A 72,089-nucleotide genomic window follows, 5' to 3' on the forward strand; every position below is an offset into this window, starting at 1 on the left:
TTTTGATTTCTCCTTTTTCCTTCCCTTGGCTTTAGATCCCCCCTTGGTGGATCGGACAGATGTCGACACGGTGATCTTGGGGACCGCTAGGGATGCCGAGGCCGAGGCCACCACCATTGCTGCTGAGGAGGCCGCCAAGGGACCCACTGAAAAGGCCACCACGGGGCTTGCCTGGGAGGCCGTCGAGGGTCTTGCCAGGGAGAAGGTGGTTGAGGAGTCTGTTAGAGAGGCTGGCAAGGCTGCTGCCGAGGAGGCCACCACGGGGCCTGCCGGGGAGGCCGGCAAGGCCACCACTAACGAGGCTGCCAAGGATCCTACCAGGGAGGAGGTGGTTAACTATCAACTCTCCTCCTCCTCAGCCCCTGCCCCGAGTAGGTACTTGAAGATTGGCAACGACCTCTTCATCAACATTCCAGGAGAGGCAGGTGACGGGCCGCCAGGCGAGGGGGAGGTCTTTGACAAGGAAATCCTCACTGTCGTCGGGCTCCAGGTTATTGACGAACCGAGCGGCGCCGATGGCGTCTCCAAGGAGGACCAGCTCCTTCATGCCATGGGTGCCAACTTCCACGAGCTCCAGGCTCTCCACCGGGCTCGCAAGGAGAAGGAAGACTCCAGAATGGAGGCCCTAGACAAGGCCGAGGCGGATTTCCAGGAGCGCATCGCCCAGATGAAAACCTGGTTCGATGAGGCTTGGCAGGATGTGAGGGCCTCCCAAGTCCAGCTGAGCGAGTGCCAGTGGGACCTCCTCTTCAAGCAGGCTGATTTTGACAAAGTGCATGAGGAGACTGAGGGAGTCCTGGATTAGGGGGTGTCCGGATGGCCGGACTATGACCTTTGGCCGGACTCCCGGACTATGAAGATACAAGATTGAAGACTTCGTCCCGTGTCCGGATGGGACTTTCCTTAGCGTAGAAGGCAAGCTTGGCGATACGATATGAAGATCTCCTCCCATTGTAACCGACTCTATGTAACCCTAGCCCTCTCAGGTGTCTATATAAACCGGAGAGTTTTAGTCCGTAGGACGAACAACAATCATACCATAGGCTAGCTTCTAGGGTTTAGCCTCTCTGATCTCGTGGTAGATCAACTCTTGTACTACCCATATCATCAATATTAATCAAGCAGGAGTAGGGTTTTACCTCCACCGAGAGGGCCCGGACCTGGGTAAAAACATTGTGTCCCTTATCTCATGTTACCATCCGCCTAGACGCACAGTTCTGGACCCCCTACCCGAGATCCGCCGGTTTTGACACCGACATTGGTGCTTTCATTGAGAGTTCCTATGTGTCGTCACCCTTAGGTCCGATGGCTTCTTCGATCGTCAACCATGGCGCGGTCCAGGGTGAGATTTTTCTCCCCGGACAGATCTTCGTATTCGGCGGCTTCGCACTGCGGGCCAATTCGCTAGGCCATCTGGAGCAGATCGATCGCTACGCCCCTGGCCATCAGGTCAGGGTTGGAAGCTTAAACTATACGGCCGACATCCGCGGGGACTTGATCTTCGAGGGATTCGAGCCACGGCCGAGCGTGCAGCACTGTCACGACGGGCATGATCTAGCTCTGCCGCCGGACAGCGCCCAGAGCGCCGCTCAGGTGTCCGCTCCGATCATTAGCTTGGAGCCGACTGCGCTAGTCAGGGACGGACGGTTGGACGCCGCCCAAGGAGCCACAATCTCTACGGCGATAGAGCTGAATACCAGCCTAGTCCTTTGCAAGGCCCATGACTCTAAGGTGCCGGACTCCGTTCCGGACTCCGAATCTTCTGCACCCCTTCCGATCGAACCCGATTGGGCACCGATCATGGAGTTCACCGCCGCGGATGTCTTTCAGCACTCGCCCTTCGGCGATATCCTGAACTCACTAAAATCTCTCTCTTTGTCTGGAGAGCCCTGGCCGGACTATGGTCAGCAGGGTTGGGATGTGGACGACGAAGAAATTCGAAACCCACCCACCACCCACTTTGTAGCCACTGTCGATGATCTAACCGACATGCTCGACTTCGACTCCGAAGACATCGACGATATGGACGCCGATGAAGGAGACGACCAAGAACCAGCTCCTATAAGGCACTAGAAAGCCACCTCGCCATATGACATATACATGGTGGACACCCCCAAAGCAGGGGATGGTGATGAAAAAATGGAGGACGACCCCTCCAAGAAGCAACCCAAGCGCCGACGTCAGCGGCGCCGCTCTAAATCCCGCCAAAGCAAAAACGGCGAGTCCGGCACCGGATACGTCAACACCACGGACAGTGCCGACGACAACCCCCTCTGGCACTCATAAGAGAGCGGCAGACAGGGAGGTCGAGGACGACAATTATATGCCTCCCTCCAAAGACGAGGCAAGCCTCGATGACGATGAATTCGTTGTGCCAGAGGATCCCGTCGAACAAGAGTGTTTCAAATGCAGGCTTATGGCCACGGCGAGCAGCCTCAAGAAAAAACAGTAGCAGCTTAGAGCTGACCAAGATTTGCTAGCCGACAGATGGACTGATGTCCTGGCGGCCGAAGAGTATAAACTCGAACGCCCCTCCAAGAGTTACCCAAAGTGCAGGCTGCGACCCCAACTAGAGGAGGAAGCAACTAAACCTACATCACTAGCGTACGATGCGCCTGATCGGCCACCCCGTGGCCGCGATAGAGAGGCCTTTCGGCCCTCAACCCAAGCCGCACCCTGGCGCCGCTCCAAGAATACCAGAGCACGGGGAAACGCAACAGACCTGCGAGACATATTGGAGGATAAGGCAAGGCAAACAAGATCAATCTACGGATCGCGTGGGCGCCCTACGTCACGTGACAATAACCGTCACGCCGGATATGATAAATACAGCCAGGCCGAATACAACAGACAAAGCTCATCCGAGCTACGTCGCGACATAGCCCAGTACAAGGGCGCCGCACACCCACTGTGCTTCACAGACGAAGTAATGGATCATCAAATCCCAGAGGGTTTTAAACCCGTAAACATCGAATCATACGATGGCACAACAGATCCTGCGGTATGGATCGAGGATTATCTCCTTCATATCCACATGGCCCGTGGTGATGATCTACACGCCATCAAGTACTTCCCGCTCAAGCTTAAAGGACCAGCTTGGCATTGGCTTAACAGCCTGCCAACAGAGTCAACTAGTTGCTGGGAGGACCTGGAATCCGCATTCCTCGACAACTTCCACGGCACTTATGTGCGGCCACCAGACGCCGATGACCTAAGCCACATAATCCAGCAGCCAGAGGAATCGGCCAGACAATTCTGGACATGGTTCCTAACCAAGAAAAATCAAATAGTCGACTGTTCGGACACCGAGGCCCTTGCAGCCTTCAGGCACAACATCCGAGACGAATGGCTTGCCCGGCACCTAGGACAGGAAAAGCCGAAATCTATGGCAGCCCTCACGACACTCATGACCCGCTTTTGCGCGGGAGAAGACAGCTGGCTAGCTCTTAGCAATAACATAACCAAGAGCCCTGGCAATTCGGATACCAAGGACAACAATGGCAGGTCACGTCACAACAAGCACAAGCGCCGCATTAACGGTGACAATACTAAGGATACGGTAGTTAATGCCGGATTCAGAGGCTCTAAACCCGGTCAGCGGAAGAAGCCATTCAAAAGAAACCCTCCGGGCCAATCCAGTTTAGACCGGATACTGGATTGCTCGTGCCAGATACACAGCACCCCCGAACAACCAACCAACCACATGAACAGGGATTGTTGGGTGTTCAAGGAGGCAGGCAAGTTAAGTGCCGAAACTAGAGACAAGGGGCTGCGTAGCGATGACGAGGAGGAGCCCCGCCGCCGAACAATAGAGGACAGAAGGGATTCCCCCCGCAAGTGCGGACGGTGAACATGATATACGCAACCCACATCCCCAAAAGGGAGCGAAAACGTGCTCTCAAGGACGTCTATGCGTTGGAGCCAGTCGCCCCAAAGTTCAACCCATGGTCCTCCTACCCGGTCACTTTTGATTGAAGGGACCACCCCACAAGCATCCGTCACGGTGGATTCGCCGCATTGGTCCTAGACCCAATCATTGATGGATTTCACCTCACGAGAGTCCTCATGGACGGCGGCGACAGCCTGAACCTGCTTTATCAGGATACAGTGCGAAAAATGGGGATAGATCCCTCAAGGATTAAACCCACGAAGACAACCTTTAAAGGCGTCATACCAGGTTACACTCGAAGTGGTCTTCGGATCCCCGGATAATTTCCGAAGCGAAGAGTTAATCTTCGACATAGTCCCATTCCACAGTGGCTATCACGCCCTGCTCGGACGAACCGCATTTGCGAAATTCAATGCGGTGCCGCACTACGCATTTCTCAAGCTCAAGATGCCCGGTCCTCGCGGAGTCATTACGGTAAATGGAAACACCAAACGCTCTCTCCGAACGGAGGAGCACACAGCGGCCCTGGCGGCGGAAGTACAGAGCAGCCTCTCAATGCAACTCTCAAATCCAGGTGTTAAACGTCCGGACAACGTCAAGCGCGCCCAAAGAAACCTAGAAGAAAGCCGGCTGGCACGTTCCGAGCAAGCATAGCAGTGCGGCCCCAACCCCAGCCCTCGCCAGATGGTGATATCGGTACCACGTGTACATAATTACGCTTTGAAAATACCATGGGCATAAGGGCAGGGGCACAACTATGGCACACCCAGAATGCGGCTCAACCGCACTTAGGGGCTCCCTATTCTGCCGTTTCATTTTTTTTATATACTTTCAGGACCCAACTATTTGGAAGGCCTGTCCGGCAATACACTCGCCGAACACACGATGAAATAGCCAGGGCGAGAACAAGCCACGTCAAAATGTCCAGGTGGTCTTTATAACGAGCTAAATACCTGTTTTACTTAAATTCACGCAGCTTGCCCCTGGAGGGGGGACATGTCAAATAATCCCATCCCTTGCTTATCGCACTATTTGTATCGTTCTGCTTTCACAGCAACCATTTTTAATAAACAATACATAGCTCTTATCTATTTTTGTATTCGCCTATTTTATACAAATATGTTCAGTCATGACATTATGCAACCGTACACTTTGGTACGGCCAATACACCAGGGGCTTAAGCACCCCATAACATGGTGTGAGAAGACCGAACACTCTCACGAGTGCGGCACCCCGAACTTATAGCACTATATGCATCGGCTCCGAATCACGTCTTCGGTCAATAGTTGGGTTTGCCCGGCTCCCATGTTTTGGTACCTTACGTTCTGCAATGTTGGCTAAGGTAGCGCTGGGAGAACTACTACGATTGTGCCCCAGTTGAGCTGGGTTAACACCTCAGTAGAGAAAGCTAAAACTGACCGTCATGATAGTGCGAGAGACCGGTCGCTGTTCGCGAGGTTTTTCGAGTCCCTAAAGACTTATGCCGCTTAGAGCGAGGAGCCGGATTTATCTGGCCTAGGTGTGGATAGCGCCCCGAACTCGGTCTTCCGAATACTAGGGGATTCGCAGATTTTTAAAATTATAGAATTCTATGGCTAAGTGAGAGTGATAAAGCATTATAAGTCCGATGGCCTTGTTCGTCGTGCTGAGCGCCACCCTAGATGGACCCAAGAATGGGAACAAGATCACTTAGGTTTATCCCGAACACCCGAGCACTCGTGGCATAGGGGTAGAAGCCGATGACTTGCTTCTCTCAGATTTCATAAACGGCCGCACAAAAGGTAATATTTTTGTCACATCCCTAGCTTCTAGCAATGCACTAGTGCTAGTCTTTGGTGATGCATCATGTTTACTTTTACAGAAAGTTGAAATGCGGATTGCTCAAACCCTAGCACCAGATCAAATCAACTTGGTTCAAATAAAAATATTCTCAATGAACCCAAAATGCTCTTCAAAAAAGTTCATTATTTTTGGATTGGTCTAGAACCTCTCACAAAAATGGTGCACATTTTTCTAGGCCATTCTGGATTTTTGAATTAAATCATATGGTATTTGCATTTGGGCATTTAATTGCTAAATGATATTTTAAATGCTCAAATAATCACAAACTGAAATGTTTGCTGTTGGAAATATTCCAAACAGTGACATTGAGCAGTTTAATGATTTTTGGAAATGCCCTGGCATTTTTATTAAAGCCAAACACAATTACAGAAAATAGCGAATGAAAATAAAAGAGAGGGAGAGTAAGTACCTGGCCTCACCATGCAGCCCACCTGGCCGGCCCAGCTGGCGGCCCAGCCATCTGGCCTAGCCCACCACCGCAACCCCTCTGTCGTCTTCCTCCTCTGCCAGGAGGAGAAGCAGCTGCGTGCAGCGCGCACAGCCACCCGCGGCCACCTCCTGCTTCTGCCGACGCCCGGGACGACTCCAGACAATGCCACGCACCCCTCCTGGACCGCCCTCACTCTCTCCCATGCTTCTCCCCTTCTCTGCTCTCTCTCCTTCGAACGCTCTCCCCCTCTTCTGTTCTTTCCGCCCGAACGCCTCCGTCACCGCCGCTCGCCACCACCGCGTACACCGCCATCTCGGCCACGCCCTGAGATGCCCAAGAGCTCCGCCTAGTACCCCTCTTCCTCCTCATCGAGCTGTGCAACGCCGGACGCCCCCGAGCGCCCCCACGCCGTCGTCTTCAACCTCCCGACGCCGGAGATCTCCATCGCCGCCCCGCTTGCTCCGGCCTCTCCCCGAGCCCACTGACCAAACCTGTGGAACTGCTGTGAGCTCCTACGCTCCTCGCCCCTCTCCCTGTCGACGCGTTCGTCCTCTAGCCCCGATCCCCAACCGTGACCAAAGCATCTCGCCGCCGGCCATGGCGTAGCCGTGGCCACAGTCACGCAAGCTCGCAACCGAGCGCGCCACCGTGCTCAGCATGTTCCCAGGAGTCGACCGCGACCACCCGCGGCTCCTGCCGTTCCCTGCATCGCCTAACCCGCCATTGGCCGAACTCCGGCCGCCGCAAAGGTCGATGTCGCCGTCGATTCGGACCACCCCAGCTGTTGCTTTCTTACACCGTAAGATGCGCGAGATCTCCAGCTAGGCATAGAGCTCCTCCGCCGCTCTTTTGGTCGCCGGAACAATGTTTTTGAAGCCCTCCACCATCTCTGTCGTCATCAGCGACGAGCCGTTGACCAGGTTCGGCGGGTTTGACCCCGCTTCACCGGGGTTTGACTTCCCCCCTGACCCACTGACGTGTGGGCCGGCCTTGTTAATTATTAGTTAGGTTAGTTTAGTGCTAATTAACCTGGATTAGTGCCTAACCTAACACTAACTAACTCTGTTAAGTTAGTTATGACACTGACATGTGGGCCCACGCCCAGTGACACTTTTAATTAGGATTAAATTAGCACTAACAGTCTCTGTTAATTGCCTAGTCACTGAGCAATGGGTCCCAGCGTCAGGTTTGACCTGGGCCGACGCTGTTGACCTGATGACGTCATTCTGACGTCAGGGTGACACGGTAATGCTTTTTTGGATTTTAAATAAATCTATTTGATTTATTTCATTTCAGAAAATATCCAAAACTTCTAAAAATCATATAAAATTAACCGTAACTCCAAATGAAATAAATTATATATGAAAAATGATCAGAAAAATACAATCTATCCATATGTACCATTTTCATGCATGTTTGAACAACCTAAGGTTGCTGTATATGACAATTTGCATAATTGGCATTTAAATAAGCACATATGGAGTTTGAATTTGAATCCTTGGTTCAAACCAACTCCATTTAACCTGCTGCTAGAAGCATTAGCTCAAACCACAACATATTTCCATGTCATGATCATGCATCATATTGTTGCATTGCATTGATTGTGTTCTTCTTTGTTTGCCGGTATTTGTCCCCTCTCGATAGACATGTACCGACGATGTGATCGATGACACCGATGAAGAACTATACAATCTTCAGAAGTGCCACGCAAGCAAAACCCCCTTGTTCATTCTGATACAATCCCACGCTCTCGCTCCTGCTCTCTTTTACTGCATTAGGACAACAACGATTCAACTGTTACATGCTGCGGTAGTTGAACCCCTTTCCTCTCCATGACCTGTCATTGCCATAGTAAATAGATGAAACCCACTAGCATGAGTAGGAGTTGTTTGAGCCCTGATGTGCCTACTCATTCATGCTTGTTTGTCATGCCTACTATTGCTTAGAGTTGTGTCAGGTCTGATTCATCGGGGATGAATTGGAATGTTGTGAAACATGTCCTACTGTGTGTGAGCTAAGTGTGTGGACACGATTTGGTAAAGGTAGCGGTGAGAGGCCATGTAGGAGTACATGGTGGGTTGTCTCATTGAAACCGTCCTCAGGAACGGAGTTCTGTGTTTGTGATCCATGAACAGTTACTACCACACATTGGGTTCCTGTAACTTGGCCCCTCTCGACTTATTAATCAACATGATCTTTGTCCAGGAGTTGCAACTAGTTTCTGGTGTTTGTAGGTAGTGTTAGTAGTCTACCAAGTGGCACCCGGTACAGGTGGGCTTGGGACAGACTAGGCACAGTGGCCCGGTGTACCAAGTGGCACCCGGATGGTGGACTTGGGACCCCTGCACACATTGTTTGGGGCCGTGAGCGACACCCCGGCCGGATCTCCTTGCTGATGGAACCTGAATAGGCGATAATCCTGGACGAGAGACTTGTGTGGTTAGTCAGGTCGTGGCCGACTCCCTCGCCAGGCTTCCGCTTGAAGGTTGCCAAGATACACGAGTTGTACATGGCGGTAAGTGGCGAGAGTGTGTGTGAAGAAGTACACTCCTGCAGGGTTAATATGATCTATTCGAATAGCCGTGTCTGCGGTAAAGGACTTATGGGTTGCCTGTACAGTTCATAGAAAAGTGAAAGTGGATACTCTAAAATGCGCAAGATAAGCGTGAGTGCTATGGATGGCATTCTCGTAGGGAGACGGGAGCGGATCCATAGTGGTGTATTGTTATGGTGAATATGTGGACTCGTGTGCGCCACCTCAAAAGAGTTACTTGCAGTCGTAGTTCAGGATAGCCACCGAGTCAAAGCTGGCTTGCTGAAGTTAAACCCAACCATCCCCTTTGTTGATAATGATGCATATGTAGTTAGTTCTGATGTAAGTCTTGCTGGGTACATTTGTACTCACGTTTGCCTATTTTATGTTTTTGCAGAGACTTCCGTCTCACTAGTATTTCCGTGTGGACTTCGACGTTTAGCTTGTTACCTCAGCTACGATCTCGTGCCCTCGGCAGGATCTTGTAGATAGTTAGGCTTCGCAGCCTTTTTCATTTGTAGATGTCTGTACTCATACATGTTAAGCTTCCGCTTGTGCTTTGACTTGTATGCTCTAAATGTTGGGTTGTGAGACCCATGTTTGTAATATCTCGCTCCTTGGAGCCTATTGAATAAATACTTGAGTTGTAGAGTCATGTTGTGATGCCATGTTGTATTTGCACATATTGAGCATATTGTGTGTATGTTATTGAAATGCTTGGTATGTGTGGGATCTGACTATCTAGTTGTTTATCCTTAGTAGCCTCTCTTACCGGGAAATGTCTCCTAGTGCTTCCACTGAGCCATGGTAGCTTGCTACTGCTCCGAAACACTTAGGCTGGCTGGCATGTGTCCTTCTTCGTTCCTGTGTCTGTCCCTTCGGGGAAATGTCACGCCATGAATACCGGAGTCCTGCTAGCCCAGTGCTACAGCCTGGATTCACTCGCTAATGACCGACACGTTCGATGCTGGGTCATGGATGCCTGTCCCTGTAAGTTTGTGCCACTTTGGGTTTATGACTAGCCATGTCAGCCCGGGCTCCTTATCATATGGATGCTAGCGACACTATCATATACGTGTGCCAAAAGGCGCAAACGGTCCCGGGCAAAGGTAAGGCGACACCCGTGGGGATACTGTGCGTGAGGCCGCAAAGTGATATGAGGTGTTAGATGCTAGATCGATGTGGCATTGAGTCTGGGTCCTGACAGCTTTGGTATCAGAGCTTGACTGCCTGTAGGATTACCAAGCCAAACTGGTCGAAGTTGAGTCTAGAAATTCTTTAGTTATATAAGGGAATTGATTGTGGGATGGACTGTAAGGATCTTTTACTCCTTATACCTTATGCCTTCTGATCCGAGTCATCTTATCTTTCCTACGGGGATAAGGAACTAGGCTTTCTCTTCTTTCTATCAGGATGACGTGTTACTAATCCGTAGACTTATAGAATTGTTGGACTTAAGCCTCGGGTCAGTTCCTACTACTTCCGTATGTTAACTGTCGATCCCGGAACCTTGATATTGTGCTTCTAAGTGGTTATGCCACCATTTTTGTAGCATGTCTCAAATCTTTTCGAGCATTTACAACCGTTATGCTGTCCGAGTCACCCCAGGTTTCTAAATAGTCTGATGCATTTGCAAATCCCTTCCTCCTGTTCCCGATGTCCCATTGGGCCAGATTAACCATACTAATCAGTGAGTTGAGGTACTCTATTGCCTCGACGTATATGTTGGAGCTATTATTATGACCCTAGGTGTCTAGAGTATCACCTAGTAGTCTAGCCATGTTTTGTGTTTCCAGTGTGATGATTCTGGCTGTCATTCTCGAAAGCATCCCGTGATGCCATTTAGTTAGTAGGCATTCTATTCCTGGGTTTTGAACCCGAGATTCACCCTACTTACTTCATGTTGATAGTAATTGCTAGCTCCCTTAGGTTATTAGTAACCTTTGTGTTAGTCCTTGAGGTCCGTGGTATTTCCTTCTTCCAAATACTATGAACCGTTTATGGCAGAAGTTCTTTGAACCAAAAGATCACAACCAGAGCTCTTGATGAGTTCTCGATTCTATGTTGTGACTCTGCCAGTTCTACCTTTCCGCACGGGTTGTCCGGAAGAAATATGTTGAACTCGTTTGACATGCTAATCCATGCATCCACAACTCGGAAAATCATATGTTCTTTTGAGTTGTTCCCCCTTTAGTTGTATTCTGACCCGCGTCTATCAATCGATAGTCTAGAGTATGTTTGCATTCGTTTGTCGATGCCTATTATTCTTGTGGTCTGTTAAGCCATTCTATTCTGGAATGACTAGGAGAAACAAACTCCAGTACCTTATCCATATTTAGGATTGGGTCAAAGCAGTTGCATTCCACAGATCAAAATGCCAATCTAGCTTTTGCTCTGCTCTACCTTGGAGTGTTACCATCTTTATGTCAAGAGTGTCATGAGAATTGCACCACCTCTTATGAATTCTTGACGCAGTAATACTTCTTGCCATCATTGTTCATTCCTCGGTTCCGTGTTGTTGCAACTGGAATGCCGACATGTTAACTATGATGTGTGAAATCAATACTCCTAGCAACCATGTCGCTTAGTGATTAATGGACGAAAATCTCATTCTTAGTGTGTTGGTTATGGAATCATCATTCTAAGATTGATCGTGCTACCTAGTCCTTATTTCCGGTGCACCCTCTGATCAATGAGTTAGGATTGTATCAATCCCTCGCTCTGTTGATCATATCGTCTTGCCCTGGAAAGCAAGATTGTTCTCGAGCTTAGTAACATATCGGTGGTTCATGATTTTCCGAATATCTTCTCGGAGGTATCACCAGGTTGTCACCTGACCGCTATGTTGAGCTCGTGATCAAGTTGGTTTTCTTGTAACCACCCTTTCTCCAAGAATCTGTGTCGGATACCCTGAGCTAGTTGGTTAAGCTAAACAACAACTTGAAGAGTTGGAAGATGAAAGCTTGTCTGATTTAGTTCATTTTAAGGGATATCTTGTATGTGTGTTGAAGAAAGATGGCATTTTCATCTACTGGCCCTCGTGATCAGTTTATGGACGTATCATCTTACCAAACTTTGATTTTAGTATGGGTTATCCTCAAATCAAATCAGAACAAACGATGTTCGTAATGTTGTCTTACTCGTGGTTGATCCCTCGAGCATACACCATTACATCCTTGGATCTGACCAATGCTATCACTTGATCTCGTAATTATGGAATTCCATCTTCATGGAAACCTGGATGAATTGTTGTTGAGCCCATCGACAACATCCTTGTCTTCTCCATAATTTTGTTGAACATTAAGCTAGTGTTGGAAACTTATATATGCATTATCTTCATGTTCCGTTCAAGAAGCATATGTCCAGATGAAAGATGTGACTTCCTCTAATTCACGTGCATCTGATGCAAGTTGCCGCCATGAATTCGAGAAAGTTTGTTTTGCCTCCTTTGGAATCATCCCAATCAGTCATGCATACGTGCGAAGTATTCTGTGGTTTGGAGACTTGCAACCTTCATTCTATATGTGTCCCTAGTACACCAAGCCACTGATTGATTTGTTCAAGGATAAGAAGTTCAAATGCTATTCCCGAAGGGCCCAGAAGGACATGCACATGACTTCATTATTTCAATGATGGTTCCCCACCTGAACTCGGTAGTGTTTTACTATAAGACTACTACGTGGTCATGCTTGTTTTGGATAGCGTGTTCACAGGTTTGTAGCAGAACCAGCTCATGTTTTGGAGCATGCTATCGTAGTTCATTTTCCTGAGAATCTCGCAACGTCATCTCTTTGGTTTGTGTTGCAAATATTCTTTTCCAGACATGCTATCTAAAATGTCCTGTTACCAACCAGATCTGAATCTCAGACAGATATGATGGTTGGAACTATTCCAAGATCTATGATGTAGGTCCTGACAAGGTTGATGTTGGCCGACACACCTAGCCGGAAGATCTATCATTGTAGTATCTTGAATGAGCAATTTGCCCATCTTCTCTATAAGGATTTCATGTGACTTTTCTAGAAGTGTTCCTTATAAATCCTTTCACTTCCGAAGTCCGACTTTTACTTGATGTTCTAGATACCAAACCATATCTATTAATGGTTACGATAGCACATCAAGGAGAACATTAGAAGCGGAGTGCTAAATGTCTCTCGGTCGATCATCCAGATTTTGTTCCCTTGGCCCCACTAGGGTGAAATCTGAGAAAGTGTTGTCTTCCTTTTCATTTGTATCCTGCATCGTTATTCATCATGGTAGTATGTAGTTGTATTAACATTCTTTTCATAGATGTTGGTAGAACTATGATGATTTGGAATTGCTCAATTTCTAGAGAGCATGCGCAAGCAAAATCATTCCTTGTGCTGTTTTCAACAAGGTAATCCACATCATCCATTCTAATTCGGGTATGCCATTCTACCAAACCCCTCCAAACGATCGCTTGAGAATTGCCTTAGGCTGGTATAAAGAGTTTCAATGATCTCTGAATCAAAGGTAATTCTTTTTGCCACTAAGGGAATATTTATACAAGTCACCTTCCCTAAGGTGCAGCGTTATGGTATCATGGCAACTCAACTCCTCGCTACGTTGACAATCGTTTACCACCTTCTTAAGTGCGGAATTGTTGTCTACCTAGTGAACCCTTGTCATCTGTTCCACTCCATCCCTCTAGATGGATGCTTCGTGTCTTAGCTCGGGAGATGCTGCTATGTCTCATCCCATGAGTTGATCCTGAGTTGTTCGGTCTTCGAGAAGATCAATTCTTCTAGAGTTTTCCTTTCCTCTTCTTGTCATGTTAGTTGGAGTTCTCACAGGAAGACATAGAGTCAATGATGGTGATCGAATCAACGTTCTTATGAAGTGCAACCTGGATTGTGAAGATTGTGTTAGTTTGCATTCCCCCTTCCATCTTACCCTACGCTTGAATCTCGGGACGAGATTCTTGCTTAGTGGGGGTGAGTTGTCACATCCCTAGCTTCTAGCAATGCACTAGTGCTAGTCTTTGGTGATGCATCATGTTTACTTTTACAGAAAGTTGAAATGCGGATTGCTCAAACCCTAGCACCAGATCAAATCAACTAGGTTCAAATAAAAATATTCTCAATGAACCCAAAATGCTCTTCAGAAAAGTTCATTATTTTTGGATTGGTCTAGAACCTCTCCCAAAAATGGTGCACATTTTTCTAGGCCATTCTAGATTTTTGAATTAAACCATATGGTATTTGTATTTGGGCATTTAATTGCTAAATAATATTTTAAATGCTCAAATAATCACAAACTGAAATGTTTAATGTTGGAAATATTCCAAACAGTGACATTGAGCAGTTTCAGGATTTTTGGAAATGCCCTGCCATTTTTATTAAAGCCAAACACAACTACAGAAAATAGAGAATGAAAATAAAAGAGAGAGAGAGTTAGAACCTGGACTCACCAGGCAGCCCACCTGGCCGGCCCAGCTGGCGGCCCAGCCATCTGGCCCAGCCCACCACCGCAACCCCTCTGCCGTCTTCCTCCTCTGCCAGGAGGAGAAGCAGCTGCGTGCGGCGCGCACAGCCACCCGCGGCCACCTCCTGCTTCTGCCGACGCCCGGGACGACTCCAGACGATGCCACGCACCCCTCCTGGACCGCTCTCACTCTCTCCCGTGCTTCTCCCCTTCTCTGCTCTCTCTCTCCCCCGAACGCTCTCCCCCTCTTCTGTTCTTTCCACCCGAACGCCTCCGTCACCGCCACTCGCTAACACCGCGGACACCGCCATCTCGGCCACGCCCTGAGATGCCCAAGAGCTCCGCCTAGTACCCCTCTTCCTCCTCGTCAAGGTGCGCAACGCCGGACGCCCCCAAGCACCTCCACACCGTCGTCTTCAACCTCCCAACGCCGGAGATCTCCATCGCCGCCCCGCTTGCTCCGGCCTCTCCCCGAGCCCACTGACCAACCCTGCGGAACCGCTGTGAGCTCCTACGCCCCTCGCCCCTCTTCCCAACGACGCGTTCGTCCTCTAGCCCCGATCCCCAACCGTGACCAAAGCATCTCGCCGCCGGCCATGGCGTAGCCGTGGCCATAACCGCGCAAGCTCGCAACCGAGCGCGCCACCGTGCTCAGCTTGTTCCCAGGAGTCGACTGCGACAACCCGCGGCTCCTGCCGTTCCCTGCATCGCTTAACCCACCATTGGCCGAACTCCGACCGCCGCAAAGGTCGACGTCGCCATCGTTTCGGACCACCCCAGCTGCTGCTTCTTACACCGTTAGATGCGTGAGATCTCCAGCTAGGCATAGAGCTCCTCCGCCACTCTTTTGGTCGCCGGAACAACGTTTCCGAAGCCCTCCGCCGTCTCTGTCGTCGTCGGCGACGAGCCGTTGACCATGTCTGGCGGGTTTGACCCTGCTTGACCGGGGTTTGACTTCCCCCCTGACCCACTGACGTGTGGGCCGGCCTTGTTAATTATTAGTTAGGTTAGTTTAGTGCTAATTAACCTGGATTATTGCCTAACCTAACACTAACTAACTCTGTTAAGTTAGTTATGACACTGACATGTGGGCCCACGCCCAGTGACACTTTTAGTTAGGATTAAATTAGCACTAACAGTCTCTGTTAATTAGCCTAGTCACTGACCAGTGGGTCCCAGCGTCACGTTTGACCTGGGCCGAAGCTGTTGACCTGATGACGTCATTCTGACGTCAGGCTGACGTAGTAATGCTTTTCTGGATTTTAAATAAATCTATTTGATTTATTTAATTTCAGAAAATATCCAAAACTTCAAAAAATCATATAAAATTAACCGTAACTCCAAATGAAATAAATTATATATGAAAAATGATCAAAAAAATCGAATCTATCCATATGTACCATTCCTATGCATGTTTGAACAACCTAAGGTTGCTGTATATGACAATTTGCATAATTTGCATTTAAATAAGCACATATGGAGTTTGAATTTGAACCCTTAGTTCAAACCAACTCCATTTAACCTGCTGCTAGATGCATTAGCTCAAACCACAGCATATTGCCATGTCATGATCATGCATCATATTGTTGCATTGCATTGATTGTGTTCTTCTTTGCTTGCCGGTATTTGTCCCCTCTCGATAGACGTGTACCGACGACGATGAAGAACCATACTATCTTCAGAAGTGCCAGGCAAGCAAAACCCCCTTGTTCATTCCGATACAATCCCACTCTCTCGCTCTTGCTCTCTTTTACTTCATTAGGACAACAACGATTCAACTGTTACATGTTGCGGTAGTTGAACCCCTTTCCTCTGCATGACCTGTCATTGCCACAGTAAATAGATGAAACCCACTAGCATGAGTAGGAGTTGTTTGAGCCCTGATGTGCCTACTCATTCATGCTTGTTTGTCATGCCTGCTATTGCTTAGAGTTGTGTCAGGTCTGATTCATCAGGGATGAATTGGAATGTTGTGAAACATGTCCTACTGTGTGTGAGCTAAGTGTGTGAACACGATTTGGTAAAGGTAGCGGTGAGAGGCCATGTAGAAGTACATGGTAGGTTGTCTCATTGAAACCGTCCTCAGGAACTGAGTTCTGTGTTTGCGATCCATGAACAGTTACTACCACACATTGGGTTCTGGTAACTCGGCCCCTCTCGACCTATTAATCAACATGATCTCTGTCCAGGAGTTGCAACTAGTTTCTGGTGTTTGTAGGTAGTGTTAGTAGTCTACCAAGTGGCACCCGGTATAGGTGGGCTTGGGACAGACTAGGCACAGTGGCCCGGTGTACCATGTGGCACCCGGATGGTGGACTTGGGAACCCTGCACAAATCGTTTGGGGCCATGAACGATACCCCGGCCAGATCTCCTTGCGGATGGAACCCGAATAGGCGATAAACCTGGACGAGAGACTTGTGTGGTTAGTCAGGTCGTGGCCGACTCCCTCGCCAGGCTTCCGCTTGAAGGTTGCCGAGATACACGAGGTGTACATGGCGGTAAGTGGCAAGAGCGTGTGTGAAGAAGTACACCTCTGCAGGGTTAATATGATCTATTCGAATAGCCGTGTCCTCGGTAAAGGACTTCTGGGTTGCCTGTACAGTTCATAGACAAGTGAAAGTGGATACTCCAAAATGCGCAAGATAAGCGTGAGTGATATGGATGGTGTTCTCGTAGGGAGACGGTAGCGGATCCATAGTGGTGTATTGATATGGTGAATATGTGGACTCGTGTGCGCCACCTCAAAAGAGTTACTTGCAGTCGTAGTTCAGGATAGCCACCGAGTCAAAGCTGGCTTGCTGCAGTTAAACCCCACCATCCCCTTTGTTGATAATGATGCATATGTAGTTAGTTCTGATGTAAGTCTTGCTGGGTACATTTGTACTCACGTTTGCCTATTTTATGTTTTTGCAGAGACTTCCGTCTCACTAGTATTTCTGTGTGGACTTCGATGTTTAGATTGTTACCTCAGCTACGATCTCATGCCCTCGGCATGATCTGGTAGATAGTCAGGCTTCGCAGCCTTTTTCATTTGTAGATGTCTGTACTCAGACATGTTAAGCTTCCGCTTGTGCTTTGACTTGTATGCTCTGAATGTTGGGTCGTGAGACCCATGTTTGTAATATCTCGCTCCCTGGAGCCTATTGAATAAATACTTGAGTTGTAGAGTCATGTTGTGATGCCATGTTGTATTTGCACATATCGAGCATATTGTGTGTGTGTTATTGAAATGCTTGGTATATGTGGGATCTGACTATCTAGTTGTTTATCCTTAGTAGCCTCTCTTACCGGGAAATGTCTCCTAGTGCTTCCACTAAGCCATGGTAGCTTGCTACTGCTCCGGAACACTTAGGCTGGCCGGCATGTGTCCTTCTTTGTTCCTGTGTCTGTCCCTTCGGGGAAATGTCACGCGATGAATACCGGAGTCCTGCTAGCCTAGTGCTACAGTCTGGATTCACTCGCTGATGACCGACACGTTCGATGCTAGGTCATGGATGCATGTCCCTGTAAGTTTGTGCCACTTTGGGTTTACGACTAGCCATGTCAGCCCGGGCACCTTATCATATGGATGCTAGCAACACTATCATATACGTGTGCCAAAAGGCGCAAACGGTCCCGGGCAAAGGTAAGGCGACACCCGTGATGATACCGTGCGTGAGGCCGCAAAGTGATATGAGGTGTTACATGCTAGATCGATGTGGCATTGAGTCGGGGTCCTGACAATTTTAAATTTACAAGCGTTACTTAGCACGTATGAATAAAGTTTTCAGCGTACAGGATAACAAATGCGAGTCTACTCAAAAATTACATCTTTGGAGCATTCACCCGCTATAAGGCGGGCACCCTTCAGGATGCCCTTATAATACATCTCGGGCGTGTGATACTCCTTGCCCGGCGGTGGCGTGTCCGTCAATAGCTTCTCAGCGTCCAGCTTGCCCAGTGCACTTTAGCACGGGCGAGGGCTCGACGGGCACCGTCAATACAGACGAAGCGCTTGATGACTTCAATCCACAGACAAGCGTCCACCAGCCGCCGCACGAGACCGAAGTAACTCCCAAGCATGGCTTCTCTAGGCCATAGCAGAACTATGAGGCCCTTCATGGCCTGTTCGGCCACCTTGTGGAGCTCGACCAGCTGCTTCAGCTGGTCGCTCAGGGGCACCGGCTGTCCGGCCTCAGCATATTGAGAGCAGAACACCTTTTCCGTCGAGCTCCCCTCCTCGGCTCGGTAGAATGCGGCAGCATCAGACACACTACGGGGCAGATTGGCGAACGCTCCTGGAGAGCTCCGGATTCGGTAAGTAACAGATAATTCACTTTTACATGCTTGCTTTGCATAAAGAATGCCTTACCCTCCGCTATTTCTTTATCGCCTCGATCTCCTAGAGGGCCTTCTGGGCTTCGGACTTAGCGGTTTTGGCACTCTCAAGAGCCAAGGCGAGCTCGGACTCTCGAGTCGTCGAGTCATGCTCCAAACTCTCATGTTTTTCCACGAGAGCATGGAGCTCTTGCCGCACCTTCGCCACCCACGCCTCCTACTTCTCTCACTCGGTGCACTCCAAGGCCGCACTGTTCTCGGCCTTGGACACCGCCTCCTTCAGGGTCACCACCTCGGTCGTGGCCCCTGCAACATTAACGTTGGTCCTGTCATTATTTGCAACCATGTATTTCTATATACATTTACATACGGTATTACATACCGTCCTTGTCCTCGAGCTGCTTCTTGGCACGGCCGAGCTCGTTCTCGGACCGCTCGAGGCTCTCCTTCAATGCATTGACCTCCGCAGTCAGTGCGGCAGAGGTCAGCAGCGCAACCTGCATTCCCATATTGACATATTTATGTTAGACTCCTGCGTATATCTTTTTAGATCCTCATCTCGGCTTTTCTTTCCGAACGCCAAACTGGGCATCAGGGGCTACTGTCTATGCGGTAACATTTTTATATTTTTTGAATACATACCTCAAAGCCTGTTAACAGGCTTGTACAGGCTTCTGTCAGCCCGCTCTTGGCAGACTGAACCTTCTGAATCACCGCACTCATAACAGTGTGGTGTTCCTGGTCGATGGAGGCGCCGTTAAGCACCTCCAACAAATTGTCCGGCGCCTCCGGGTGGACGGAGGTCGCCGGCGTCATAGGCTTGCCCTCCTTACGAAGGCGCCGCCTGTCGGACTCTGGAACAGTTGATGGTTCCGGAGTAGTGTCCGGCCCAGAGCCGGACTTAGATCCCTCTGGGGTTTTACCCCCTTTGGGCTTGGAGTCCGGGAGGTCGCCTTGCGGCGCCTGCAGGACCACCTCCTCCTGGTTTAGTCCCTTTTGGGACTCCACCTCGGCATCGTCCGCAGGGAGCGGGGAGGAAGCCGTTGGAAGTGAAGCACTATTCACATCCGACGAATCCAGGGAGCCGCTCGTCGAATCGCCGAGCTGAGCCTGGGGCGGACTGCATGATTGAATTCGACATCAGAAAATACCGAATAATAGAGGAGCGCCATAAGCTATTCGGGTATCCGGACAATTATGATTTTTCCAGGGGCTTAACCCTGGATGGCCATTCCTCCCCGCCGTCTTCGGCATCGGAGGCGTAGTCCAGCAGAAGGGTCTTCCCCTTCTTGGACCCTCCGGCCTCCCCAGTTGGGGCGGCCTTCCTTTTCTTTCCTCCCCCCGTTGGAGGGGGAGAGGCTTCTTCTTCTTCCTCCTCCTCGTCCTCAGAGGCGGAGGGTGCTTCGGGGTTGTCGGGTGATGAATCCGACACCACCAGGCACCGGGAGCTCTTTCGAGTCCCCGTGGCCTTCTTCTCCAGCACCACATGAGGTCCGGAACTAGCAGCCCCGTCAATCGGGCGTCCGCTGGGTCTTCTGGTAAGGGAGCCGGACAGTTAACCTGCCCGGACTTCTTCAGCCATGATAAGGGAGGTTAGATCCCGCATAGAGTCATACTATGAAAGACAAGAGTCGCGTAAAGGGTAGAATAGCTTACCTCGTTGGCCTGACGCTGCGAGCTGAATCCGCGATCTTTGGTAGCGGATGCGGGGGCCTCGGCGCCCTTAAACAGCACCTTCCAGGCATCTTCGTATGTGGTGTCGAAGAGCCCGCTCAAGGTTTGGTGCTGTGCCGGATCAAACTCCCACAATTTGAAGGCTCGTTGTTGGCATGGGAGGATCCAGCGGATAAGCATGACCTGGACTATGTTGACGAGCTTGAGATTCTTGTTCACCAGCTTTTGGACGCAGGTTTGAAGTCCGGTCAGCTCTTCCGAATCTCCCCACGTTAGGCCCGTCTCTTTCCAAGAAGTGAGCAGTGTGGGAAAGCTAGATCGAAATTCGGGGGCCGCCGGCCATTTGGGGTCGCGCGGCTCGGTGATGTAGAACCACCCCGATTGCCAACCTTTTATTGTCTCCACAAAGGAGCCCTCGAGCCATAGAACGTTGGCCATCCGGCCCACCATGGCACCTCCGCACTCCGCTTGGCGGCTGCCCACTACCTTCGGCTTGACATTAAAAGTCTTCAGCCATAAGCTGAAGTGGGGCTGGATGCAGAGGAAGGCCTCGCACACGATGATAAACGCCGAGATGTTGAGGATGAAGTTCGGGCACAGATCGTGGAAGTCCACGCCATAGTAGAACATGAGCCCCCGGACGAACGGGTGAAGAGGAAAGCCCAGTCCGCGGAGGAAATGGGGGAGAAATACAACCCTCTCATGGGGCCTAGGGGTGGGGGTGAGTTGCCCCTCATTTGGAAGCCGGTGCGCGATGTCGTCAGACAAGTATCCGGCCTTCCTCAACTTTTTGATTTGCCCCTCCGTGACGGAGGAGGCCATCCATCTACCTCCCGCTCCGGACATGATTGGAGAAGGTTGAGGTGAGAAGTGCGGACTTGGGCGTTGGAGCTCGAGTGCGCAGGGACGGATAAGCAAAGGAGGAAGAAGGCGTAAATGGAAAGGGTAGATTCTTATCCCCTTATATGGGCGGCCGAAACTACGAGCCCCCACCGGCCTAATAAAACTCGCTTATCTCCCAAGCGCTGCGGTTAATGGCGCGGTTGGGTTACCCACGCCCGTATTGATGAGAATCCTGGAATAAGGGGACACGATCTCTGCTTTGACAAGACGTGCCAAGGAAACCGCCTCGCTAAATGCTCTAAGGTGGACAGTAAAATGATTCGAATAAAGGCTTGGCCATGGCGTGATGTCAGACTGCGGAATACGTCAGCAGATTGGATTTGTGCAAATATTATTCTCTCTACGGTGGTATGTGGAACTTATTTTGCAGAGCCGGACACTATCCTTGTGTTCAACATCTTCTATGAACTATTCGGAGGAGGAACCCGCCTTGAAATGTCGAAGACAATTTGTGCGCCGGACTCGTCGTCATTGAAGCCTGGTTCAGGGGCTACTGAGGGAGTCTTGGATTAGGGGGTGTCCAGATGGCCAGACTATGACCTTTGGCCGGACTCTTGGACTATGAAGATACAAGATTGAAGACTTCGTCCCATGTCCGGATGGGACTTTCCTTGGCGTAGAAGGCAAGCTTGGCAATACGATATGAAGATCTCTATGTAACCCTAGCCCTCTCCGATGTCTATATAAACTGGACAGTTTTAGTCCGTAGGACGAACAACAATCATACCATAGGCTAGCATCTAGGGTTTAGCCTCTCTGATCTCGTGGTAGATCAACTCTTGTACTACCCATATCATCAATATTAATCAAGCAGGAGTAGGCTTTTACCTCCACCGAGAGGGCCCGAACCTGGGTAAAATCATCGTGTCCCTTGTCTCCTGTTACCATCCGCCTAGACGCACAGTTCGGGACCCCCTACCCGAGATCTGCCAGTTTTGACATCGACAGAGACAAAGGCCAAGGCTGCCAAGGATGAGTCTGACCAGACGCAGCGCCGCGTCCCACTTGATGTCCAGGAGGAGGACTTGGTCGCTCGTGAAGTGGCGCTTGCTGTCGCACCTCGTGCCATGGACAAGGAGATTGAGCGGCTCGTCACGCAGCAGACTCAAGACCTGTTGCAGAAGCACCAGGAGGCGCTCGACGCTCTGGCCCTCGACAACGCCGGCAAGCTGAAAGAGGCCATCGACCGTGCTGAATCAGTCAAGGCCATGAGGGCTGAGCTGGCCGGCAAGGTGGGGAAGCTGGAGGAGAGCCTGGCCGAGCTTACCTAGGAGATCTCCATGCTCAAGCACGACAAAGAGAAAATTCTCTATGACTTGGCGGAGATGTAGACCAGCATATCTGACAAAACCAAGCTGCTCTCCACGGCTAATGAGTCCATTGATGATCTGAAGCTGAAGTTGATTAGCCCGGAGAAGATGCTCTCAGAATCCCAAGCTCGTGAGCAGACCCTAGCAAAGGACCTCGCGAGCGAGCAACTGCTGTTGTGGACTGCCGCCATGTCCCACAACAAGCACGTGGAGAGCACAAAACTCTGGACCAGCCACCTCATGGATGTCACAGAGCAGAATACCACACAGCTGACTGCCATGGGCATGCCAAACTTCAGGTTCTCCCACGAGGCAAGAGTGGCCGAGAGCACCAGGCTGTCGGAGTTCTTTGAGTGTGTTCTTGCCGCCTTGAAGCTGCTCCAGTTCACCAGGGTGGCCTACCTAGCCGAGGAGTCCCGGCAACTTTGCCAGGACGCCTTTATCAAGGTGCTCACCAAGGTGGCACACTGGAACCCCAGCGTCGACTTTGCTCAGGCGCTTGAAAGCTTGACGGAGGACGTCGACCATCGGGCGCTCGAGGAGCGCATCGAGCCCATCATCAGCTGCGTCAGCGGAGTCATGAGGCTAGAGGGCCAGCGCCAGGATTAACTGCTTCGTCCCCTGTAGTTGCTACGAGTCCGTACCCAAGACAGATTATCTTAAGTTAGAATAGCAGCAACTTTTGATGTAATATAACTTTTTCTGTACTCTGAATTAGTTGCATATTATCTTCCCGTTCTAGTCCATCCTTGTATTTTTGGCACCCTACGCCTAGTTGGACAGCCCTGCCGACACGTGCACCCCTTGCCGTAGGCGCTAGAAGGACGGATCCTTAGCAACCTGCCGAGGGCGTCGACGCCTGTGGGCTACCCCGCCGCTCTTGGCGCAGCACCTGGACTATCGATCGGACTCGAGGTAGAATAGGGGCGTTGTCGTTTACGGCAAGGCACCCCACCGTTCTTAGCATAGCGCAACACTCGAACTGTTGAGCGGACTCGAAACAGAATAGGGGTGTTGACAATCGCGGTAGGTTTCCTTCCGCATGCAGGTTCTCCATACAAGGACCGAAACCATCAAGGGGGATAACCTCATAAAAAGGAAGGATTGCTCAGGGTTAAGGTAACTTAGCTTTCGGTCACTATGCGGATCACCGTTGCGGCCATGGACGCTGCCGCTCGCCTTTCTTCATCGGAGCCATGCCGACGAGAGAGCTATTGTACTAACTACAGACCAGATTCTCACAACTACCTGGCGCATCAAGGATGTTGGGAAAACCGACCACCTATGGTGTCACAAGGATCCCTTCTACGTTCGGCGGGGGATGTTAGTTGCACGAAGAGCAGGTCAAGTCATTAGGACACAGAGAGTTTTTATCCAGGTTCGGGCCACGAGGATGCGTAATAACCTAGTCCTTCTTTATCTGGTTTATGAGTGTTCTTGAGCTTTTGAACTAGCTGCGATGCGTGCTTTGTTCAAAAGTCTGAATCCTCTCTTTGTGTGCCTTGGCCTCCTTTTATACACAAAGAGGTTTCCATAGTGACACACAGGAGGTGGCAAGCTACAGCGATACAAGCTTATCTCTCGATCAACGTAGGACAAGCGCATTTAATGTGATGCCTACCTGTCCTCTCGCTTTATTGGGGACAGCAACAGAGGCCATCCCGTCCTTCGCCGCTTCCCCTCGTCTTGCCACGCGTCTGGGCCGACAAGGCATGCAGTGCCATGCTGGGCAACCAGCTGCTGTGTTGGCGAAGTGGTTGGCTTCCAGGAAAATCTGCATGCTGCCATGCAGGCGTCTGCTTTGCTGGCATGCTTATCTCGCGTTGGAGTGGTGGTGAGGTGGCGGAACCCTGCCGGGCGCGGGCCCGGCCGTGGCCCAGAGGTCGTCCCCAGCAAGGCTTGCCGACGGCCTTGGATTTGTCCCCGGCATGGGTCTTGGCAGGTGTCTTCTTCATTTGATCCCACATGGACTCATGGGTGTCGACCTTCGTGGGGGGAGGCCGCATTTTACCAGGCATGTGTTCTTCAAATATTGATCTTGAACATTATTGATGGTGTCAGAGCTCTCAACCCCAAGGGTGGTGGCCTTGTTGGTCTCTTCGCAAGCTGCCCCGGCAAGGGCTTGCCGGGAGGGGGCGTGCAGGTTGCCTCGACAAGGATTGTTGGCGGGCACGGTCCTCTTGCCTCTTGCTGCTCGCTACTCTGGGCAGCTGCATTGATGTTCTTTGTACCTATCTTGCCTTCGGTTATCTTCCTCTGCCCAGCCGAGCCTTGCTGCAAAGGGCCGGTTGTGACCGTCCGTGCACAAGTAAGGGGTACAGAAGCACCCGTACTTTTGTACACCGATAGTTAGTCCAAAAAAATGATATAAAGTTGCTATGAAATGATTGTAAATCATCCAAGAATGGTAATATAATAGCATGAATACTTCATAAATTATAGATATATTGGAGACATATTAGTATCCCCAAGCTTAATTCCTACTCGTCCTCGAGTAGGTAAATGATAAAAGAAATAATTTATGAAGTGTGAATCTTAGCAAAGTGCATAAGTTTGATCGATGATAATTTCAATCACTTTACCTAGCATCACAAAACTCATCATGACAAAGTAGCAATCAATTCACATGTTAAGGTCCAAGCAATGAATTCTCTTGAAACTCGACAACCTATATTCTTAGTCACCAAATAATTGCAATTCAACTTATTCAACAGAGTCTAAGTAAGAGCTCCACATACTCAACCATCATATAGTCTTCTATGATTGCTAACACTCACCGCATACACATGAGCAATGTTTCAACCGGACACATAGAAATATATGGGCTTATAATTTCGCCTCCCAACGTATTCACCTCAAGGGTGATGTCAACAATAATAACTCATGCTATCCATATCCAACTGGATATATGTGCCTAGATCTTTCCTCACCACATGAAGCTTGCCAAAAGAGAACAATAAAATGGAATACAGAGAAAAACATTGACTCTTGCATGTAAATAAATACATAAAAGTAAAAAATAGGCCCTTCGTAGTGGGAAGCAGAGGTTACCATATGCTTTTTGTTTGTATGCTCAATACCTTAGGGCAAGAGAATGTCACGTTATATTGCCCCTTATGATGGCAACCTTTATTATGCAGTCTGTCGCTTTTATTCTTCGCAATCACAAGTTCGTACAACGCTCAATTTTCTCTTACACTAAATGATCTAACACTTTTAGAAGCAATTTTTATTGCCTTATTGCACCGATGACAACTTACTTGAGGGATATTACTCAATCCATAGGTATGTATGGTGGACTCTCAAAACAAGATTTTGGGTTTAAGGGTTTTTGGATGCACAAGTAGTATCTCTACTTGGTACGAATTTTTGGCTAGCAAAGATGGGGGGCAAGCACCACATGTTGAAGGATCTATGACAATAACTTCTATGTGAATATGAACAAACATAAATCATTGCGTTGTCTTCCTTGTCCAATGTCAACAATTTTGGAATATAATATTTTAATGGGGCTCATAATCACAAAAGATTTCCAAGATATTCTATTTGCATGTCAAAGTTCTCTTCCTTATAGTAACCATTCATGAATTGCTTGTATGACCAATATTGTGATTGTCAAGATTCAAAAGATTTCACTTTCTAAGCCCAATTTGAAGCTACCACTCGGCATGATATGAACATATAATTTCAACTTCATGATATTCAATTCATTCAACCATTTACTCATAGGATATAAGTGAAGCACGAGAGTAAATGGCAAACTACTCCAAAAAGATATTTGTGAAGATCAAGCGAGTAGTTAAGGAAATGGGTAGCCAATTGTGGATTCTCTCTTGTTTAAAAACTTTCAAACCTAAGTATTTTATATAAACAGCAAGCAAAATAAAATAAAATGACATTCATAGCACAACTCATGTGAAGAAGCAAAAACTTAGGCTCAACCAATACTAACTGATAATTGTTAAAGAAGAAAGGTGGAATGCCTACCGGGTCATCCCCAAGCTTAGATGCCTGACACTTATTGTAATATTATCTTGGGATGCCTTGGGCATCCCCAAGCTTGAGCTTTTGTCTCCTTAATTCCTCTTATCTCATGGTTTCCCTAAATCTTAAAAACTTCATCCACACAAAACTCAACAAGAACTCGTGAGATAAGTTAGTATAAATCAATGCAAAACCTTATTATTCTCTACTGTAGAAAATCACTAAAATTATTATTTAACATTGCATACTAAATGCCTCTGCATATTTAGTACTCCTATCCTCAAATAGTATCATTAAATAGGCAAACACATGCAAACAATGCAAACATAACAGCAATCTGCCAAAACAGGACAGTCTGTAAAAATTCAAGATTCATCATACTTCCCTAACTCCAAAAATTCTGAAAATATATCACACTGTCGAAATTTTATTATATCTTACTATGGAAAAAGTTTCATCATTTTATCACATTCTGAATTTTCTCAGGAATTTTTGCAACAGCGATAAACTTTCTGTTTTGAAACAGCAACTCATATACTTGCAAACTAAGCATGGCAAATGCTATACTTGACATTTTTATTGAAGTAAAAGATTGAAAACATTATTTTAAATAATAGAAAGCAAATCCTAGCAAAATAAAATGACGCTCCAAGCAAAACTCATATCATGTGACGAATGAAAATATAGCTCCAAGTGAGATTACCGATAATGTTGGACACGAAAGAGGGGGTGCCTTCTGGGGCATCCCGAAGCTTAGTTGCTTGGATCTTCCTTGAATATTACCATGGGATGCCTTGGACATCCCCAAGCTTAGGGTCTTGTCACTACTTATTCTCCTCATATTGATGTCTCACCCAAAACTTGAAAACTTCAATCACACAAAACTTAACGAAACTTCGTGAGATAGGTTAGTATAATAAAGAGCAAACCATTTCAGTTTGGTACTGTCAAAGACAAGATTGATAATTCTTTCCACACAATGCCTACTGTAGAATATCATTTACACAATTTATATTGAGCAATATTAGCCTTAGAAACTAGGAGACATGCAAACTAGGCATTGAAAACAGAATATGTCAAAAACAGAACAGTCTGAAGTAATGTGTACTCCAACCATACTTCTATAAATCCAAAAATTCTGAAAAATTAGGAAAACATAAATAATTAGTATATCTATCACCTGTCACAAATTAAGATCAAAAGCACGTTGCAGTGAATTTTCAAAATTCCTGGACTGAGCGCAAAAGTTTTTGTTTTTGCACAGAATCAAGTCAACTATCATCCATACTATCCCAAAGGCTTTACTTGGTACTTTATTGAAACAAAAGCAACAAAACATGATTACTACAGTATAATAATAATGTGAACACATAAAAACAGTAGGGGTAAATGTTGGGTTGTCTCCAACAAGCGCTTTTCTTTAGTGCCTTTTAGCTGGGCATGATGATTTCAATGATGTTCGTATAAAAGATAATAACTGAAACACAAACAGAGCATCATGAAGCATATGACTAGCACATTTAGATCTATCCCACTTCCTATGCATAGGTATTTTTTGAGAAAACAATTTATGGGAGCAATAATAAATTAACATAGGAAGGAAAAACAAGTGCAACTTCAAAACTTTCATCATATAGAGAGGAAACTTGATATTATTGCAATATGTAAATGCATATGTTCCTATCTCATAATAATTTTCAGTAGCATTATGAATGAATTCAACAATATAACTATCACATAAAGCACTCTTTTCATGATGCATAAGCATAGAAATTTTATTACTCTCCACATAAGCAAATTTATTCTCATGAGTAGTAGTGGGAGCAAACTTAACAAAATAACTATCATGGGATTGAAAACTAAAATCTTGATGACAAGTTTCATGGTTATCATTATTCTTTATAGCATACATGTTATCACCATAATCATCATAGATAGCAACTTTGTTGTCATAATCAATTGAAACCTCTTCCAAAATAGTGGATTCATCACTAAATAAAGTCATGACCTCACCAAATCCACTTTTTTTATATTGTAACAAGATTCAACACCCTCCAAAATAGTGGGATCATTTCTTAGAGTTGACACTCTTCCAAACTCACTTTCATCAATATAATCATAATAAATAGGAGGCACGCAATCATTATAACAAATTTGCACATCAAATCTTGGGGGACTAAAAATATCATCTCCATGAAACATAGCATCACCAATCTTATGGCTTTGCATATTGTTAGCATCATGGATATTCAAAGAACTCATACTGGCAACATTGCAATCATGCTCATCATTCATGGATTGTATCCAAACATTTTATAGCATTCTTCTTCTAATAATTGAGCACAATTTTCCTTTCCATCATTTTCATGAAAGACATTATAAAGATGAATAATATGATGCAACCTTAATTCCATTTTTTTGCAGTTTTCTTTTTATAAACCAAACTAGTGATAAAAGACGAAACTAAAAGATTTAATTGCAAGATATAAAGAAATACGTTCAAGCTCTCACCTCCCTGGCAACGGCGCCAGAAAAGTGCTTGATGTCTACTATGCAACTTTATTTTTGTAGACTTGTGTTGGGCCTCCAAGCGTAGAGTTTTGTAGGACAGTAGCAATTTTCACTGAAGTGGATGTCCTAAGGTTTATCAATCCGTGGGAGGCGTAGGATGAAGATTGTCTCTCTCAAGCAACCCTGCAATCAAATACGAGAAATCTCTTGTGTCCCCAACACACCCAATACAATGGAAAATTGTATAGGCGCACTAGCTCGGCAAAGAGATGGTGATAAAAGTGTAGTGTGGATAGTAGATATGAGTTTTTGTAGTGCGAACAATAAAAAACAGCCAGGTAGTAAATAATAAAACGGAGCACAAACATTATTGCAATGATGGAAAATGAGGCCTAGGGTGCATACTTTCACTAGTGCAATCTCTCAACAATGCTAACATAGTTGGATCATATGATTATCCCTCAAAGTGCATGCAATAAAGAATCACTCCTGAGTTCCTATTAGCGGAGAACAAAAGATAGAAATAGTTTGTAGAGTACGAAACCACCTCAAAGCTATTCTTTCTGATCAATCTATCCTAGAGTTCGTACTAAAATAACACAAAGCTATTCTTTCCGACCGATCTATCAAGAGTTCATACTAAAATAACACCATATGACACACATCAACCAACTCTAATGTCACCTAGATACTCCAATGTCACCACAAGTATGTGTGAGTTAATTCTACGATATGCATCAAAAAACTTCATGATCATAATATTCAATCCACACAAAGAACTACAAGGAGGCCCCAAAGTTTCTATCGGATAAAATATAATAAAAATTGGCATCAACCCGTATGCATAGATTACCCCAATGTCACCTCGGGAATCTGCAAGTTGAGTGCCTTAACATACATCAACTGAATCAATATGATACCCCATTGTCACCTAAGGTATTCATACCGCAAGACATACATCATGTGTTCTCAGATCTGAACATTCAATCCAACAAGACAAAACTTTAAAGGGAAAGGATTCAATTCATCACAACAAGAGTAGAGAGGGGAGGAACATCATATGATCCATCTATGTTAACAAAGCCCATGACATATCAAGATTGTGACATCTCAAGATCACGAGAGAGAGAGAGAGAGAGAGAGAGAGAGAGAGATTAAACACATAGCTACTGGTACAAACCATCAGCCCCAAGGATGGACTACTCCCTCCTCATCATGGAGGCCACCGGGATGATGAAGATGGCCACCGGTGATGATCTCCCCCTCCAGCAGGGTGCCGGAATGGGCTCCCGGTTGGTTTTCGGTGGCTACAGAGGCTTGCGGCGGCGGAACTTCTGATCTAGGTTCTCCCCGAGGGTTTTTGGAATATTTGAGAATTTATAGGACGAAGAGGGGGTGCGGGAGGCCACCGAGGTGGGCACAACACACCAGGGCGCGCCTGGGATCTAGGTTCATCCCGAAGGTTTTTGGAATTTTTGAGAATTTATAGGGCGAAGAGGGGGTGCGGGAAGCCACCGAGGTGGGCACAACCCACCGAAGCGCGCCTGGGAGCCCAAGCGCGACCTGGTGTATTGTGCCCCCTCTGGGCACCCCCTTGGTGCTGCTCTGTCTCATTGGATGTCTTCCGATCCATAAAAAATCCACAAAAAGTTTCGCGGTGTTTGTACTCTGTTTGATATTGATTTCCTGCGATGCAAAAGACAAGCAAAAAACAGCAGTTGGCACTGGGTCAATAGGTTAGTCCCAAAAAATGATATGAAGTTGCTATAAAATGATTGTAAAACATCCAGGAATGGTAATATAACAGCATGAATACTTCATAAATTATAGATACATTGGAGATGTATCAGGACTCGGAGCGACCGGACGGATCACCCTGTTGAAGTCGAAGTCCAAATCCTGGAGGGAGAGCTGGCTGAAAACGCACGTCGCAGCTGCGATGAAGAGCGAGTGGCACTCCCCCTCCAAGATGGAGTCCACCTCAACGGCAGCACCCTCAAGCGCTTTGGCGAGCTTGGAGGAGAGGCCTACAAAGCCTCCCGCAGGGGCCGCCAGTGGTCCTCAAATCCTGCCCTATGGATGGAATGTAACGCCTGACGGTTCCTGATCTCAAGAGAGGGGAAGGCGTGCGCTTTGCGGCCGCTTTCTTCTTAGCAGCGACGAGGGTCTCCTCCCTGGCATCCAGCTTGGTGGTCGCTTGGGAGACGTGCTTGGCATGGGATGCCTGGGCCGTGATCACTTCCTCCTTCAGCTTGGTCAGCCGCTCGCATTCCGCAGCTTGCTCGACAGTCACCTTGGACAACACGGATTCGCGATCCACAAGCCTCGCCTCGCGAGACATGAGGTCATCTTCTCTCTACTTGAGCTGCTGTGCGCGCGTGGCTTGTTCCTCTAGAAGGTCCTACAGGCTGGCCTCCGCCTCGCTGCAATACATCTCGGTAGACGCTGCATCGGCTAGCGCCACGTCGCGAGCCGCCTTGGCTGTGGCGGCCTCATTCGTGCTCTCTATGGTGCAGCTTCGTCTCAGCCCCAGGCTGTCCTGGTGGACATGTCGGCTTGGAGCCACCCCTAAACGAGCCCCAGGTTCTCCATCGCGAGGCACCTGTCGGTGTCTTGAAGGTCAGCCCGGATCCGGCCAAGAGTGTTGTAGGCTTCATCATGAGCCCGGGCCTGATCAATGGGCCATAGTTCTCAAGTGCGAGGGTTTGATTGGGAGGCGGCGTTGGCGCCTCAGCAGGCTCTGTCGCCAGGAAGGCACTAGCAAGGTCGACCTAGGCCACTGGAGGCTCTAGGCTCCCCTTGGGCACGATGAGGGCGGATGGCTTTGCAACCCGCTGGACTATGGGGGTTGGCTCCTCCTAAAGCTGCATCACCATGTCCTCATGGGCGGACTCCGCAGCGAGGGGCTGAGGGGTCACCTACTCCACCGGCGTGGGGGTTGCCACGGCCGCGGCAAGGAGTCCCACCTCGTGAGCCTCCGCATCGCCAGCGCTCGGACTATGAAGTCACGTCGGCAAGGTGCCAGGAGTATGCGTCACACCCGCACACTCGGGCGCGGTGCCACCTGAACGACCAGGGGTTGCACTGGGTTGGCGCGATGCACTCCCATGCCGGCTGCGGCCACGACTGGGGCTAACAGCGCCCTCAGGACAAGGAGCTCATTCAGTTTGATGCTCGCCCTCTTCTTCATCACATTGGCACACGTGGTAATCAAGAAGGCGGGTGTTGTGAGCACAATTGCAATCTATGCTTGATCCAACGGCAAGGTAGGTTACTTACTCCTCAAGGTCGATCCACTTCCTCTTCTTCTCCTTCTGGGCAAAAGATGGGGCGCCCCCACCTTTCTTTGGTGTGGCCTTCGTAGCGTCCAGGGGCTGGATGGGGTGCTCCTCGACAATCTTCGGCGCGGCGCCGCCACCTGGAAGGGTGAGAAGGTCGCCCAAAAAAGTCACGGCCGGTGGAACCGCGTTCGCCCCAGCAGCGGCTGCCCTGTTTTTTGGCTGCCAGTCGCACAGGGATGGAATTGACATCTCGGCCACCCCGCTGGTGTGAAGGGGGCTTGGGAGTCCTGGACTAGGGGGTCCTCGGGTGTATGGTCAGTTGATGTGGGCCGGACTGATGGGCCATCAAGATACAAGATAGAAGATTACCTCTCGTGTCCGGTGGGGAACCCCATATGTGTGGATGGCAAGTATAGGTATCCGGATATCTTCTTCCTTTCTGTAAAACCGACTTTGTACAACCCTAAGCCCCTCCGGTGTCTATATAAGCTGGAGGGTAGATCGGAGGCAGAATAACAACATTGCTAGGCTAGCTAATCTAGGGTTAGCCGAATCGATCTCGAGGTAGATCAACTCGTGTAACCCCTATACCCTCGAATTTAATCAAGCATGAGTAGGGTTTTACTTCCATTAAGAGGGCTCGAACCTGGGTAAACAATGTGTCCTTTGTCCATAGTTACCATTGGTCTTCAGACGTACAACTTGGGCCCCCCTACAAGAGATTTGCCGGTTTTGACACCGACATTGGTGCTCTCATTGAGAGCTCCACTGCGTCGTCGACAGAAGGATCGATGGCTCACCTCTTCATCAACGATGATGATACGTCCAGGGAAACCTTTCTTCCTGGGCAAGTCTTTGTGTTTGGTGGCTTTGTGCTTTGTGCCAACTAGATCGTCCGCCTCGAGCTGGTCAACAGTTATGCCCCCGGCCACCAGATTAGGTTTGGAAACCTGAAATATGTTGCTGACATCTAAGGAGATATGGTCGTTCGACGGGTTCGCAGCCCCGGCTACCACTCTGTGTCCCCGCCAAGGAGACTCTTCAGATCCCCTGTTAGATCCCATCATGGGTGAGGTAGTCCTGGACTAAGGGATCCTCGGGCATTCGGGCTATGCGACATGGGCCGGACTAATGGGACCTGAAGATATGAGATTCAAGAGCTTTCCCCGTGTTCGGATGGGACTCTCCTTTGCGTGGGTGGCAAGCTTGGTGTTCGGATCATGCACCTTCCTTCCTCTGTAAACCGACTCTGTACAATCTTAGATCCCTCCGATCTCTATATAAATAGGAGGGTTTAGTTTGTAGAGGCAATCACAATCATACATGCTAGACCGCTAGGGTTTAGCCATTACGATCTCGAGGTAGGTCATCTCTTGTACCCCCTATACTCATCAAAGTCAATCAAGCAGGAAGTAGGGTATTACCTCCATTAAGAGGGCCCGAACCTGGGTAAACATCGTGTCCCCTGCCTCATGTTACCTTTGATCCTTAGACGCATAGTTCGGGACCCCCTACCCGAGATCTGCCAGTTTTGACACCGACATTTGTGCTTTCATTGAGAGTTCGACTGTGTCATCACCAGAAGGCTCGATGGATCCATCAATCATCCACAACAATACCACCCTAAGGGAGACTTTTCTCGCTGGCGAAATCTTCATATTCAATGGCTTCGCACTGCGTGCCAATTCGATTGGCCATCTGGAGCAGATCGACTGCTACGCACCTGGTCATCAGATCAGTTTTGGAAACCTAAACTATGTCGCTGATATCCGAGGGGACTTGATATTCCAAGGGTTCGCGGCCTCAACCGCAGATCCGGCCTTAGATCCGGAACACCTCATTGAGTCCGAAGACGAGAGTTTAGAGCCCTTTGACTCTCCGCGGCCATAGAGCTCAACACCGGATATACGGAGGGGATCGTTTCGCCCGCAGGACCAGAGTCATAGCAGAATCCCTAAATCAACATGAAGCCGGACTCATCCCCAAACACCAGATCTGAACTCTCTAGGTCTGTGTTACGCGAGCTCGGCCAGGGAACTCCTATCCCGCCCTGCTCCATGGACTCTCGCTTCCCTGTCCAAACCATTAATGCGATCTCTAGTGTCTTAAACGAGACCCTGGACTTAATGCGATCTCTCGCCATTATAGAAGGATTGTTGCCAAAGTACGTACAACCCACACTAGTGGCTGAGGGCGGGGAATTTTACGTCCCACCCACCACCCACTTTATAGCCACCGTCGAAGACTTAACCGACATGCTCGACTACGCCTTCAAAGACATCGACGGTATGGACGACGATGCCGAAGAGGAGCAAGGCCAGAACCCGCCGTTTACCAAAGCTGGACGGCCACTTCCACATATGACGTGTACATGGTGGACACATCCAAAGAGGACAATGTCGATGGTGGGAAGGGTCCTGTTGAGGACAAACCATCTGAGGCACCACCAAAGCATCGATGTCAGCGATGCCGCTTGAAATTGCATCGTGAAAAAGACAACAATACCGGCACCGGAGACAATAACACTCCGGATAACGCTGAAGACCAAGAAGCCCCTATCGAGCCAATATCCGAACAGGATGATTGGTGATGAGGACATGACTACCTTGGATATGACCAAAAATATTGAATATATGAATATTTGTCAGGTGATTTCTAGTGCAAACTATTCAATAATCTATTTATGTTATCCAGAACAAAATTACTTCACACACTTTTGTGTTTTGTCTAATTGCAGGTGTATGGGACATTTGTACAATCCACATATGAAGATAAGGAAGAAAGAGATGTTTATTTGCTGTCCAAAAAGTTCTCTCACGTCACTTTTGGCCCAAGAGAAGATAGAGTCCAAGTCTCTCACGTTCTGGATTCAGATTCGGACTGCACAGACATACCTGACTCAAAACGCACACAAGTTTTTCATACGGACTCCAAATTGAGTGATTCTTTTTTTGTTGGAAAGTAGATTTCGTGCACTTTCCAACCCAATTGGAATCACCTTCAAATTCGTCCGGAGCGTTGAGTTGTGGACGAAACAATCTGATGCTACAGCAGAATCCGAGTCAAACTACAAGTCCAAAGGTGTTACATCACCTCCACTTGGGCCCATTGGCCTTGTACGACCTAGATTTAGTTTTAGGCTGCCTTGGGACGTCCTCCCACCTCCTTGGCCGCCACCCCTTGCTCCTATATAAGTAGATCCATCTAGTAGCTTTTTCCTGGGGATTTGTTTAGATAAAAGTTAGCCATTGCAACTTCGTGTACTTCATTTGTGTCCAACGACCAGACCAAGACCGCTTCCGGATCCCCACCATTATCAATACTTCATATATATTCGCAATATTCAGATTGCTTTATCATATTCTTGCTCGTTCTTTGATTGCTTGCAGGAATAGACCTTCGTGGTCAGGTTGATCGTGCTCCAGCATGGTCAATAACCTCTCGGAGTTGGTTTAGCGATTGCTAAGGCGCAACGTCGTGCACGTTTGTAGTCGGATCGTCAAAGTTGTCTCCACCAAATCGATAGTTATCATCTCATCGAAAGACGGGACACCTTTGCCTCTATCAAGTGGTATCAGTTTTCAGGTTGCTCGGTGAGATTTTACAGTTTTTCATAGTATAGATCGCATCTGTCATTCATACCTACAGTCCATGAAAAAGCCATAAAAAAGTTAGATCTGTTCATCATTTATCCAAGCCAGTCTGAGCCTTTGCAATTTTCTATTCATTGCTTGCATAGTTGAATTATCGGTTGCATCGTCGTGTTAGTTGCTGGTCTTAGTGTCTAGTTCCTTTAGAGTTTCGAGTTCTGTTCACATTAGTCACGCCGCCGCTGCATCATTATCCCTTCCGCTGTCCACCATCCCATCCATTAATTTCCACCACGTGCTACGCACTGTTCATTGTCATAATCATAGTTGAGGTCCTTCACATCTTCGCCTGATCCAATCTGCATCTTATCTAGTTTGTCTTGGAAAGAGGGAGAAAAAAAGATAGAGGAAAAAAAAGAGAGGAAAAAAAAAGAAAAAGAGAGAGAAGAAAAAGAAAAAAAAAGCGTGAGAAAAAAAAAGAGAGAAGAAAAAAAATCGGATCTATCTAGAATCAATCTCGTACCTGAATTCGGATTGGAATCTGTTTTGCGCACTGTTCAGTAAAACAGGTGTATCTTCCTCATACGAAGTCCGTTTTGGCTCCGTGAGTACTCAAATTGAAGCTAGCGACGAGCCGCATCTAAATAGTTGCAGAAGCTAGTTTAATATTTGACACCTCAAAATCGGCTTCTAAATAGGTCTTTTTGCCCTCTGAAGTTCGTGAACACAGCTTGTTCCAATTTTTCAGGCCAGTTTTAGAATTCTTTGACTCCTCATATCAACTCGGAATTGAGTGATTATTTTTGCATTGAAAAGCTTGAGTTAGTAGCATTCTTTGAAAGAATTTATCAGAAAATTGGCTCAAACTTTTCAAGAGGAAAGTTGGAGAGAGAGTTGTTGTATATCCTGTTTGGCAGTTGTTTTTCATCATTATCTTTACTGCCGTTGTGATCTTCACTTATATCTTGCTGTCCAGAACTACTTAGTATCCTTCATTGATGCTAGTTGTGCTACACCGTGACCTCATTAGTGTTCTAGGCTCGCGTCTCTAGTCCGGTCTAGCCTAGGACCAGCACAGTACCGTCGTTGAGCGTTTATTCAACATTGCATCTTTGAATTGATTATTGCTAATCTTTTGCTACAATATATAGCCAACCCAGCTCCACATATTTCTATACCGTGTATACGTACGCTCCCCTGGCAATCGCTTTACTCAATATTCGGAGTTACTTGACACCGCTGGTTGCCGATCACCGCCTGCTGCATGGTAAGAACTTGTAAGACATTGATATTTGCTTTACTGTGAGCGTTTTACCACCACATCCTAGTAGTTATAGGAACATTATTTTGGGTTTTGTTTCTTGTTTTACTAATCATGACAGGATCCAGAGTCAATTCATGGGCTTTATCGATCGCGGGAGAAGTGCCACCACCTTTGCAAATACCACAACCGTCACGAGAGGTGCACAAACATCCAAATGCACATGATCAGGTTAATGTATCTATACCACCATTTAATGGACGTTTTAAACCTGCTTTATATATTGAATGGGAGTTCGACATAAAAAATATATTTGCTTCCCATAATTTCAATGAACATAAAAAGGTTAAGGTTGCGGTTGGTTCTTTCACTGGTTATGCTTTGGTTTGGTGGACTGAATATTGTCGGTTACACCCTGATTATATACCTACTACTTGGGATGATTTGAAACTTGCCATGCGACATACTTTCGTCCCTGCTTATTATACTCGTGACATGATTAAGAAGTTGCAACACTTAAAACAAGGTAGTGAAATTGTAACAAAATATTATGATGATTTACAAACTACCTTGTTGCATTCCTCTTTAGAAGAAAGTGAAGATGATTTTATGGATAGATTTTGGGGAGGATTAAACCGTGATATTCAAGAGATACTAATTCATGAAGAGTGTTATCCTATGGACCATTTGTTTCATCTTGCTTGCAAAGCTGAACAGGAAATAAAACGACGTGTTGGCCACGAGGAGAACAAGCGCACGGTGCACATTCCAAGAGTTGATATGATTGTTCCTTCAACTACTAGGCATACTATGACAACCACATCCGTTGTTGTCAAGACTACATCACCTCCACCATGTGACACATCGCCCCCGAGAGTGGCTACATCATCTGAGTTGATCATAAGAGGTAATGACAAAGGTACTGATCTTCCATCTCTACATGAGAATGATGAATGCCTTGTTAATTTGAATGCACCATCTGATGAGCTACCCACTACTTTGATCACACCACCTATTTTAGAGGACTACGTTGATAATTTGACTTTGCCATGTGATCAAACAACTGAAATACCAACAATTTTGAGTGCACCCATTGAATTAACTATTGATGCAAAAGAACCAATGTTTAATCATTTTGATATGACCTCTAATCTTGGTGATGATTCTGTGTTGAATGACTTATTGCATGTTTGCTTATTTAAGCATGTTGTAGCATGTAAATTTGATGCAAGTAAGGTTTATTCACCAATGTTGGGATGGTTTAATGATGAACATTGTCAATCTTTTGAAATTAATAAGAGCTTCACTTATATGTGCAAACTGAGTTGCAATATTTTCATGCCTTCTACTTCTTGTGCTAATTTTTTGGCTTTAGATTTTATGAACTATGCAAGTTACTCATCTATTCATGTGTCATATATGCAAAAATCAAGGGAAGTAAAAATGGATGACATATACATATACAACATGTACACCTTGTCTCTTTTGTTAGCCACATTTCAGAATAAGCAACGCCGAGGACGGCTTTATTTTCAAGAAGGGAAGGATGATGAGGACATGACTACCTTGGATATGACCAAAAGTATTGCATATATGCATATTTGTCAGGTGATTTCTAGTGCAAACTATTCAATAATCTATTTATGTTATCCAGAACAAAAATACTTCACACACTTTTGTGTTTTGTCTAATTGCAGGTGTATGGGACATTTGTACAATCCACATATGAAGATAAGGAAGAAAGAGATGTTTATTTGCTGTCCAAAAAGTTCTCTCACGTCACTTTTGGCCCAAGAGAAGATAGAGTCCAAGTCTCTCACGTTCTGGATTCAGATTCGGACTGCACAGACACACCTGACTCAAAACGCACACAAGTTTTTCATACGGACTCCGAATTGGGTGATTCTTTTTTTGTTGGAAACTAGATTTCGTGCACTTTCCAACCCAATTTGAATCACCTTCAAATTCGTCCGGAGCATTGAGTTGTGGACGAAACAATCTGATGCTGCAGCAGAATCCGAGTCAAACTACAAGTCCAAAGGTGTTACATCACCTCCACTTGGGCCCATTGGCCTTGTACGACCTAGATTTAGTTTTAGGCTGCCTTGGGACGTCCTCCCACCTCCTTGGCCGCCACCCCTTGCTCCTATATAAGTAGATCCATCTAGTAGCTTTTCCTGGGGATTTGTTTAGTTAAAAGTTAGCCATTGCAACTTCGTGTGCTTCGTTTGTGTCCAACGACCAGACCAAGACCACTTTTCGGATCCCCACCATTATCAATACTTCATATATATTTACAATATTCAGATTGCTTTATCATATTCTTGCTCGTTCTTCGATTGCTTGCAGGAATAGACCTTCGTGGTCAGGCTGACCGTGCTTCCAGCATCGTCAGTAACCTCAGGAGATTGGTTTAGCGATTGCTAAGGCGCAACGTCGTTCACGTTTGTAGTCGGATCGTCAAAGTCGTCTCTACCAAATCGATAGTTATCATCTCATCGAAAGATCGGGACCCTCGCCTCTATCAAGTGGTATCAGTTTTCAGGTTGCTCGGTGAGAATTTCCAGTTTTCCTAGGTTAGATTTATTTTCTTACCTATTGTCCAAGAAAAAGCCACACAAAAAAAGTTAGATCTGTTCATCCTTTATCCAAGCCAGTCTGAGCCTTTGCAATTTTCTATTCATTGCTTGCATAGTTGAATTATCGGTTGCATCGTCGTGTCAGTTGCTGGTCTTAGTGCCTAGTTCCTTTAGAGTTTCGAGTTCTGTTCACATTAGTCACGCCGCCGCTGCATCATTATCCCTTCCGCCGTCCACCATCCCATCTATTAATTTCCACCACATGCTACGCACTGTTCATTGTCATAATCATAGTTGAGGTCATTCACATCTTCGCCTGATCGAATCTGCATCTTATCTAGTTTGTCTTGGAAAGAAAAAAAAGATAGAGAAAAAAAGAGAAAAAAGGAAAAAAAAAAGAAAAAGAGAGAGAAGAAAAAGAAAAAAAAGCGTGAGAAAAAAAAAAGAGAAAAAAAAAGAGAGAAAAAAAAATCGGATCTCTCTAGAATCAATCTCGTACCTGAATTCGGATTGGAATCTGTTTTGCGCACTGTTCAGTAAAACAGGTGTATCTTCCTCATACGAAGTCCGTTTTGGCTCCGTGAGTACTCAAATTGAAGCTAGCGACGAGCCGCATCCAAATAGTTGCAGAAGCTAGTTCAATATTTGACACCTCAAAATCAGCTTCTAAATAGGTCTTTTTGCCCTCTGAAGTTCGTGAACACAGCTTGTTCCAATTTTTCAGGCCAGTTTTAGAATTCTTTGACTCCTCATATCAACTCGGAATTGAGTGATTCTTTTTGCATTGAAAAGCTTGAGTTAGTAGCATTCTTTGAAAGAATTTATCAGAAAATTGGCTCAAACTTTTCAAGAGGAAAATTGGAGAGAGAGTTGTTGTATATCCTGTTTGGCAGTTGTTTTTCATCATTATCTTTACTGCCGTTGTGATCTTCACTTATATCTTGCTGTCCAGAGCTACTTAGTATCCTTCACTGATGCTAGTTGTGCTACGCCGTGACCTCATTAGTGTTCTAGGCTCGCGTCTCTAGTCCGGTCTAGCCTAGGACCAGCACAGTACCGTCGTTGAGCGTTTATTCAACATTGCATCTTTGAATTGATTATTGCTAATCTTTTGCTACCATATATAGCCAACCCAGCTCCACATATTTCCACACCGTGTATACGTACGCTCCCCTGGCAATCGCTTTACTCAATATTCGGAGTTACTTGACACCGCAGGTTGCCGATCACCGCCTGCTGCATGGTAAGAACGTGTAAGACATTGATATTTGCTTTACTGTGAGCGTTTTACCACCACATCCTAGTAGTTATAGGAACATTATTTTTGGGTTTTGTTTCTTGTTCTACTAATCATGACAGGATCCAGAGTCAATTCATGGGCTTCGTCGATCGCGGGAGACGTGCCACCACCTTTGCAAATACCACAACCGTCACGAGAGGTGCACAAACATCCAAATGCACATGATCAGGTTAATGTATCTATACCACCATTTAATGGCCGTTTTAAACCTGCTTTATATATTGAATGGGAGTTCGACATAAAAAATATATTTGCTTCCCATAATTTCGATGAACATAAAAAGGTTAAGGTTGCGGTTGGTTCTTTCACTGGTTATGCTTTGGTTTGGTGGAGTGAATATTGTCGGTTACACCCTGATTATATACCTACTACTTGGGATGATTTGAAACTTGCCATGCGACATACTTTCGTCTCTGCTTATTATACTCGTGACATGATTAAGAAGTTGCAACACTTAAAACAAGGTAGTGAAACTGTAACAAAATATTATAATGATTTACAAACTACCTTGTTGCATTCCTCTTTAGAAGAAAGTGAAGATGATTTTATGGATAGATTTTGGGGAGGATTAAACCGTGATATTCAAGAGATACTAATTCATGAAGAGTGTTATCCTATGGACCATTTGTTTCATCTTGCTTGCAAAGCTGAACAGGAAATAAAACGACGTGTTGGCCACGAGGAGAACAAGCGCACGGTGCACATTCCAAGAGTTGATATGATTGTTCCTTCAACTACTAGGCATACTATGACAACCACATCCGTTGTTGTCAGGACTACATCACCTCCACCATGTGACACATCGCCCCCGAGAGTGGCTACATCATCTGAGTTGATCATAAGAGGTAATGACAAAGGTACTGATCTTCCATCTCTACATGAGAATGATGAATGCCTTGTTAATTTGAATGCACCATCTGATGAGCTACCCACTATTTTGATCACACCACCTATTTTAGAGGACTACGTTGATAATTTGACTTTGCCATGTGATCAAACAACTGAAATACCAACAATTTTGATTGCACCCATTGAATTAACTATTGATGCAAAAGAACCAATGTTTAATCATTTTGATATGACCTCTAATCTTGGTGATGATTCTGTGTTGAATGACTTATTGCATGTTTGCTTATTTAAGCATGTTGTAGCATGTAAATTTGATGCAAGTAAGGTTTATTCACCAATGTTGGGATGGTTTAATGATGAACATTGTCAATCTTTTGAAATGAATAAGAGCTTCACTTATATGTGCAAACTGAGTTGCAATATTTTCATGCCTTCTACTTCTTGTGCTAATTTTTTGGCTTTAGATTTTATGAACTATGCAAGTTACTCATCTATTCATGTGTCATATATGCAAAAATCAAGGGAAGTAAAAATGGATGACATATACATATACAACATGTACACCTTGTCTCTTTTGTTAGCCACATTTCAGATTAAGCAACGCCGAGTACGGCTTTATTTTCAAGAAGGGGAGGATGATGAGGACATGACTACCTTGGATATGACCAAAAATATTGCATATATGAATATTTGTCAGGTGATTTCTAGTGCAAACTATTCAATAATCTATTTATGTTATCCAGAACAAAAATACTTCACACACTTTTGTGTTTTGTCTAATTGCAGGTGGATGGGACATTTGTACAATCCACATATGAAGATAAGGAAGAAAGAGATGTTTATTTGCTGTCCAAAAAGTTCTCTCACGTCACTTTTGGCCCAAGAGAAGATAGAGTCCAAGTCTCTCACGTTCTGGATTCAGATTCGGACTGCACAGACATACCTGACTCAAAACGCACACAAAGTTTTCATACGGACTCCAAATTGAGTGATTCTTTTTTTGTTGGAAACTAGATTTCGTGCACTTTCCAACCCAATTGGAATCACCTTCAAATTCGCCCGGAGCGTTGAGTTGTGGACAAAACAATCTGATGCTACAGCAGAATCCGAGTCAAACTACAAGTCCAAAGGTGTTACATCACCTCCACTTGGGCCCATTGGCCTTGTACGACCTAGATTTAGTTTTAGGATGCCTTGGGACGTCCTCCCACCTCCTTGGCCGCCACCCCTTGCTCCTATATAAGTAGATCCATCTAGTAGCTTTTTCCTGGGGATTTGTTTAGATAAAAGTTAGCCATTGCAACTTCGTGCACTTCGTTTGTGTCCAACGACCAGACCAAGACCGCTTCCGGATCCCCACCATTATCAATACTTCATATATATTCGCAATATTCAGATTGCTTTATCATATTCTTGCTCGTTCTTCGATTGCTTGCAGGAATAGACCTTCGTGGTCAGGTTGATCGTGCTCCAGCGTGGTCAATAACCTCTCGGAGTTGGTTTAGCGATTGCTAAGGCGCAACGTCGTGCACGTTTGTAGTCGGATCGTCAAAGTTGTCTCCACCAAATCGATAGTTATCATCTCATCGAAAGACGGGACACCTTTGCCTCTATCAATTGGCAGGACGGGCAAGTTACCCGGACGATCTCGTCGGGCATGAGGACTCGGAGGATAGTAACTATCTGCCAATCTCAGAAGAGGATGAGAGCCTCGGTGACGAAGAATTCATCGTGCCAGAGGAACCCCTCGAACAAGAGCACTTTAAGCGCCAGCTAATAGCCACTTCAAGAAGCCTGAAAAAGAAGTAGCAGCAGCTTCAAGCCGATCAGGATCTACTTAATGACATATGGACTAATGTCCTAGCAGCCAAGGAATACGGCCTCGAACGCCCAACTAAGACATACCCGAAGCGCCTGTCGGGTTATCGGATCTGCAAACCCTTGAGAGGTTCGAACTCTGGGGTATGTGCGGAGATCTCAACCTACCCAACCTTCCTACTCGCTATCCTCCTAACCCTAGCGCGTTAAGCTCAAAGGGACAAAGGGACACAGCTGTTTTATCCCAGTTCAGGCCACCCTTGTGGTGTAATACCCTACTCCAGCGTTTTGGTGGATTGCCTCGAAAGGCTGAGGATGAGCTAGTAAAGTGGATGAACAAGCCTCAGGAGGTGAGGTGTTCTTGAGCTGGCGTGGTGTATGCTAGCTCTACTTGTTCTGATCCCGTCCCCCTTCTATGGTGGTGGCTAGTCCTATTTATAGTGGCATTGGTCCTGTTCCCAAATATGAGCAGGAAGGGATCCCACAACGGCCGGATTTGAAAGGGGACAGTAGTACAGTCTATACGGACAAAAGTAGTCTTCGCCTGCGAAAAGCCTCTCGCGGTTATGCTGCGGTGGGCTCGTCGATGACCTCTGCCCTGCCGCTCTGGCGGTCTTGGTTTCGTTGCACCAGAATGGAAACCTTTAGCCGATTCCTTGGGACTCCATGCCTGTGGCTTGCCTCCCTTGCACCAAAGAGGAAACCTGCGCTCTGCGCCCGACTAGGACCCGCCGGGCCTTAGTCTTCATGGCTAACATCAGCTGAGCCTCGTGAGGTAACCTTGCATAGAACTCTCCGCCCCTCAGGAGCGAGCCCGAGGAGGCCGATTCCTTCGGGGGTCTTGGCGTTGTTCGCCTCGCGAGGCTTGGCCCCTCGCGACGGTCTTGCGGTGTTGGTGCTGAAGCTGGGCCATAACAGGCCATTGATGGAGCCACGCGGTGGGTCACGGGCAGGCAGGGCTGGTTACCCCCGAATCCAGGACGCCGACAGCGCCAACTGCAACCCCAATTCGACGATGAGGCCCCAGAGCCTATACCGAGCCACCAATGGACCTGACCGACCACCATGCAGCCGGGATAGAGCGGCAACTCAAGCTGAACACCAGCCTGCACCACCTCGCCCTAGAGGCAGAGAGACAACAGCTGCAGAATACATGTATGACTTGCGATAGGACCTGGACAATAGAGTCGGTCATACCAGATCAATATATCGATCAAGGGGGCGCGCACTAGCACGAGAAGATGCCCATCAAACCTGGTGCGACAAGCACAACCTCACTCGGGCCAAAAACCGCGTACGGACTTCATCTGAACTACGTCGTGACGTCGCCCGATACAGAGGCGCTACACACCCCCTATGCTTCACCGATGAGGTGATGAATCATCTGTTCCCAGAAGGGTTTAAACCCGTGAATATTAGATCATACGATGGCACAATTGATCCCGCAATATGGATTGAAGATTTTCTTCTCCACATCCACATGGCTCGCGGTGATGACTTAAATGACATCAAGTGCCTCCCACTAAAACTTAAGGGACCAGCACGACATTGGCTAAATAGCCTCCCAGAAAACTCTATTGGAAGCTGGGAAGACTTGGAGGACGCCTTCAGAGACAACTTCCAAGACACCTATGTTCGGCCCCCGGACGCCGATGACCTTAGTCACATAATCTAGCAACCCGAAGAATCAGCTCGGAAGCTCTGGACCAGGTTCTTAATTAAAAAGAACTAGATTGTGGATTGTCCGGACGCTGAAGCCCTCACGACCTTCAAACACAGCGTCCGAGATGAGTTGCTCACCCGACACCTCGGCCAAGAGAAGCCAAAGTCCATGGAAGCCCTCACCGCACTTATGACCTGCTTTTGCGTGGGATAAGATAGTTGGCTAGCTCATCGAAGCAATATCACCAATGACCCAGGCAGCTCTAAAACCAGGGACAACAATGGCAAGCCATGACGCAGTAAGCACAAGCATCGAAACAATAACAAAGACACGGCGGTGAACGCCAGATTCATTGGCTCCAAATCCGGTCAGTGAAAGAAGCCATTGAAAGGAAATAAAGATGGTCCATCCAGTTTGGACAGATTACTTGATTGACCTTGCCAAATTCATGGCACCCCCAATAAACATGCCAATCACACCAACAGAAACTGTTGGGTCTTTAAACAGGCCGGCAAGCTCAACGTCGAACATAAGGGGAAAAGGCCACCCAGCGAGGACGACGATGAAGAGCCTCGCCCACCGAACACAGGGGGGCAGATGCAATTTTCCCCAAAGTCAAAACAGTGAATATGTTCTATCTCAACCACATCCCCAAATGGGAGCATAAGCGTGCAATAAGGGATGTCTACGCCGTAGAGCCGATCGCCCCAAAATTCAACCCATGGTCGGCTTGTCTGATCACCCTCGATCAAAAGGACCACCCGACCAGTATCCGTCATGGAGGATCGGCAACATTGGTCCTCGACCCAATTATCGATGGATTCCATCTCACGCGAGTCCTCATGGACTGTGGTAGTAGCCTTAACCTGCTCTAGCAAGACACCGTCCGCAAAATGGGTATTGATCCCACTTCATCTTCACCCACTTCACCTTGAAGCGGGTGAAGGCCATCTGTGCACCTTCTATGCAGGATGACCGCTTGAGGGTGTCGATCCGAGGAAGCGCATCTACCAGACGCTTCACGAGACCAAAGTGGCTACTAGGTATTTGCCTCGGCCGGCCATAGACGGACTATCACATCCTTCATGGCTAGTCCGGCCACCCTGTGCAACTCGGACAGGTGCTTCAGCTGGTCACTCGAGGGCACTGGAAGTTCTGGCGCAAGGTACTGCGACCAGAACAACTTCTCCATCAAGCTCCCCTCTTCGGCTCGGAAGAATGCGCCGGCATCCGCAATACTCCTTGGCATATCGACAAAGGCGCCTGGAGAACTCCAAATTCTGGTCAGCAAAATATATCTCTTACTAGTATCTCTACTCTGCATGATAAAGGTCTTACTAGCCGCAATATCTTCACCTGTTGGATCTCCTGGCAAGCGCCCTGGACATCAACCCGGGCTTCCTTCAGGCTCTCAAGAGCTTTGGTGAGCTCGGAGGCCTGCTCCAAACTCTTCTGCTCCAAGGACTCGCACCTTGCGATGGCATCCCTGAGCTCCTGCTCGACCTCCCCCACCCGCGCCTCGTGTTTTCAGTGGGTGGTTTGCTCTTCCTCTAAATCCTTGGCCGCTTTGTTCACGGCCGCCTTGCTCACCTCCACCTCCTTTTTGGCTTTGGCAAGGGCGCTCTTGAGGGACTCGACGTTGGCTACGCCAACTGTGAGTGTTTTACAACATTTTTAGTCAATTTACACGACTAAAACACATATATCATTCTGGGGTATGAAATGCTTTCACATACCTTGGGTTTCATTAAACTGCTTAATGATGCGATCGAGTTCCTCGTCGGATAGCCGAAGCTTCCGATTATGCTTGGCTATCTCTACGGCCTGGGCAGTAGCCGCCAACTTTGAAGCCTGTCCAACAATATATACGACACGTTATGAACCTATTTTTTGATCCTCCGTTCGGATTGTCCTAATCCGTACACAGTCTCAGGGGCTACTGTCTACACATGGGTTTCTCCTAACACATATATGTGAACAAAAAATAAAGCTAGCAAAGAATATTACATCACTTACCTCAAAGCCTGTCAATAGGCTGTTAAAGGCTTCGGTCCGTCCGCTCTTCGCGCATCGAACCTTTTCCATGACCGCACCCATCAGGGTGCGGTGCTCCTCCATGATAGAGGCACATTGCAGTGCCTCCCTCATAGTGTCAGCGGCCTCTGGATTGGCAGAGGCCACCGACGGAGCTCCGACTCCCCCCCATCTTTCTAAGGGGGATGTTGGTCCGAACCGGAGTTGTACTGGACTCCGGGACGGTGTTCGGTGGAGGCCCAGACTGTTGAAGCCCCCCACCCTCGGTGGTCATGGGGGTTACCATTCCCTGCTCTACGGTGTCTGAGGTATTGTTCTCGGGCGCCCTCTGGACGGTGTCGTCCATGCCACCCCGGCCAGGAGATGGCCTTTGGGATGACACCTTGGTGTCCTCCATGGCAGGGGGAAGGTGCGAAATGGCCCATCACTCTTCGCCTCTCTAGGGGCTAGAGAGTTCCCTTCTAAAGTGCTAGGAACCGTGATCTTGCACGGAGGGCTGAAAAGCATAAAAGGGTTGAGCATAGCAAAGGCAAATTAAAGCGATAATTGAACGAGTAAGTTTCAGACACTTACATTTCAGCCAGGGGCTCATCCCTTTGGACCCTCTGCGGGCTATGTTCAGATCCCGAGTCCGAACTGTCTGAGAGGACCGCCTGCCCCTTCTTCGGCGTCGCCCCCTCCAGGTTCTCGGAGGATCTCCCTTTTCCCCTCCTCGTCTTGAGGGGGGATTCGCTCCCCACCTCCTCATCATCCTCCTCCTCCTCCTCCACCTATTCTTCGTCCTCGTCTTCCTCGTGGGAGGAGACGGGATTGGTCTCTCCAGACACAGTTTCCGGAGGCCATTTACAGCAGGGCCCGTCCTTGGACCCCTTTCTCTTCTTCTTGGCCTTCTTCTATGGCACCTTATAAGGCGCCGGGACCAGCATCTCCGCTAGCGCAGGACTGACTGGATCTTCAGGCAACGGAGCCGGACTCTTGATCCGGTCTGACTTCTTAGTCCAGCCCTGTAATAAAAAGATGGGCTGATGAGTTTGGTATAAATCGAGTATATGAATATGAAGTAAGTATGTCTTCGGAAATATCAGAAACTTACCAGAGATGCCGGATTCGGTGCGTTAAGGCAGACATCTTCGGTCTCCATAGGCCAGCTCTTCTGCGCCTTGAAGAGCAGCTTCCACATTCCATCGTGCGTGGTGCCGAGGAAATGCTATAGTGTCCACGGCTCCTCCGGCTTGAATTCCCAAATGGGGGAATCCCAGTGCTGGCAGGGAGAATGCGGCAGACGAGCATAATTTGAATCACGTTGGTTATGCCAACCTTTTTTCCCAGCATGTTGGTGATGTGCATTTGTAGTGCTTGCACCTCCATCTGGTACCCCCAGACATGGCCCTTAGTGGTCCAGGAGGTCAGTGTCATGGAGGGTCTGGATCTGAACTCCGGAATCGCCGCCCACTTAGTGTGGTGCGGCTCTGTGATGTAGAACCACTCCTATTGCCAGATCTTCACGGTCTCCATAAAGCCCCACTTGGGCCAGGTGGTGTTCGCAGCTTGTTGATCATGGCTCCGCCGCAATTCGCGTGCTCCCTGTCGACCACCTTCGGCTTCACGTTGAAGACCTTGAGACATAGGCCGAAGTGTGGGTGGACGCGGGGGAGAGCCTCGCACACGACAATGAACGCCGAGATGAGAAGGAAAGATTTTTGGGCTAGATCATGGAAATCTAGCCCATAGTAGTACATGAGTCCATGAACAAATGGGCGGTGTGGAAATCCTAATCCTCTAAGGTAGTGGGGAAGGAAGACGACCCATTCGCCGGGCTCCGGAGTGGGGATATCCTGACCTTCGGGGGGAAGCCTATGCTTGATGTTGACCGCAAGGTACCCCGCACTCCGGAGATTCTTGATCATCTCCTCCATCGCACATGAGGCCTCCCACTTGCCTTTGGAGCCAGACCCGGAAATCGTCAGTGGAGGTGTGGTGGTGGTGAGAAAGACGGAAGCTTTGCGAGCGTAGAGAGCTTGGGAGATTGGAAGGCTAAGGAGATGTGACGGCGTGGGATAGAAAGTAAAGAACCATTGCCCTCTTATAGGTAGTAAAAATGCCAACCGCCTCCCACTCGTACCTTGAATCTCGCCTATTCCCAATGAAGATGTGCATCGCAAACGGTTTGATTACCCAAATATCATTGATGTACAATCCTGTATTAAGTGGGCACGATCTCTATTTTGAAAGGACGTACCAATGAGGCGTGGCCTAGAAACACGGAACGCGGGATGGGAAAAACGGTTCAAAATAACGAAGGGTCAAGTCTTACGCCTCGCCGAAAAAATTAGGAAAGCCGATGTGTATTCTTCAAGGAACCCGCCTTGCAATGCCGAAGACAATCTGAACACCGAATATATCATCATTGAAGACTAGGTCAGGGGCTACTGTGGGATTCCTGGACTAGGGGGTCCTCGGGTGTCCGGTCAGTTGATGTGGGCCAGACTGATGGCCCATCAAGATACAAGACAAAAGATTATCTCTCGTGTCCGATGGGGACTCCCGTATGCGTGGATGGCAAGTATAGGTGTCCGGATATCTTATTCCTTTCTGTAAAACCGACTTTGTACAACCCTAAGCCCCTCCAGTGTCTATATAAGTTGGAGGGTAGATCGGAGGCAGAATCACAACAATGCTAGGCTAGCTAATCTAGGGTTAGCCGGATCGATCTCGAGGTAGATCAACTCTTGTAACCCCTATACCCTTGAATATAATCAAGCAGGAGTAGGGTTTTACCTCCATTAAGAGGGCCTGAACCTGGGTAAACAATGTTTCCTTTGTCCATAATTACCATTGGTCTTTAGACGTACATCTTAGGGCACCCTACCCGAGATCTGCCAGTTTTTACACTGACGGGGAGTCCTCCAGAGCAGGCACAGCCACGCTCTCCTTAGGGGTCTCCCGGCTAGGTGCTCGCATTGTTTGGGGTGTGGGCCTTGACCTCCTGTGGACCCTGGTGGAGCATGGGGAGTCTGCGGCCTGGGGCTCATTGGTGTCCTCATCGTCTTCAAGGTTGTGCAGGAGCTCGCTCCATGATGGAGGGTGATGAGGACATCAATACAATTGTTACACCCACAACCCCTGCTGCTATACATACTGGACCAATTACTAGAGCTCGTGCACGCCACCTAAATTACCAGGTACTTTTGTTTCTTGGTAATGATTCTAATGTTCATGAGAATATGATGCTGCCTAAATTGGATACATTTGTTTTGCTTACAAATGAAGGGCCTAGCTTGGAGAAGGATGAACATTGGAGCAAGAACAAGCATGGAGATGATGACATGCGCAAGGGAAACAAGAACGGAGTTACAAGTGATGATTTCAGGACTTTGAAGCCACCATAATGGGTGCATGAAGCCTTGGACGAAATATACAAGATGCCACTTCATAAATTTCGTCCCGAGGCTATTTTAGGTGCTGCGTCACCTTATTATTGGGCCAGGCCCATGTAATTTCGAAATACATAAGTATAGGCTATTTTTAGAGTCCGTATGTGTGGGGAAACAAGAGATAGGGTTGATTTCGGACCCCTCCACCAAGGGCCACGAAATTCCCCCCCTCTTCCTCCATATATACAGCCCTTAGGGCATCGTTTAGACTTTGGGTTTTGTTTAGATTAAAAGTTCGCCATAGCTGCAACTTCGCGTACTTCGTTTGTGATCAACGACCAGACAAAGGCGTCAAAGAACCCCACCTTGATCAATAAAGCTTTCATCTTATATTCGCAATATCCAGATTGCAATCTTAGTTTCTTGCTTGTTCTTCGTTTGCTCGCAGGAAACAGACCCTCGTGGTCAGGTTGATCGTGCTCCGGCGTGGTCAATAACCTCTCGGAGTTGGTTTAGCGATTGCTAAGGCGCGACGTCCTCGCACGTTCGTAGTCGGATCGTCAAAGTCGACTTCCACCAAAGCGAAATCCACCATCTCATCGAAAGACGGGACACCTTCGCCTCTATCAAGTGGTATCAGATTTCCAGGTTGCTCGGTGAGATTTTACAGTTTTTCGTAGTTTAGATCGAGTCTGTTCTTCATACCTACAGTCCACGAAAAAGCCACACACAAAAAAAATTAGGGTTAGTTCATCATATCCGAACCAATCTGAGCCTTTGCATAATCTTTTTAGGGTTTTGCTTTGTTGAATTTGCGGTTGCATCGTCGGTCTAGTTGCTGGTCTTAGAGTCTAGTCTTTTAGAGTTTCGAGTTCTGGTCATAAGTTGTCACGCCGCCGCCGCACCATCATCATCGCCCCTGCCATCTACCACCACCGCTCCGAATTCGTATCCATATACCACCACCAATCCGTGCCCATATACCACCACCGATCCATATCCATATACTACCACCGCTACCACCACCGCTGCCATATACCACCACCATATATCCACCACCAATCCAAGTTCCTTGCTTATTAGGTTTGTTTTCGGGATCCATCTAGATTCCGATTCGTGTTTCCTTGCCGGAGTAGGTTTCGGAAAAAAAAAATTCGAAAACGCATTTTTTCGGGTAGCCACGCTCCGTTTAGGCCCAAAATTTTTCGAAAACGCATTTTTCGAAAAATTTTCTGGCTATCCTATTTTTAGGTGTTTCTGAGTGTTTTGAGACATGATAGAGGCAAAGGTGTCCCGTCTTTCGATGAGATGGTGGATTTCGCTTTGGTGGAAGTCGACTTTGACGATCCGACTACGAACGTGCGAGGACGTCGCGCCTTAGCAATCGCTAAACCAACTCCGAGAGGTTATTGACCACGCCGGAGCACGATCAACCTGACCACGAGGGTCTGTTTCCTGCGAGCAAACGAAGAACAAGCAAGAAACTAAGATTGCAATCTGGATATTGCGAATATAAGATGAAAGCTTTATTGATCAAGGTGGGGTTCTGTGACGCCTTTGTCTGGTCGTTGAACACAAACGAAGTACGCGAAGTTGCAGCTATGGCGAACTTTTAATCTAAACAAAACCCAAAGTCTAAACGATGCCCTAAGGGCTGTATATATGGAGGAAGAGAGGGGAATTTCGTGGCCCTTGGTGGAGGGGTCCGAAATCAACCCTATCTCTTATTTCCCCACACATACGGACTCTAAAAATAGCCTATACTTATGTATTTCGAAATTACATGGGCCTGGCCCAATAATAAGGTGACGCAGCACCTAAAATAGCCTCGGGACGAAATTTATGAAGTGGCATCTTGTATATTTCGTCCAAGGCTTCATGCACCCATTATGGTGGCTTCAAAGTCCTGAAATCATCACTTGTCACTCCGTTCTTGTTTCCCTTGCGCATGCCATCATCTCCATGCTTGTTCTTGCTCCAATGTTCATCCTTCTCCAAGCTAGGCCCTTCATTTGTAAGCAAAACAAATGTATCCAATTTAGGCAGCATCATATTCTCATGAACATTAGAATCATTACCAAGAAACGAAAGTACCTGGTAATTTAATTGGCGTGCACGAGCTCTAGTAATTGGTCCAGTATGTATAGCAGCAGGGGCTGTGGGTGTAGCAAGTACGTCCTCCGTCTTCTTCACGCCAAAGTGTCCCATTAATCCTCCTCCATGCGCCTCCTGCAACAACAAAAGACGAACGGAGCTAGCTGGAATGCATAGCTTGTTAGCACGAAACACAAATCCATCGTTAACGACAAACTTGTTCCACATTCTTCCTTCTTTACAATTCTGCATTACATCTTTAAAATCAGCATCATGCACATATTGATCTTTGATGGTCTCCAAACCAAATATTTTGAAGTCAAGTTGTGAAAGCATAGTATAGCGACGAGACAATGCATCAGCAATAACATTTTCTTTTCCCTTCTTGTGTTTAATGACATAAGGGAAAGTCTCAATGAATTCAACCCATTTAGCATGTCTACGATTCAGTTTAGCTTGACTTTTAATATGTTTCAAAGATTCATGATCAGAATGTATAACAAATTCTTTGGGCCATAAATAATGTTGCCATGTTTCTAAAGTCCGAACAAGAGCATATAATTCTTTATCATAAGCAGAATAATTCAGACTAGGCCCACTCAATTTTTCAGAAAAGTATGCAACAGGTTTGCCATCTTGTAATAACACACCTCCTAATCCAATTCCACTAGCATCACATTCAAGCTCAAAAGTCTTACTAAAATCAGGAAGTTGGAGTAAAGGAGCATGTGTCAACTTATCTTTCAATACCGTGAAGGCTTCTTTCTGTGCGGTACCCCAAAGAAAAGGCACATCTTTCTTTGTAAGCTCATTGAGAGGTGCAGCAATGGTGCTGAAATCTCTCACAAAACGCCTATAGAATCCAGCGAGGCCAAGAAAACTCCTCACTTGTGTGACCGTTTTGGGCTGCGGCCAACTCTCAATAGCTTCAATCTTGGCTTTATCAACTTCAATTCCCTGTGGAGTAACAACATAGCCAAGAAAAGATACTCGGTCGGTGCAAAAGGTGCACTTCCCAAGGTTACCGAACAAACGTGCATCACGTAGAGCAATAAAAACAGCACGTAAATGTTCCAAATGTTCTTCCAAAGATCTGCTATAAATCAATATGTCATCAAAGTAAACTACCACAAATCGTCCAATGAAAGCACGTAAAACTTCGTTCATTAATCTCATGAAAGTACTAGGTGCATTAGTTAACCCAAAAGGCATGACTAACCACTCATATAATCCAAACTTAGTTTTAAATGCTGTTTTCCATTCATCTCCCAATTTCATACGAATTTGATGGTAGCCACTACGCAAATCAACTTTGGAGAATATTGTAGAGCCACTCAATTGATCAAGCATATCATCTAGCCTAGGAATAGGATGACGATAACGAATAGTAATATTATTAATGCCTCTACAATCAACACACATACGTGATGTACCATCCTTTTTCGGCACTAGAATAATAGGAACAGCACAAGGACTAAGGGATTCGCGTATATAACCTTTGTCGAGAAGCTCTTGTACTTGACGCATAATCTCCTTCGTCTCCTCTGGATTGGTACGGTATGGTGCACGGTTTGGCAGTGAAGCACCGGGAATTAAGTCAATCTGATGCTCAATCCCTCGAATAGGCGGTAATCCCGGTGGCACGTCTTGTGGAAAAACGTCAGCGAACTCCTGCAAAATGTTAGTGACAGCAGGAGGCAAAGAGGAAGGCACGTACTCGAATGAAAATAATGCCTCTTTGCACACAAAAGCATAGCAAACAGATTTGCTGAAATCTAGCTCATCAATATCAGATTTGGTGGCAAATAAACATGCACTTTTCAATTTAATTTCAGAAGCAACACTAGATGGTTTATTATTAGGCTTCATTTGTTGCTCAAATTCTTTTGCCACAATCTGATTTTCACTCTTATTCTTCTCCTGTTGTGCTTTATTAGCTCTATTAATATCATCTTTCAAAATGGAATCAGGAGTCATAGGAAGCAAAGTAATATTTTTATCCTTATGAACAAGAGTATAGTGATTGTTTCTACCATGGTGTACAGAATTTTTATCAAATTGCCATGATCTACCAAGTAATAAGGAACATGCTTGCATAGGTACCACATCACAATTAACATAATCAGCATATGTAGAGATACTAAAATGCACACGAACAGTACGTGTTACCTTAACCTTGCCGCTGTTGTTGAACCATTGGATGTAGTAAGGATGTGGATGTGGTCTTGTGGTGAGAGAAAGCTTCTCCACCATCTCCATGCTAGCCAAGTTGTTGCAGCTCCCTCCGTCTATGATGACGCGCACAGAACGTTCCTTCACAACTCCCTTGGTATGGAACAAATTGTGCCTCTGATTTTGCTCAGCTTGTGTGACCTGCACACTCAAAACACGTTGAGCAACTAAACATTCATACCTGTCAGCGTCTTCAGGAGCCATGTATTGCGTCTCATGATCAGAATCATCTCCACCATGTTCTTCACGTGTAATAAGAGCCAAAGTCTCCTCATCATAGTCACTAGCGGACTCATAGCCACCATCCGCGGTAGCAATCATCACACGCGGAGATTTGCATTCTCTCGCATAATGACCTCCTCCCTTACAACGACGACAAATAATATCACTTGTGTGCCCTGTTGATGCCATGGAAGAAGAAGAACGCTGTGCAGGCCCCGCAGGTGCGCTCTTGGCAGATAATGGTGGTTGTGCCTGTTTTCTTGTATCACGGCTGGAGGTGGCACCGGATGGAGGTGCTGGTGCAGTTGAAGTAGAAGATGCACGTGGTGTCCATGAGGAAGGTCGGCCTGCAGAAAAGTTAGTTCGCCCCAATGCTTGTCGATCCTGCACTTCACGTTCAGCTTTACAAGCAAGATGGAATAAACGAGTGATATTAGTATACTCCTTATATTCTAGAATGGTCTGAATCTCTCTATTTAATCCACCCAGAAAACGTGCAAGCATAGCTTCATTCTCCTCAACAATACCACATCTAATCATGCCAGTTTGTAATTCCTGATAATATTCTTCTACAGAATTTTTCCCTTGTCTTAAACGCTGCAATTTTTGAAGCAATTCACGTTGATAATATGGTGGAACCCAACGCGTACGCATAGCAGTTTTCAAAGCAGCCCAAGTAGTTGGAATAGGATATAATCTACAATGTTCAGACCACCATACACATGCAAAACTAGTGAAAGCACAAACGGCAGCAGCAACTCGTCTCTCCTCAGGATATTGTAAACATGTAAATCGTTGTTCAGTTTCTAACTCCCAAGTAAGATATATATCAGGAACATATCTACCCTCAAATGGTGGAATATTCAATTTCAGTTTAGGAATATGGACATCATGATAGAGGCGGGGTGTCCCGATCTTTCGATGAGATGATAACTATCGATTTGGTGAAGATGACTTTGACGATCCGACTACAAACGTGCACGACGTTGCGCCTTAGCAATCGCTAAACCAACTCCGAAAGGTTATTGACCACGCTGGAGCACAATCAACCTGACCACGAAGGTCTATTCCTGCAAGCAATCGAAGAACGAGCAAGAATATGATAAAAGCAATCTGAATATTGCGAGTATATATGAAGTATTGATAAAGGTGGGGATCCGTAAGCGGTCTTGGTCTGGTCGTTGGACACAAACGAAGTACACGAAGTTGCAATGGCTAACTTTTAACTAAACAAATCCCAAGGAAAAAGCTACTAGATGGATCTACTTATATAGGAGTAAGGGGTGGCGGCCAAGGAGGTGGGAGGACGTCCCAAGGCAGCCTAAAACTAACCCTAGGTCGTACAAGGCTCATGGGCCCAAGTGGAGGTGATGTAACACCTTTGGACTTGTAGTTTGACTTGGATTCTGCTGCAGCATCAGATTGTTTCGTCCACAACTCAACGCTCCGGACGAATTTGAAGGTGATTCCAATTGGGTTGGAAAGTGCACGAAATCTAGTTTCCAACAAAAAAAGAATCACCCAATTCAGAGTCCGTATGAAAAACTTGTGTGCGTTTTGAGTCAGGTATGTCTGTGCAGTCCGAATCTGAATCCAGAACGTGAGAGACTTGGACTCTATCTTCTCTTGGGCCAAAAGTGACGTGAGAGAACTTTTTGGACAGCAAATAAACATCTCTTTCTTCCTTATCTTCATATGTGGATTGTACAAATGTCCCATACACCTGCAATTAGACAAAACACAAAAGTGTGTGAAGTATTTTTGTTCTGGATAACATAAATAGATTATTGAATAGTTTGCACTAGAAATCACCTGACAAATATGCATATATGCAATATTTTTGGTCATATCCAGGGTAGTCATGTCCTCATCACAAGAAAACAGGCACAACCACCATTATCTGCCAAGAGCGCATCTGCGGGGCCTGCACAGCGTTCTTCTTCTTCCATGGCATCAACAGGGCACACAAGTGATATTATTTGTCGTCGTTGTAAGGGAGGAGGTCATTATGCGAGAGAATGCAAATCTCCGCGTGTGATGATTGCTACCGCGGATGGTGGATATGAGTCAGCTAGTGACTATGATGAGGAGACTTTGGCTCTTATTACACGTGAAGAACATGGTGGAGATGATTCTGATCATGAGACGCAATACATGGCTCCTGAAGACGCTGACAGGTATGAATGTTTAGTTGCTCAACGTGTTTTGAGTGTGCAGGTCACACAAGCTGAGCAAAATCAGAGGCACAATTTGTTCCATACCAAGGGAGTTGTGAAGGAACGTTCTGTGCGCGTCATCATAGACGGAGGGAGCTGCAACAACTTGGCTAGCATGGAGATGGTGGAGAAGCTTTCTCTCACCACAAGACCACATCCACATCCTTACTACATCCAATGGTTCAACAACAGCGGCAAGGTTAAGGTAACACGTACTGTTCGTGTGCATTTTAGTATCTCTACATATGCTGATTATGTTAATTGTGATGTGGTACCTATGCAAGCATGTTCCTTATTACTTGGTAGATCATGGCAATTTGATAAAAATTCTGTACACCATGGTAGAAACAATCACTATACTCTTGTTCATAAGGATAAAAATATTACTTTGCTTCCTATGACTCCTGATTCCATTTTGAAAGATGATATTAATAGAGCTAATAAAGCACAACAGGAGAAGAATAAGAGTGAAAATCAGATTGTGGCAAAAGAATTTGAGCAACAAATGAAGCCTAATAATAAACCATCTAGTGTTGCTTCTGAAATTAAATTGAAAAGTGCATGTTTATTTGCCACCAAATCTGATATTGATGAGCTAGATTTCAGCAAATCTGTTTGCTATGCTTTTGTGTGCAAAGAGGCATTATTTTCATTCGAGGACGTGCCTTCCTCTTTGCGTCCTGCTGTCACTAACATTTTGCAGGAGTTCGCTGACGTTTTTCCACAAGACGTGCCACCGGGATTACCGCCTATTCGAGGGATTGAGCATCAGATTGACTTAATTCCCGGTGCTTCACTGCCAAACCGTGCACCATACCGTACCAATCCAGAGGAGACGAAGGAGATTATGCGTCAAGTACAAGAGCTTCTCGACAAAGGTTATATACGCGAATCCCTTAGTCCTTGTGCTGTTCCTATTATTCTAGTGCCGAAAAAGGATGGTACATCACGTATGTGTGTTGATTGTAGAGGCATTAATAATATTACTATTCGTTATCGTCATCCTATTCCTAGGCTAGATGATATGCTTGATGAATTGAGTGGCTCTACAATATTCTCCAAAGTTGATTTGCGTAGTGGCTACCATCAAATTCGTATGAAATTGGGAGATGAATGGAAAACAATATTTAAAACTAAGTTTGGATTATATGAGTGGTTAGTCATGCCTTTTGGTTTAACTAATGCACCTAGTACTTTCATGAGATTAATGAACGAAGTTTTACGTGCTTTCATTGGACGATTTGTGGTAGTTTACTTTGATGACATATTGATTTATAGCAGATCTTTGGAAGAACATTTGGAACATTTACGTGCTGTTTTTATTGCTCTACGTGATGCACGTTTGTTCGGTAACCTTGGGAAGTGCACCTTTTGCACCGACCGAGTATCTTTTCTTGGCTATGTTGTTACTCCACAGGGAATTGAAGTTGATAAAGCCAAGATTGAAGCTATTGAGAGTTGGCCGCAGCCCAAAACGGTCACACAAGTGAGGAGTTTTCTTGGCCTCGCTGGATTCTATAGGCGTTTTGTGAGAGATTTCAGCACCATTGCTGCACCTCTCAATGAGCTTACAAAGAAAGATGTGCCTTTTCTTTGGGGTACCGCACAGAAAGAAGCCTTCACGGTATTGAAAGATAAGTTGACACATGCTCCTTTACTCCAACTTCCTGATTTTAGTAAGACTTTTGAGCTTGAATGTGATGCTAGTGGAATTGGATTAGGAGGTGTGTTATTACAAGATGGCAAACCTGTTGCATACTTTTCTGAAAAATTGAGTGGGCCTAGTCTGAATTATTCTGCTTATGATAAAGAATTATATGCTCTTGTTCGGACTTTAGAAACATGGCAACATTATTTATGGCCCAAAGAATTTGTTATACATTCTGATCATGAATCTTTGAAACATATTAAAAGTCAAGCTAAACTGAATCGTAGACATGCTAAATGGGTTGAATTCATTGAGACTTTCCCTTATGTCATTAAACACAAGAAGGGAAAAGAAAATGTTATTGCTGATGCATTGTCTCGTCGCTATACTATGCTTTCACAACTTGACTTCAAAATATTTGGTTTGGAGACCATCAAAGATCAATATGTGCATGATGCTGATTTTAAAGATGTAATGCAGAATTGTAAAGAAGGAAGAATGTGGAACAAGTTTGTCGTTAACGATGGATTTGTGTTTCGTGCTAACAAGCTATGCATTCCAGCTAGCTCCGTTCGTCTTTTGTTGTTGCAGGAAGCGCATGGAGGAGGATTAATGGGACATTTTGGCGTGAAGAAGAGGGAGGACGTACTTGCTACACATTTCTTTTGGCCAAAGATGAGACAGGATGTTGAGCGTTTTATTGCTCGATGCACTACATGTCAAAAAGCTAAGTCACGACTCAATCCTCATGGTTTATATATGCCTTTGCCTGTACCTAGTGTTCCTTGGGAGGATATATCTATGGACTTTGTTTTAGGTTTACCTCGAACAAAGAAGGGGAGGGATAGCATATTTGTTGTCGTGGATAGATTCTCGAAAATGGCACACTTTATACCATGTCATAAAAGCGATGATGCTGTTAATGTTGCTGATTTGTTCTTTCGTGAAATTATTCGCTTGCATGGTGTGCCAAATACTATTGTTTCAGATCGTGATACTAAATTTCTAAGCCACTTTTGGAGATGTTTATGGGCTAAGTTGGGGACTAAACTGCTTTTTAGTACTACTTGTCACCCCCAAACTGATGGACAAACTGAAGTAGTCAATAGAACGTTGTCTACTATGCTTAGGGCTGTTTTGAAGAATAATAAGAAAATGTGGGAGGAATGCTTGCCTCATATTGAATTTGCTTATAATCGTTCATTGCATTCTACTACTAAGATGTGCCCTTTTGAAGTTGTGTATGGTTTCCTACCTCGTGCACCTATTGATTTGTTGCCTCTTCCATCTTCGGAGAAGGTTAATTTTGATGCTAAACAACGTGCTGAATTGATTTTAAAAATGCATGAGTTAACTAAGGAAAACATTGAGCGCATGAATGCTAAATATAAACTTGCTGGAGATAAGGGTAGAAAACATGTTGTGTTTGCACCTGGAGATCTTGTTTGGTTACATTTGCGTAAGGATAGATTTCCTGATTTGCGCAAATCAAAGTTAATGCCACGCGCTGATGGTCCCTTTAAGGTGTTAGAGAAAATAAATGATAATGCATATAAACTTGAGCTGCCTGCAGATTTTGGGGTTAGTCCCACTTTTAACATTGCAGATTTGAAGCCTTATTTGGGTGAGGAAGATGAACTTCCGTCGAGGACGACTTCATTTCAAGAAGGGGAGGATGATGAGGACATCAATACAATTGTTACACCCACAGCCCCTGCTATTATACATACTGGACCAATTACTAGAGCTCGTGCACGCCAACTAAATTACCAGGTACTTTCGTTTCTTGGTAATGATTCTAATGTTCATGAGAATATGATGCTGCCTAAATTGGATACATTTGTTTTGCTTACAAATGAAGGGCCTAGCTTGGAGAAGGATGAACATTGGAGCAAGAACAAGCATGGAGATGATGGCATGCGCAAGGGAAACAAGAACGGAGTTACAAGTGATGATTTCAGGACTTTGAAGCCACCATAATGGGTGCATGAAGCCTTGGACGAAATATACAAGATGCCACTTCATAAATTTCGTCCCGAGGCTATTTTAGGTGCTGCGTCACCTTATTATTGGGCCAGGCCCATGTAATTTCGAAATACATAAGTATAGGCTATTTTTAGAGTCCGTATGTGTGGGGAAACAAGAGATAGGGTTGATTTCGGACCCCTCCACCAAGGGCCACGAAATCCCCCCCCCCTCTTCCTCCATATATACATCCCTTAGGGCATCGTTTAGACTTTGGGTTTTGTTTAGATTAAAAGTTCGCCATAGCTGCAACTTCGCGTACTTCGTTTGTGTTCAACGACCAGACAAAGGCGTCACAGAACCCCACCTTGATCAATAAAGCTTTCATCTTATATTCGCAATATCCAGATTGCAATCTTAGTTTCTTGCTTGTTCTTCGTTTGCTCGCAGGAAACAGACCCTCGTGGTCAGGTTGATCGTGCTCCGGCGTGGTCAATAACCTCTCGGAGTTGGTTTAGCGATTGCTAAGGCGCGACGTCCTCGCACGTTCGTAGTCGGATCGTCAAAGTCGACTTCCACCAAAGCGAAATCCACCATCTCATCGAAAGACGGGACACCTTTGCCTCTATCAGAGGGGACATATCCTCCAGGTCATCATCCTGATTCTCCTCCGAGCCCCCTTCCCCGCCGCCAGCGAAGGACACCGTCATGGGGTAGTTGGGGCGCTCAGATGGCATGAGCCCCAGCTCGTTTAAGGCGGGCATAAGGGGGACCAGCTCCTCCCTTCTGTCACGGCGGTATAGCGGGGTGTAGGCCTCAGGAAGGTCCCCCGGATCACCATTTAGTAGGACAGCCATCGCCTTTTCCAGCTCCTCTCCCATCAAGCTGGCGGGGCGTAGCCTCGTGTCGTCCCGCGTGCCCCATAATTCTCACATGGGCCTCGTGTGCGGCTGGAGTGGTGCGAGGCGCTGCGTCAAGAACTCCGTTACAAGCATTCCACCCATCAACCACTTGACCTCCATATCGGAGGTTATCCTCTTCAAGATGGCTCCACTCGGGGGTCGGTAAGATTTGCATGGCCCCACCTCTCGAGCCGCTCAGGCAGCTCTATCGGCAGCTCCAAGGTTGAGACCCTTGATGTCCAGGAAGACCCAGCGGTGCCGGAAGACCTCCACCTTCTTATCGGCCTTCAAGAGGACATTCCCTTTGTGGACCATGATGAAGGACATGCAAGCAGAGCGCTACGTCCGGTCATGCAGCTGCAAGCTGAAGAAGGGGCGGAGGAGGGCCATGGATGGCCTCACACCCACAAAGTCTTCAGAGTAAAAGGCAAAGGTGGACAGAAAGAGGATGGAGTTGGGTCGAAGATGAAGGGTCTGGATCTTGTAGTGGTTAAGGATGGCGCGAAAGAACTCTAAGAGGGGTGGGACGAGCCCCGGGAAGATGATGTGGAGGAAGAAGGGATAGACCATCGGTGTCAAGGTACTACGCTCGACGGAGCCGGGCTAGATCACGGTCTCGGCCCACTCGTTGTCTTCCCCCACCGTCTGCCGGAACACGGGGTCGAGATGCCCCTCCTCGGTGATGGAGGACACGTCAAGCACTGACAAAGGAGATGAGGAGGCCACGGCCAGGACCATGGGCTTCCACCGCCCAGGCACCATTCGCGGGGTCACCGACATGGAAGAAGGAGAAGGAAGGAGGCAGAGTTGCGATTGCATCTGGAGAAGCTCTCGGCTGGAGAAGGGGGTCAGGAGAAAGGCGAGAGAGAGCAATGATGGCTCTACGGTGGGTGCCAGTCTTTTGTTACCCTGGGTAGTTGCCGAGGCGATGCGGGGATTGGAGGCGTCCACCCCCGCCCCCCCGTCTCGCACCACGCATCAAGCCTGTCCTGCAGGTGGCGTCCGCGTCGCTTCACCCTTGCCCCTTGGCTTCGCCTCAAAGCCAGCCTGAGCGTGGCTTGGGCCCGAGGGCTACTGTCGGCATTCTGGGATCAGGGGTACCCAGATGTGCCTGCCTGCGCATAGCGCGTGGGCCCGTCGGTGGCCTAGTACGGCCCAGCTACAACACCCCAAGCACAAGACCCTTGATGTGGCTTGAACTATGTCGGTATTTCCCCAAAGAGGAAGGGATGATGAAGCACAACTACGGTAGGTATTTCCCTCAGTGATGAGACCAAGGTTATCAGAATAGTAGGAGAACCACACAACACTGGGTAAATGGTACCTGCACACAAAGAACTAATACTTGCAACCCGGCGTGTTAAAGGGGTTGCCAATCCCTTTCGGGTAACGGTGCCAGGAATTGTCAAGTAGATGGGATAAAATTGTAGTAGATTGATAGATGAAAATAAAAGAAAATAAAATTCAACGAGGTATTTTTGGGTTTTTGATAATACAAATCTGAAAATAAAAGCAAACAAAAGTAGATCTCAAAGGCAAATATGATAAAGAAGAGACCGGGGGGGCGTAGATTTCACTAGTGGCTTCTCTCAAGAAAAATAGCATACGGTGGGTAAACAAATTACTGTTGGGCAATTGATAGAACTTCAAATAATTATGACAATATCGAGGCAATGATCATTATATAGGCATCATGTCCAAGATTAGTAGACCGACTCCGGCCTGCATTTACTATTATTACTCCACACATCGACCGCTATCCAGCATGCATCTAGTGTATTAAGTTCATGGAAAAAGCAGTAATGCAATAAGAACGATGACATGATGTAGACAAGATCTATTCATGTGGGACCCCATCTTGTTATCCTTAATAGCAACAATAAATATGTGTCATTTCCCTTTCCGTCACTGGGATTGAGCACCATAAGATCAAACCCATCACAAAGCACCTCTTCCCGTGGGAAGAAAAAATGATCTAGTAGGCCTAACTAAACCAAAGATTCGAAGAAGAAATACGAGGCTATTAGTAATCATGCATTAAGAGATCAAAAGACTCATCAACATCTACCCGACAACATATTTACTTCAATTTTTTCGAATCTATAAATCTGAGTGCCACCAAGTGTGGTTTACTTAGATGCAAATAACTTTCATTGATAAAAACATAGATTTTATCATAAACTAAAAGTTCATCGGATCCCAACAAACATACCGCAAAAATAGTTACATCAAATAGATCTCCAAGAGACCATTGTATTGTGAATCAAGAGAGAGAGAGAGGAAGCCATCTAGCTACTAAACTACGGACACGTAGGTCTACAAAGAACTACTCGCGTATCACTGAAGATGCACCAATGAGGATGATGAACCCCTCCATGATAGTGTCTAGATCGGATCTATGGTTTCTGGAAGTTGCGGCGGCTGGAATTGTTTTTCGTCGACTCCCCTAGGTTTTCTGGAATATTGGGGTATTTATACAACAAAGAGGCGGTCCGGGAGGTGGCCGAGGTAGGCATAACCCACCAGGGCGCGCCTGGGCCCTCAGGCGCGCCTAGGTGGTTTGTGGTCCCCTTGGAGCCCCCTCTGGTACTTCTTTGGCCCAACAGATGTCCTCCGGTCTAGAAAAGGTCACCAAAACGTTTCGCTGCGTTTGGACTCCATTCGGTATTGATTTTCTTCGAAGTAAAAAGACAAGCAAAAAACAGCAACTGGCACTGGGCACTATGTCAACAGGTTAGTCCAAAAAATGATATAAAGTTGCTATAAAATTATTGTAAAACATCCAAGAATGATAATATAACAACATGGAACAATCAAAAGATATAAATACGTTGGAGACGTATCTGCATCCCCAAGCTTAATTCCTCCTCGTCCTCGAGTAGGTAAATGACAAAAACAGAATTTTGGATGTGGAATGCTGCCTAACATGTTCATCACATATTCTTTTCTTTGTAGCATGGACATTTGGACCTTTATATGATTCAAAGCAATAGTCTATTTACATGAAGATTTCAATACTCAAGCATATCGACAAGCAACCATGTCTTCTCAAAATATTAATGCTAAAGCAAGTTATCCCAAGCCCATTATGCTCAGTCATTGATCCATTCATGAAACACACTCACATGTTAACTACACCCAATGCTCAAGTACGATCATAGTGCCCCTTAGTTGGTGCTTTATAAGAGAAGATGGAGACTCAAATAAGAATAAAATTGCATAAATTAAATAGAATGGCCCTTCGCAGAGGGAAGTAGGGAATTGTAGAGGTGCCAGAGCTCAAAGAAAAAAAGATAGAGATAAAACATTTTGGGTGGCATGCCTTTCCTATCAACGAAAATGATCAAGTAGTTCCCAATACTTTCCATGCTAGATATATCTTCCCAAATTGAAAATAAAGTTTGTTCATTTTTCCACCATACTTTCACATTCCACGGCTAACCGTATCCACGGGTGCCGTCCATACCAACACTTTCCAAGGAATTTATTATTTGAAAACACAAAGTAAATCCATTTTTTTCATTTCGGGACTAGGCATCCCTAATACCTTTGTCGTACTCTTGTGCAATGACAAGTGAATAAACACTCATCTTGAGAATAACACATCTAGCATGGAAAAATACCAGCCATCCCCCACCGTTTCATGAGTGGTACGAGCACACAAAAAGGAAATTTATTTTGAAATTAGAGATGGCACATAAAGTTTGCTTAGAACGGCCCAGAAATACCGCATATAGGTAGGTATAGTGGACTCTTGTGGCAAAATTGGGTTTAAGGATTTGGATGCAGAAGTAGTATTCCTACTTAGTACAAGTGAAGGCTGGCAAAAAGATTGAGAAGCATCCAACCAAGAAATGAAAAATCACATGGCGAGCACTAAGCATTACTAACACCGAATAATGCACTACAAGTAGTATGTAATTTCATTGCATAACTATTGACTTTCGTGCTTGCATAGGGAATCACAAACTTTAACACCAATATTCTTACTAAAACATAATTACTCATTAACATGACTCACATATCACTATCCTCATATCGCAAAACTATTACAAAGAATCAAGTTTATTTTGTCCAATGATCTTCATGAAAGTTTTCATTATATCCCCCTTGGATATCTATCACTCTGGGACTAATTTCATATGTTGCTATTGATAGATCAAACAAATCAAAGTGAGGAACTTGAGCATAAAAATTTCTTCTCTCAAAATGATTTAAGTGAAGCATGAGAGAATTTCTCAAAAAAATAATAAAGCACATCATGCTCAAAAAAGATATAAGTGAAGCACTAGAGCAATTACATACCTCAAAAAGATTTAAGTGAAACATAGAGAGCAATCCTAACAAGTCATAGCATAATTTTGGCTCTCTGAAATAGGTGTGTCCATCAAGGATATATGAACCAAAATGAAAAAGCAAAACAAGCAAATACTCATATCATACAACATGCTACAAGCAAAACTCATGATATGTGATGAATAAAAATATAGTTCCAAGTATAATACCGATGGTCGTTACAAGAAAGAGGGGATGCCACTCGGGGGCATCCCCAAGCTTAGTTGCTTTCTTCTCTTTCAGATAATAGCTTGGGATGCCTTGGGGCATCCCCAAGATTACACTTTTCTTACTCCTTGTTCCTTCATCCATCGCGATCTCACCCAAAACATGAAAACTTCAATCGCACAAAACTCAACAAAAGCTTCATGAGATCCATTAGTATAACAAAGCAAATCACTACTCTAAGTACTGTTGCGAACCCATTCATATTTTATTCTTGAATTATATCTACTATATTCCAACTTTACTATAGCTTATACCCTCCAATACAAACCATATATTCATTAAAATAAGTGCACAATGCAAAGAAAACATAATCTATCAAAAACAGAACAGTCTATAGTAAACAGGCAACTTCGTATACTACTGTAACTTCAAACATTCTGAAAAATTTGGACAACGTGGGAAATTTGTATATAATCTTGTGTAAAAAATTCAGAGCAAAATCAAGTTTTTGTGATTTATGAAAATTATTTAACTGGGCGCAAAACTTATTTTTCCAACAAGATCAAATCAACTATCACCCAACATGATCCCAAAGGCTTTGCTTGGCACAAACACTAATTAAAACTTAAAAACACAATTATAACAGAGGCATAATTGTGCAAACACTCAAGAACAGAAAGAGAAAGTCAAAAATAAATTTTATTCATTGGGTTGCCTCGCAACAAGCGCTATCATTTTATGCCCCTAGCTAGGCATAATGCAAAGATGTAAGTGTTGTCATCTTTATTTCTAGATCCATAAGATGCCCACATGATTTATTCATATGCTAGCTTAATTCTTGTTCTATGGAAGTTTTCCATACCCTTCCTTAGTGGAAATTGAAATTTAATAGTGCCTTCTTGCGTATCAATCACAACACCAATATTATGTAAAAATGGTCTACCAAATATAATTGGACAAGCCAGACTGTAATCAATATCAAGAATAATAAAATCTATGGGCACATATTTCCTATTTGCAAGAATAAGAACATCATTAATTTTTGCCATAGGCCTTTTAATAGTAGAATACGCCAAGTGCAAATTAAGAGAACATTCTTCAATATCGGTAAGACTAAGCACATCACATAAAGATTTCAGAATTGTAGAAACACTAGCACCCAAGTCACGTAAAGCAAAACACGCATAAATTTTAATCTTGACTTTGATAGTAGGTTCCCATTCATCATGTAATTTTCTAGGAATTGAGATCTCTAATTCCAACTTTTCTTCCAAAGCTTTCGTCATGGCATCAGCAATATGTTTTGTAAAAGCTTTATTTTGTTCATAAGCATGAGGTGAATTAATCATGGATTGGAACAACGAAATAATTTCAATCAAAGGGCAACTATCATAATTAAAGTCCTTGTAATCCAAGAGAGTGGGTACATCACTAGTTAAAGTTTTGACCTCTCCAAACCCACTTTTATCAGTTTTCTCAACAAGATTTTCACCCTCAAATTTATCGGGATGCCTTCTAACTAAAGTTGACTCTTCTCCAGTCCATTTATCATCATTTTTAATCTTACTAAACAAGGAATCAATAGAGGAAACACCAATCACTTTAAGATCTTCATCACTTTTCTGAAAGCAATCACTAGAAAATGCTTTTTCTAAGAATTCTCTTTTAGCTCTAAGCATGGCGGTTGTTTTCGTACTTTCATCCATAGAAACATATAAAGCTTTAATTGATTTCTCAACCTTAGCCACAAAAAATTTCATCTTGAGATTTTCTACATCATGAGAAATTCTATCAATGCTTCTAGACATATCATCAATATTATTCAACTTTTCTTCAATCGTGGCATTGAAAACCTTTTGAGTATTGATTAAGTCTTTAATATTATTCTCATGATCAGAGGTGTTCCTATTATTATTGTAAGAAGGATTGCCATAGGAATTACCATAATTGCTAGCAAAAGGCCTAGGATTAAAATTACCTTTATAAGCATTGTTATTAAAATTGTTTCGCGAGATAAAATTCACATCTACGGCCTCACTATTTCGCTTAATCAAAATAGACAAAGGAACATCATTAAAATCAATAGAAGCACTTTTATTAGCAACCAATTTTGAGCATCTATTTTTCACTCAAAGAATTTATTTCTTCAACCAAATTAACTTTTTTCTAGAAGGAGCTCTTTCGGTATGCCATTCTGAATAATTTGCCATAGTATTATCAAGCAATTTAGTAGCTTCACCCAAGGTAATTTCCATAAAGGTACCACCCGTGGCGGAATCTAAAAGATTTCTAGAAACAAAATTCAATCCCGCATAAATTTTTTGTATGATCATCCAAATATTTAAACCATGAGTAGGACAATTTCTTAGCATCAATTTCATTCTTTCCCAAGATTGGGCAACATGTTCATGCTCAAGTTGCTTAAAATTCATGATTCTTGTCCTAAGGGAATAATTTTCACGCACAGAAAATACTTAGTAATAAAAGCATCCTCGCACTTATCCCAAGAACCAGTAGGAGAACCACTCAACACTTTGTAAACGGTACCTACACGCAAAGAAAGAATACTTGCAACCCGACGCGTTAAAGGGGTTGTCAATCCCTTTCGGGTAACGGTGCCAGAAATTTTCAACATGACGTGATAAAATTGTAGTAGGTTGATAGATGCAAATAAAAGCAAATAAAATTCACTGAGGTATTTTTGTATTTTTGAGAATATAGATATGAAAATAAAAGCGAATAAAAATAGATCTTGAAGGAAAATATGATAAAGAAGAGACCCGTGGGCCATAGATTTCACTAGTGTCTTCTCTCAAAAAATAGCATACGGTGGGTAAACAAATTACTGTTGGGCAATTGATAGAACTTCAAATAATTATGATGATATCCAAGCAATGATAATTATATAGGCATCATGTCCAATATTAGTAGACCGACTCCTGCCAGCATCTACTGCTATTACTCCACACATCGACCGCTATCCATCATGCATCTACAGTATTAAGTTCATGGAGAAATGGATTAATGCAATAAGAACGATGACATGATGTAGACAAGATCTATTCGTATAGGAATGGACCCCATCTTGTTATCCTCAATAGCAATGATACATACATGCATTTCCCCTTCTGTCACTAGGATTGAGCACCACAAGATCGAACCCATCACAAAGCACCTCTTCCCATGGCAAGAAAAATCGATCTAGTTGGCCTAAGTAAACCAAAGATTCAAAGAAGAAATACGAGGCTATAAGTAATCATGCATATAAGAGATCAAAACACTGAAATAACTTCCACGGATAAACACGTAGATCTGAGCATAAACTCAAAGTTCATTGGATCCCAACAAACACACCGCAAAAAGAGTTACATCAAATAGATAACCAAGAGACAATTGTATTGAGAATCAAAACAAAGAGAGGAAGCCATCTAGCTACTAACTACGGACCTGTAGGTCTACAATGAACTACTCATGAATCATCGGAGAGGCACCAATGAGGATGATGAACCCCTCTGTGATGGTTTCTATATTGGAGTTGTGGTTTCTAGAACTAGCAGCGGCTAGAATTGTTTTTCGTCGACTCCCTATGGTTTTTGGAATATTGGGGTATTTATAGAGCGAAGAGGCGGTGCGGGAGGCGGCCGAGGTGGGCACAACCCACCAGGGCGTGCCTGGCCCCTCAGGCGTGCCTAGGTGTGTTGTACTCCCCTCAGAGCCCCACTCTGGTACTTCTTTGGCCCAACAGGTGTCCTCCGGTACAGAAAAAATCACGGTACTAATTTTCTGTGAAGTAAAAAACAAGCAAAAATAGCAACTGGCATTCGACACTATGTCAATAGGTTAGTCCCCAAAAATGATATAAAGTTGCTATAAAATGATTGTAAAACATCCAAGAATGATAATATAATAGCATGGAACAATTAAAAATATAGATACATTGGAGACGTATCAGCATCAGAAAAGATCTTGATGTCTACTATGCAACTTTATTCTTGTAGACTCGTGTTGGGCCTCGAAGCATAGAGTTTTGTAGGACAGAAGCAAATTTTCCTCAACTGGATGACCTAAGGTTTATCAATCCATGGGAGGTGTAGGATGAAGGTGGTCTCTCTCAAATAACCCTGCAACCAAATACAAGAAATCTCTTGTGTCCCCAACACACCAATACAATGGCAAATTGTATAGGTGCACTAGTTCGGCAAAGAGATGGTGATAAAAGAGTAATATGAATGGTAGAAATATATTTTTATAATCTGAATAAATAAAAACAGCAAGGTAGCGAACGATAAAAGTGAGCACAACCGGTATTTCTATGCTTGAAAATGAGGCCTTGGGTCCATACTTTCGCTAGTGCAATCTCTCAACAACGCTAATCTAATTGTATCATATAACCATCCCTCAAAGTGCGATTAAGAATCAATCAAAAGTTCTTATATAGCGAAGAACATAAGAAGAAATTGTTTGTAGGGTATGAAACCACCTTAAAGTTATTCTTTTCGTTCTATCTATTCAACAGTTCGTACTAAAATAACACAAATTTATTCTTTTTGTTCGATCTATCCAAGAGTTCATACTAAAATAACACCATATGATACGCATCAATCTACTCTAATGACACCTAGATACTCCAATGTCACCACAAGTATCCATGAGTTAATTATATGATACACATCAAACAATTTCATATTCATAATACTCAATCCAACCCAAAGAACCTCAACGAGTTCCCCAAGATTTCTACCGGATAAACAAAGACGAGAACGTGCATCAACCCCTATGCATAGATTACCCCAATGTCACCTCGGGAATACGCAAGTTGAGTGCCAAAACACATCAAGTGAATCAATACAATACCCCATTGTCACCACGGGTATTCATATGCAAGACATATATCAAGAGATCTCAAATTCATAAAAGTATTCAATCCGATAACAACGAAATCTCAAAGGGAAAACTCAACTCATCACAACAAGATAGAGAGGGAGAAACACCATATGATCCAACTATATTAACGAAGCCCCCGATACATCAAGATCGTGCCATCAAGAACACGAGAGAGAGAGAGAGAGAGAGTAAACACATAGCTACTGGTACAAACCCTCAGCCCTGAGGGTGGACTACTCCCTCATCATCATGGTGGCCGCCAGGATGATGAAGATGGCCACCGGTGATGATTTCCCCCTCCAGCGGAGTGCCGGAACGGGGTCTAGATTGGTTTTTCGTGGCTACGGAGGTTTGCAGCGGCGGAACTTTGGATCCAGGGTTACTTCTGATGGTTTCTCTATTTATAGGATTTTTTGGCGTTGGTTTCACGTGAAGATGGACCTCGAGGTGAGCACAACCCACCAGGGAACGTCTGGCCCGCCCCCGTGTCTTGTTCCCTACTCCTTCACCTTCTGGTCCTTCCATGAAGCTTCGGCAGTCTCTTTTATTCCAAAAAAATCATCAAAAAGTTTCAGCTCATTTGGAGAACTTTCATTTCTAGACAAAAAACAAGACCATGGTAGTTTTGCTGAAAACAGCGTCAGTCCGGGTTAGTTCCATGCAAATCATACCAAAACCATATAAAATTATTATAAACATGGCATGAATACTTCATAAATTATAGATACGTTGGAGACGTATCAGCATCCCCAAGATTAATTCCTACTCGTCCTTGAGTAGGTAAATGATAAAATAAATAATTTATGAAGTGTGAATGGTAGCAAAGTGCACAAGT

Source organism: Triticum dicoccoides, chromosome 2B, assembly GCF_002162155.2.
Source record: "Triticum dicoccoides isolate Atlit2015 ecotype Zavitan chromosome 2B, WEW_v2.0, whole genome shotgun sequence".
NCBI lineage: Eukaryota > Viridiplantae > Streptophyta > Magnoliopsida > Poales > Poaceae > Triticum > Triticum dicoccoides.